The sequence below is a fragment of the Amblyraja radiata genome, chromosome 5, assembly GCF_010909765.2.
Source record: "Amblyraja radiata isolate CabotCenter1 chromosome 5, sAmbRad1.1.pri, whole genome shotgun sequence".
Lineage (NCBI taxonomy): Eukaryota > Metazoa > Chordata > Chondrichthyes > Rajiformes > Rajidae > Amblyraja > Amblyraja radiata.
In genome coordinates, this window is record NC_045960.1 from 97,379,736 (window position 1) to 97,451,824 (window position 72,089).

At 43.2% G+C, this 72,089-nt stretch overlaps 1 protein-coding gene across 4 annotated transcripts; it reads left to right on the forward strand.

Moving 5' to 3' along the window:
- The first annotated feature begins 29,364 nt into the window (after window positions 1–29,364).
- ptp4a1 (protein tyrosine phosphatase 4A1) lies at window positions 29,365–50,459 on the forward strand. Of its 4 annotated transcripts, XM_033021873.1 has the most exons (7): window positions 35,273–35,534; window positions 42,964–43,102; window positions 44,936–45,443; window positions 46,467–46,559; window positions 47,087–47,217; window positions 47,707–47,781; window positions 48,917–50,459. In XM_033021873.1, exons 3-7 carry the CDS (start codon window positions 45,333–45,335, stop codon window positions 49,032–49,034), a joined length of 528 nt encoding a protein of 175 aa, XP_032877764.1. In that variant the 5' UTR covers window positions 35,273–35,534; window positions 42,964–43,102; window positions 44,936–45,332; the 3' UTR covers window positions 49,035–50,459. The 4 variants fall into 4 exon arrangements, with proteins under 4 accessions (XP_032877763.1, XP_032877760.1, XP_032877764.1 ...); XM_033021872.1 differs by lacking the exons at window positions 35,273–35,534; window positions 42,964–43,102 and adding an exon at window positions 29,365–29,589; XM_033021869.1 differs by lacking the exon at window positions 42,964–43,102 and having other exon boundaries at window positions 35,223–35,534.
- The last annotated feature ends 21,630 nt before the right edge of the window (window positions 50,460–72,089 follow it).

Below are 72,089 nucleotides of genomic sequence, written 5' to 3' on the forward strand. Positions count from 1 at the left end.
AGCCCCAGCCCCAGCCCCAGCCCCAGCCCCTGGTGAACGATCCATTGTGTGATGTCACAATGCCCAATGCTCAAAGACATTGTTGCCATAGAGGGAGTACAGAGAAGGTATCTTATAGAAACTCCTGATTACATTTCGTCGTGTTTATGTACACATTTTTATTCAAATCCTTCTCTCCCCCCCCCCCCCCCCCCCCCCCCCCCCCCCCCCCCCCCCCCCCCCAATATTAAAAAAAAAACTGGCATCTCACCCATAGAAGCAGCCCCAGCCCCTGGTGAACATTCCATCGTGTGATGTCACAATGCCCAATGTTCACATATGTCCAATCGGAATGGATTCATTTACATATGCCTTTGCAGGAGCCCCAGCACCTGGTGAACGTTTCATCGTGTGATGTCACAATGACCAATGCTCAAATACATTGTTGCCATAGAGGGAATACAGAGAAGGTTCACCAGACTGATTCCTGGGATGTCAGTACTTTCATATGAAGAAAGACTGGATAGACTCGGCTTGTACTCGCCAGATTTTAGAAGATTGAAGGGGTATCTTATAGAAACTTACAAAATTCTTAAGGGGTTGGACAGGCTAGATGCAGGAAGATTGTTCCAGATGCTGGGGAAGTCCAGAACAAGGGGTCACAGTTTAAGGATAAGGGGTAAATCTTTTAGGACCGAGATGAGAAAAAAAAAATTCACACAGAGAGTGGTGAATCTCTGGAATTCACTGGCACAGAAGGTAGCTGAGGCCAGTTCATTGGCTATATTTAAGAGGGAGTTAGATGTGGCCCTTGTGGCTAAAGGGATCAGGGGGTATGGAGAGAAGGCAGGTACAGGATACTGAGTTGGATGATCAGCCATGATCATATTGAATGGTGGTGCAGGCTCGAAGGGCCGAATGGCCTACTCCTGCTCTTAATTTCTATGTTTCCCTCTCCTCACCCCTCTCCCACCCATCCCTCTCTCCCCCACCCCCCTTCCCTCTCTACCACCACCCCCTTCCCCCTAACCCCTCTGTCCCTCTTCCACCACGCCCCCTACCCCTCCTCCCCACTCTTCCACTTCTAGCCCCGTAACCCCAACCCCTCTCCCCTCACCCAACCCTCTCCCTTCCCCTCCTCCCCCAACCCTCCCAACCCCTATGTCCTCTTCCACCACCACTCAACCCCCGCCGTCCCTCTTCCCCCGCCCGCTACACTCCCTCCCTCCCCCTCCCACCTCTGCCACTTCTCTCCCCGTTTCCTTCATCGCATCCTCCCCCTCCCCCTCCTCCCTCTCCTCCCCCTCTCTCCGCTCTCCATCCCTCTCTCCCCCACCACCCTTCATCTCAACCCACCCCACTTCCTCCTCTGCCCCCGCCCCCTTCCCCTACCCCTCGTCCCTCTTCATTACTCCCTAACCTCTCCTCCTCCTCCCCACTCCTTCCACTCTCTCCCTCGCCCCTTCCCTCCCTCTCCCTCCCCACTCTTCCCCCTCTCCTACACCCCACCCCTCCTCCCCCTCCCTCCCTCCTCCCCTCCCTCCCCATCCCCCCCCCCCCACATCTCTCTCACCCCCTACCCCGCTCTCCTTTCCCTCCCAAATCTATCCCGTTTCCTCCTCCTCATCTCCCCTCCCTCCCCTCTTCTCACCCCCCCCCCCCCCCCCCCCCCGCAAACGCCGTTGGGGAAACAGACCCAACGGGTCTGCACTTGGTCTAGTTAATATATAAAACTGTGTGCCTGCCTTTCTGCCTTTTGATTCGTTCCATCGTGTGATGTCACAATGCCCAATACTCGCACATGTCCAATCGGAATGGATCCATTTACATGGACGGTTGCCGGCCGCCTTTCTTGCTTTGATTCCCTGCAACTCCGAAACCAGACGCAGAATCGCCGACATCTTTTCCATTTCGGTAGAGATTTCACTTTTCTTTCTAAGTATCCGCTCCTCATTACATTTCGTCGTGTTTAAGTACACGTTTTTAATCAAATCCTTCTCCCCCCCCCAGACTGATTCCTGGGATGTCAGGACTTTCATATGAAGAAAGACTGGATAGACTCGGCTTGTACACGCTAGAATTTAGAAGATTGAGGGCGGGTCTTATAGAAACGTACAAAATTCTTAAGGGGTTGAACAGGCTAGATGCAGGAAGATTGTTCCAGATGTTGGGGAAGTCCAGAACAAGGGGTCACAGCAAGAAGCACCGCAGACTGCAGGGCCAGCGGTCAGAGCTCTTCTCCAGGGATTCCCGGCGAGGGACCCCGCTCTGGATGGTAAGTCCCCGCCGCGCCCGCGGTTTAAGTAGGCTGCGGGCCGGTGGTCGGAGCTCTTCCCCTCCGGGGTCCCCAACGAGATCAGCTGGAGCTCCGCAGACCGTGGCTTCAGGCTGCCGCGGGCCAGCAAATGGAGCACTATCCACTGGCCTCCCCGGTGAGGGCTCGCCCGCTCCGCGACGAAAGCGTCCACGCTGCTCCCACGGCTGAAGCCCTGGGCGCGTCTCCGGGAAAGACCGCACCGATCCTCGATGTTAGGCCACGGGGGAGGCGACATGGAAAAAGTCGCCTCTCCGTGGAGGAGGAGACCAAAGCGGTTTCCCCCTTACCCCCCACACAAGACAAACAGAGAGACATTAAAAACAAACATTAAGACACACTGTCTTCCTAAGTGAAGACAGAACCAAAGTACCTGTTCAACTATTCTGCCATTTCCTTATTCCCCATAATCATATAACCATATAACAATTACAGCACGGAAACAGGCCAACTCGGCCCTTCTAGTCCGTGCCGAACACTTATTCTCCCCTAGTCTCAACCACCTGCACTCAGACCATAACCCTCCATTCCTTTCCCATCCATATACCTATCCAATTTATTTGTAAATGATAAAATCGAACCTGCCTCCACCACTTCCACTGGAAGCTCATTCCACACAGCTACCACTCTCTGAGTAAAGAAGTTCCCCCTCATGTTACCCCAAAACTTCTGTCCCTTAATTCTCAAGTCATGTCCTCTTGTTTGAATCTTCCCTACTCTCAATGGGAAAAGCTTATCCACGTCAACTCTGTCTATCCCTCTCATCATTTTAAAGACCTCTATCAAGTCCCCCCTTAACCTTCTGCACTCCAAAGAATAAAGACCTAACTTGTTCAACCTTTCTCTGTAACTTAGTTGCTGAAACCCAGGCAACATTCTAGTAAATCTCCTCTGTACGCTCTCTATTTTGTTGACATCCTTCCTATAATTAGGCGACCAAAATTGTACACCATACTCCAGAATTGGCCTCACCAATGCCTTGTACAATTTTAACATTACATCCAAACTTCTATACTCAATGCTCTGATTTATAAAGGCCAGCACACCAAAAGCTTTCTTTACCACCCTATCTACATGAGATTCCACCTTCAGGGAACTGTGCACAGTTATTCCTAGATTCCTTTGTTCAACTGCATTCCTCAATTCTCTACCATTTACCATGTACGTCCTATTTTGATTTGTCCAGCCAAGATGTAGCACCTCACATTCCTTTAAACTCCATCTGCCATCTTTCAGCCCACTCTTCCAAATGGCCTAAATCTCTCTGTAGACTTTGAAAATCTACTTCATTATCCACAACACCACCTATCTTAGTATCATCTGCATACTTACTAATCCAATTTACCACACCATCATCCAGATCATTGATGTACATGACAAACAACAGTGGACCCAACACAGATCCCTGCGGCACCCCACTAGTCACGGGCCTCCAACCTGACAAACAGCCATCCACCATTACTCTCTGGCATCTCCCATTCAGCCACGGTTGAATCCATCTTGCTACTCCACCATTAATACCCAACAATTGAACCTTCTTAACCAACCTTCCATGAGGAACCTTGTCAAAGGCCTTACTGAAGTCCATATAGACAACATCCACTGCTTTACCCTCATCCATTTCCCGAGTGACCTCTTCAAAGAATTCAAGAAGATTAGTCAAACATGACCTTCCAGGCACAAATCCATGTTGACTGTTCCTAATCAGACCCGGTTTATCCAGATGCTTATATATATTATCTCTAAGTATCCTTTCCATTAATTTGCCCACCACTGACGTCAAACTAACAGGTCTATAATTGCTAGGTTTACTCTTAGACCCCTTTTTAAACAATGGAACAACATGCGCAGTACGCCAATCCTCCGGCACTATTACCGTTTCTAATGACAATTAGAAACATAGAAACATAGAAATTAGGTGCAGGAGTAGGCCATTCGGCCCTTCGAGCCTGCACCGCCATTCAATATGATCATGGCTGATCATCCAACTCAGTATCCCGTACCTGCCTTCTCTCCATACCCTCTGATCCCCTTAGCCACAAGGGCCACATCTAACTCCCTCTTAAATATAGCCAATGAACTGGCCTCGACTACCCTCTGTGGCAGGGAGTTCCAGAGATTCACCACTCTCTGTGTGAAAAAAGTTATTCTCATCTCGGTTTTAAAGGATTTCCCCCTTATCCTTAAGCTGTGACCCCTTGTCCTGGACTTCCCCAACATCGGGAGCAATCTTCCTGCATCTAGCCTGTCCAACCCCTTAAGAATTTTGTAAGTTTCTATAAGATCCCCTCTCAATCTCCTAAATTCTAGAGAGTATAAACCAAGTCTATCCAGTCTTTCTTCATAAGACAGTCCTGACATCCCAGGAATCAGTCTGGTGAACCTTCTCTGCACTCCCTCTATGGCAATAATGTCCTTCCTCAGATTTGTAGACCAAAACTGTACGCAATACTCCAGGTGTGGTCTCACCAAGACCCTGTACAACTGCAGTAGAACCTCCCTGCTCCTATACTCAAATCCTTTTGCTATGAAAGCTAACATACCATTCGCTTTCTTCACTGCCTGCTGCACCTGCATGCCCACTTTCAATGACATCCATGCAGTCTTTAAATGTCTTCCATTGCATATCCACCGTCAACCCTTTTAGAATTAATTGCCAGTCAATCTTGGCCAATTCACGTCTCATACCCTCAAAGTTACCTTTCTTTAAGTTCAGAATCATTGTTTCTGAATTAACAATGTCACTCTCCATCCTAATGAAGAACTCAACCATATTATGGTCACTCTTGCCCAAGGGGGCACGTACAACAAGACTGCTAACTAACCCTTCCTCATTACTCAATACCCAGTCTAAAATAGCCTGCTCTCTTGTTGGTTCCTCTACATGTTGATTTAGATAACTATCCCGTCAGCACCCCTGCCAATTTGATTCACCCAATCTATATGTAGATTGAAGTCACCCATTATCACGGTTTTGCCTTTGTCGCACGCATTTCTAATTTCCTGTTTGATACCATCTCCAACTTCACTACTACTGTTAGGTGGCCTGTACACAACACCCACCAGCGTTTTCTGCCCCTTAGTGTTTCGCAGCTCTACCCATACCGATTCCACATCCTGCAAACTAATGTCCTTCCTTTCCATTGCGTTAATCTCCTCTCTAATCAGCAACGCTACCCCACCTCCTTTTCCTTTCTCTCTATCCCTCCTGAATATTGAATATCCCTGGATGTTCAGCTCCCAGCCTTGGTCACCCTGGAGCCATGTCTCCGTGATCCCAACTATATCATAGTCATTAATAGCTATCTGCACATTCAACTCATCCACCTTATTACGAATGCTCCTTGCATTGAGACACAAAGCCTTCAGGCTTGTTTTTACAACATTCTTACCCCTTATACAATTTTGTTGAAAAGTGGCCCTTTTTGATTTTTGCCCTGGATTTTACCGGCCTGCCACTTTTACTTTTCACCTTGCTACCTATTGCTTCTACCCTCTGTCTCTACGCTCACACATTTAAGAAACCCTTTCCCTTTAACTCCATCCTCCACTAGCCCATTCGACACCCCACCCCCCTTATTCAGTTTAAAACCACCGTGTAGCAGTGGCAGAAGATAGTGATTGAAATATTTCTGTCATAGCCCCTGCTATTTCTACACTAACTTCCCTCAATGTCCTAGGGAATATCCTGGAGACTTATCCTTTTATATATTTTTCAAAAGTGACAGTACTTCCTCTTCTTTGAATCTCATAGTTTCCATAGCTACTCTACTTGTTTCCCTTACCTCACATAATTCAATATCCTTCTCCTTGGTGAATAACGAAGAAAATAAATTGTTCAATATCTCCCCCATCTCTTTTGGCTCTGCAGATAACTGTCCACTCTGACTCTCTAATGGACCAATTTTATCCCTCGTTATCTTTTTGCTATTAATATAGCTGTAGAAACCCTTTGGGTTTACTTTCACCTTACTTGCCAAAGCAACCTCATATCTTTTAGCTTTTCTAATTTCTTTCTTAAGATTCTTTTTGCATTCTTTATACTCCTCAAGCACCTCATTTACTCCATGCTGCCTATAATTATTGTAGATCTCTCTCTTTTTCCGAACCAAGTGTCCAATTTCCCTTGAAAACCATGGCTCTTTCCAATTTTTACTATTTCCTTTCAACCGAACAGGGACATAAAGATTCTGTACTCTTAAAATGTCATCTTTAAATGTCCTCCATTTCTCCTCCACATCCTTCCCATCAAACAAAATGTCCCAATTCACTCCTTTTAAATCCTTTCGCATCTCCTCAAAGTTAGCCTTTCTCTAATCAAAAATCTCAACCCTAGGTCCAGTTCTGACCCTCTCCATAATTATATTGAAACTAATGGTATTGTGATCACTGGACCCGAAGTGTTCCCCAACACATACCTCCGCCACCTGACCTGTCTCATTTCCTAACAGGAGGTCCAGCACTGCCCCTTCTCTAGTAGGTACCTCTATGTATTGCTGCAAAAACTATCCTGCACACATTTTACAAACTCCAAACCATCCAGCCCATTTACAGAATGTGTTTCCCAGTCTATGTGTAGAAAATTGAAATCTCCCACAATCACTCCCTTGTGCTTACTACTAATATCTGCGATCTCCTTACATATTTGCTCTTCCAATTCTCGCTCCCCATTTGGCGGTCTATAATACACCCCTATAAGTGTTGCTACACCTTTCCTATTTCTCAGTTCCACCCAAATAGCCTCCCTAGACGAGCCCTCTAATCTATCCTGCCAAAGCACTGCTGTAATATCTTCCCTGACAAGCAATGCAACACCTCCACCTCTTACCCCTCCAATTCTATCACACCTGAAGCAACGAAATCCTGGAATATTTAGTTTCCAATCACAGCCCTCCTGCAACTGATCGCCACAACATCATACTTCCAGGTGTCAATCCAGGCTCTAAGTTCATCCACCTTTCTTACAATGCTCCTAGCATTAAAATATACACATTTAAGAAACCCACCCCCTCTTATTCTCTGTTTATTATCTTTTTCTTCTTTCTCCTCTACATTTTGTGTCCGAGTGCTACCCTTCTCTGCCTCCTGCCTCACACACGGACTACTAGCTTTCCCTATTTGAGTCCCTCCCCCCAACCGTTCTAGTTTAAAGTCTCCGCAGTAGCCTTTGCAAATCTCCCCGCCAGGATATTAGTCCCCCTCGGGTTCAAGTGCAGCCCATCCTTTTTGTACAGGTCGCACCTTCCACAAAAGAGGTCCCAAAGATCCAGAAACTTGAATCCCTGCCCTCTGCACCAGTCCTTCAGCCACGCATTTATCCTCCACCTCGCTCCATTCCTACTCTCACTGTCGCGTGGCACAGGCAGTAATCCTGAGATTGCTACCTTTGCAGTCCTTCTCTTTAACTCTCCTCCTAACTCCCTAAATTCTCCTTTCAGGACCCCTTCTCTTTTTCTACCTAATCATTTCACCTGTTTCTGCCTTTAAGGGACCCACATTTTTCTTTACTTATCTTTTTCTCTTAACATACCTAAATAAGCTTTTACTATCCTTCTTTATATTCTTGGCCAGTTTACCCTCGTACTTCATCGTTTCACCCCATATTGCCCTTTTTGTTACCTTCTGTTGTCCTTTGAAAGTTTTCCAAACCTCTGGCTTCCTGCTACTCTATGCTATGTTATATACCTTTTCTTTTAGTTTTATTCCATCCCCAATTTCCCTTGTCAGCCACGGTTACCTTTTACTCCCCTTGGAATCTTTCTTCTTCTTTGGAATGAAATGATGCTGCATCTTCTGGATTATGCCAAGAAATTCCTGCCATTGCTGTTCCACCGTCATTCCTGCTGGGATCCTTTTCCAGTCGGCCTTGGCCAGCTGCTCTCTCATGCCTTCATAGTCCCCTTTGTTCAACTGCAACACTGACACTTCTGATTTAACCTTCTCCCTCTCAATGGAATCCCTCTCTAGGATGGAACTCGGCCGCAGAGCTGTGAGATACAGAGAGACCTGGGTACCTAGTGTCTGATTCACAAAAATACAGATACAGCAAGGCTAACCAAATGTTATTGCCGATTGCAAGAGGAATCGAATACATAAACAGGAAAATGGAAACACAAAGAACTTTAAATGTTGGAAAAAAGGCTTCAGTAAAACACAAAGGTGCTGGAGGAACTCAGTGGGTCAGCCATATTGAAGATGCAATGTGAGTGAATGGATCTGCAGCAAGAGATGGAAGGTTGCGAAGATCAGAGTAATGACACTACATTTCTACCCATTCCCATCCAACTATCCATCAGTGAGGTTCATGTCCAGGATGTTCTAGATATCTTGAGGAAATCCTAAGACCTTAACTAAATGCATGTACTTTCCACAGTGTGAAGCCTATTTGGTTATATCATTGAATGATTCAAAAATGTCTAGGAGCTTGGTCACAAATGACCTCACATGGCATTGACTACACATTGCATCTCAATAACTATAATCTTATAATATTCCCGATGTTCTGGATGAAGATGAAATTGGTTAAACAGTTTCCCATTTTCACTGCAGATTTCACTCCAAATAGGAAGCACACTTGAGATGATGTGCAACAAGAAAGGTTGAGAAGTATGTTGGGATAGGTTTGTACTGGAAAGGAATCTGCTTTGAACTCATTGGCGGGGGTTGCATCTTATATACAGTCTGCAGCAGATGCCAAATGGAGATGAACTTGTGGGAGTGATCAGATTCTTCATAATGCCTCTGACATCATGATGACAGTCACCTGTGGCTTGTGGCAAACAATGAATCAATCGCACTGTTCTCAGTTTCTATTATTGCACTGAGACATAGATGGTCTCCACATTGAAAGCTATCCTTCTGCCCTGTGGCTGGATCTGCCAGGATCACTATACTACACTACAATCAATGCACTCTTGCACTTGTTTATTATTGTGCTTATGTGTACCGTATTTCCCCGCAGCCAGCCACGGTGTCCTTCGACACAGGCACAACCGGTGGAGGTGGTGGTTGGCGGGTAGCTACTGGGCGGAAGGCTGGCTGCTCCCTCGGGCTCTCTCTCTCTCTCTCTCTCCTATTTATGTGATCTCCCTGAGCCAGGAAGTCCCCGTCCCTCAGACCTGAACCGCACAGTGCATTGTGGGACAGGCGAAGATGGAGGCTCCCCAGTCCTCATTGCCTCCTTGAAGGAGTTTCACATCTTCCTTTCTATTGACCTAAACCAAACCCTTGATCCTGTCCCGCCAGCATTTTTTTCAAAATTTAACAACTCAAAATGGAGGTGCGTCTTCAACGCAGGTGCGTCTTCGTCGCCGGGAAATACGGTAGTATGATTTTACTGAATTGTGCAAAATAAAGAATTTCACTGTTTCCAGGTAAATGAGACAATGATGTACCATCGAAGCAGGAGCCAACCTCTTCCCACCTGAAGGTAGGCTCATGCCTCCCACTGTGAAAGATTGGAAGGTTTTTGCATGATCCATGTCTCTTGTCAACTGCCCATCATAATTTACAGAGGATCATACAACATGGAACAGTCCCTTCAGGACATTGAGTCTACCACAATCACAAAGCTTCTATTTAAACTATTCCTACACTAATCCACATATTCCCATCATTTGATGCCAGATTCTGCCACTTATCTACACACTAGGAGGCCAAATAATCAAAGGGCCTGCATGATTTTGAAATTCAGGAGAAGACTGGAGCATCTGGAGGAAACCCATTTGGTCATGTATTGTCAACTGCACACATACAGCATCCAAGATCAGAAATTATCCGTGTTGCTGGTGCTGTGACACGGCGACACAATCACCCACTTTTGAAGCTGCTAAACCATACTACCCGTTGGGTGTTGAAAAGGATGATATTTAAGAAACGGAGCAATCCCAGTAGAAGGAATTGAACACATTTTAATTAAAAGTTGCACCATTTCTCTCTGCGTTTTGTGTTGGTTTTTTTTTGCATAAAAGCACTTCGCTGCTTCCACAAATTACTGATATAACAAGAGATTCCATAGCCGGAATAAAATGCCTTTTGTCTAAGGGGTTGAACCATAATGAACAGCAACAGTGAAAAAAACAAACAACACCTTTGGAAATCTGCAACAGGTAATTACCAGTTCATGACAGGACTGGTTTACTTTCAATCCTTCAAATATTACCAGCTCCATACAAAGGTCTCGTGCACTTCCACATAACACGCAGTCTTCACATCTGCTAATAGCTATTTTGACTGAAAGTTGGAGAGTACTGGGCGAATTTTCTCGCCATTAAAATGCTGCTGAAAATAAGGGTCAACTGAAAATTTCAAAGCCAAGATTGATGGAACTTCATTAAGCAACTTATATTACATGTCACGGAACAAGGGTAGAGAGAAAGATATTAAATTACAGATCAGCCATGATCTGATTCAATGAGGGAGCAGGCTCAAGAAGCTATGCAGGTCTGTTGCTGTTTCTATTTTGTAGAAGTACTGAAATGTACTTCAGAAAATGTTTAGTTAAGAACTATTTTTCTTCTAAGTTGATATAATTGATAGGAGTATACTGCCTCTGCAAGAGGATGGAATGAGGAAAACAAATCAGCTGTATAGAAAGTCATTCCCAGTCAGTAACACCAAGTGTGCCTTATAGTTGCATCAGCCCATTCTTCTCTGGTTCCAAAATTCAGAGCTACCAGGAATTAATTTTGAGGCAATTTACAACATGGTTACATAACTACACTGCATTTATTACTACCAAAGGCAGTTGTATTTCCAAAGATTTTACCAATCTGACATTTCTTTGGCACAACGTTTTTCCTTCCATTATTTATTATGTAAAGGTATTTGTGTGTTATGATTGTGTTTATAGTTTGTTTGGTTGTTTGGTTGTTTGTCTTTTTGCACAAAAGTCCGCGAGCATTGCCACTTTCATTTCACTGCACATCTCGTATGTGTATGTGACAAATAAACATGACTTGACTTGTCTTGACAATGCGCAGAGGTAGAACTGTTGCCTCATGGAGTCAGAAATCTGGGTCGATCCTTACCACTGATGCTGTCTGTTCAGAGTTTGTATGTGCTCCCTGTGACCAGGTGGGTTTTCTACGGGTGCTCCGGTTTCCTCCAACATTCCATGGACGTACAGGTTTGTAGGTTAATTGGTTTCTGTAAACTGCCCCTAGAATGTAGAATGAGGAAGTGGGATAACATAGTGTATGGGTGATCGATGGTTGGCGTGAACTCGGTGGGCCAAAGGACCTGTTAACACACTGTATCTCGGGACTAACCTTAAAACTAAACTAAACAAAAGCCACTCCCAAAAACATTAGGAAATATACTTCCTTGTCACTAGCTTAACAATGTGACTCCAAGATAACTAAATGGTACAAATATTTATCATTCTTAGGTCAAAGGTCTGACTGATAAGCATTCCTCAGGGTCACCACCTCTGCATAAACCATTATTTTCACTGATTTCTGTTTCCTTTTCCAGTTGCCTTTTCCTGTCTCCCACCGAGTCAAATCTTGAAATTGTATCACCTATTTTCCAATGACTCAATAAGCAAGTTCGGTATTCTGACTGCGCATGCCCAGGTCATAGGTCAGTCGCGATAAACATTCTCGACAGCCGTGCTGCTGCATGAATACAGACCTGCGTTTCATCCATAGTCAGGATCGAAACAATGCAAGCGCTGTTGAATTGCTACAGGACCGTCCCCGTACCCTCCCGAGTGTCCCATCTCTGTCCGGGGGCAGCCGGAGATGTTCGGGGTGACCCTGGACTGATGGGAGTCAGACGGGAGGGGCGGCCCAGTGTTACAGCCAGTGTGGAGAAGAAGCGCTAACTCCAGCTCAACTCTGCCTGCCTCGCCGTGTTAACCGACAGCCCTGGACTGATGGGACCTAATTGTTGTTGAGACTTAAGGTTGATGGGAAGTAACTATTCCTGAACCTGGAGGTCTGGAGGCAAGACACCTCTGCCAGCAGCGGTGTTTTCTCTTGATATTGCACTGGACATAAGTTGCTTCAAGCTCCAGACTCAGGGACCAGAGAGCTGTCCATTGTGATACTACAAGATAATTAAATGTAGTGAATCATTGCTTCTTTTTAAATTATCTATTCAGATTCTGTGCTCTGGAATTTTTGACTTCCTTGGAAATGTTTTCAAAATGTAGTCATCTTAATGTATTGTGATGTTAGTTTATCATTTAGATGATCAATCCTCTCTGAGTTGGATGAGATTCTGGAGGACATCATCTATGAGTGTGATGAATTCTGAAAAATATAATGATCGAAGTTTTATTTTATCATACCTTTTTGAGCATCATAAGGAAGGTGCAAAAAGATGGAATTAAAAACGTGCAGTGCATTCAATAGAATTTTTGATTTGTTTTTGAAAGTTGGTTAATTAGTATGAAATATTCTGGTCAAAAAATTGTGGATAAATACTTGAAAGGGAAATATTTGTAAAGGGATGCACTGATTGGTAGCTTTTCCAAAGAGACCAGATCAAACAGTGGATCAAAGCCCTTCTTTCAGTTTCAGAGATGAATCCATCTATGAAATAATTATTATCCTTAAGTTAAGGGATCCAGTCATTAAGGTCTGTTCTTACAGTCTGTTATCTTTAAAAGTTTCAATATTCTTTAAAAGCTTCCTTTGAATTGAAATTTTTGGTATAGCCAAATTCAGAAGATCATTCATTCATGAGCCATTGAACACAAAGTCTAGCCTGCACCATCATAAATGCTACTGATTTGCTGAAATATGGCCCACTCTCACACATTGACAGTTACACCAGACTGATTCCTGAAATGCCAGGACCATTGTAAAAGAAAGGATTGTGTGTATATTCACGACAGTTACGAGAAAGAGAGTAGATCTCATTGACGTACAAAATGCTGACAGGGCTTGACAGGCTGGATGTCTTCCAGCATCAGTGGGAGCGGTGTAGACCCCAGGTAACACCTTCAGGACATGGGGTAAGACCGAGATGAGAGGTGTCCTCACTCACAGGATGGTGAGCCTATGAAATATGCTACATCCGAAGAAGTGTCTCGGCCTGAAACTTCAACCATTCCTTCTCTCCAGAAATGTTACCTGTCCCGCTGAGTTACTCTAGCATCTTGTGTCTATCTTCGGTGTAAACCAGCATTTGCAGTTCTTCCCTACACTTAAGACTGTTACATCATAGTCACTGAATAAAGCATAAACCTAAGGAGATAGATTTATCAACAGAAAGTCATAATGGGTTAAGGGGAGAGAAGGGGAATATGATATTGAGATAAAAGACCGGCAGTGAATCTTTGTCCCTGCGTCTATTTTTTCCACACTTTTATTATTTTGAGGATGAATAGTCAAACTTGTCCAATATCCAATATCCTGTAAAAAAAAAAACATGTATCCCTCAACCAGGTGCTGCGAGGGGAATTTGAACCGGATACCGATGTTCTTCTAGATGGGAGATGTTACACATTTGGAAGGTATTGTCAAATAAATGTCAATGTTCCTGGAGTGCATTGTTGACAGTTGAAAGTAGTTTGGACTAATCTCAATCAGCCTGCAAATAAACCATATTCCCTGCATTTTCATGTGTCTATCAAAAAGACTTTTAAACGGCACTGCTATATCTGCTTCCACCACCACCCTAGCAATGCCAAGCTGAAAAGTGAAAGTGGGTCAGGCCCTCAACTGGGTGAGTGACGGTGTGGTTCTAGTGAGTGGAACTAATCTGAGCTGAGCCAGAATGAGCATGTCGAGGAGAGTGGCAGGGGGAGTGGGCCGGGCTGCTGAGTTATCGTAACCTACCCTGCCGGCACCAAGTTCAATGGGTGTTAATGCCAGTGACTGTCCTGAAATTGGCTCCGCAGTGGACGCGGTGTGTAGGAAGGAACTACAGATACTGGTTTATACTGAAGATAGACACAAAATGCTGAAGTAACTCGGCAGGTCAGGCAATATCTCTGGATAAAAATAATAGGTGATGTTTCTGGTCTGAACCGTTCTTCAGGCTGAAAGATGGGGGGGGGGGGGGGTGGGGGGGGACTGGAGACGAGAAAAGACCAAATTAAAATAGGACCCGACAACAGATTACATCAGGAAGGGTGTAATTCGTGATAGTCCATTATTGGCTGGGAAAGCTGTGCTAACAAAGGTTCAGTCCTGTCCAACCTGGCATTATTATTCGTATGGCCATATGGTGACCACACATTTCACTGTACCAATTGGTACATGTGACAAATAAATGTATCTTGTATCTTGTATCACCAGTGCAAAATAATCACCACTTTGGAGCACAAGAGACTGAAAAAACTGGAATCCTGAACAAAAAACAAACTCCTGGATGGATCCAGCATCTATGGGATCAGCACCGTGCCCTGCTTGAGACAAATTAAGCCAATTTGTATAGATGGCCGTCTTGGTCGGCATGGACCACTTGGGCTGGAGGGTTTGGTTCACTGACTTTATGACCACCCCCGATAGCAGCTTGAGGTACCTACCAGTCTCTGTAAAATCTTGCCCTGCAAATCACATTTAAATTCTCCCCCTCTGGCCTTAAAGCTATGCCCTGTTGTCTTTGACATTTCCAACCTGGGGAAAAAAAGGTTCTGAATCTCTACCCCATCTATACCTCCCATGATTGTATAACCTTCTATCAATTCTCCCACAGCCTCCCGAGCTCCCATGAAAACAATCCAAGTGTGTCCAAACTCTCCTTACAGCTAATACCCGTTAGTATTGTCAGTCAGCATCTTACCACAATGTCTTCTGCACCCTCTCCATAACATTCACATCCTTCCAGTAACGGGGCAATCAGAACTCCACACAATACTCCAAATCATTTTAATGCTTTTCGACTTCCAATTAAATCTTGCCCCTCTATCCTTTAAACCTATGTCCTTTGGTTATGATTCCGCTACCCTGGATAAAAGTGCATTAACCCTGTCTAATCCCCTCATGATTTTATAACCTCTTTTTAATCACCCCTCAGCCTCCTCTGCTGTAAGGAATAAAGTCCTCGTCTGCCCAACCTTTCTCTAGTTCTTATATTTAGGTAGGGATGTTTTACCGCCTCAAAGAGGCCATGGATACCTGTTAATTTTGTTGTTGTTAAATCTGTTTCAATAAAATTGGCACGTATTGCAGATCAAAAAAGGGTAGGCATCAATATAAGGATACAACAACATATTATTTATGCAGTACCTTTAGCATAGTCCCAGGGTGCACTTCAACAAGCCTATTAGTCAAAATCTGTTCCTCAAGTTTAGGCTGAGTAACCAAGAGTTTTGTTTTAAAAAAGTTTCAAGGAGCATCTTAAAGTGGGGAAGAGAGTTAAAAAGATTTAGGGAAAAAAATTCTATAGATTAGGCACCTGGTAGCTGAAGGCTCTGTCACCAATAGAGAGAGGATTAAAACTGGGATCATGATATAGCTGAGATCCCACAGGAGCTTTCGTGCTGGAGATTACTGAGAAGCCTAGTTTTTAATCCTTTATTATGCAACCTTCTTCAGATCCGATCAGATACACACCCAATTTGCTGGAAACCAGACTTTCCATTTAACAGCTGCCGAACATACCTGTTTATTTAAAATGAGTGAACGTAACCATGAAATAAGCAGATTGAGTAAATTCCAGATAAAGGCAGTGCATGCGATATCCCGTGGCACAATTTCAAGGACAGAATGCAACAGTTTAAACATGTGCAATGCGTGTTAAGTGAGAAAAATAGATTAGAAGTGAATTATCCAAACAAAACCCAGAGGTGAAACAGAATGAACTGCTTTACGTAAATTACTAATCTTCCCAAATAATCAGGTTGTACATTTTATGTAAGTAATCCCATCTGAAATTACAAAATGAGAAGCTACAATTTTCATCTGTTAACCTGTTAAATGATCTAATTAAAAATACATTTTATTCCTTGAAGTTAGGTATTGAAGCTGTGATATCAATGTGATTTTAACTAAGACAGTGACATTGTAAGGTCTAAACAATGTTTCCACAAATACATATTTCTGGTTTCTAATCACCCAATTTGATTTTCCAAAACACCAATAAAATTGTTATAGTCAGTCTTAAATGGTTTAATTAGCACCCAGTTTAACTCTTAAGTGGGTACACAAAATTGCTGGGGAAACTCAGCGGGTGCAGCAGCATCTATGGAGCGAAGGAAATAGGCAACGTTTCGGGCCGAAACCCTTCTTCAGACTGACCGTTCAGAGGGGGAAAGATTAGAGTGAGACAGGGGAGTGGAGAAGTTGAGGCGGTTGACGTCGCGGCGGCAGTTCTAGATAAAGAGTTCCAGAGCCGGGACTTTATGAGGGGGGTTCCACGAGGAGGGGGTGCGTTGGAGACGGGAAAAGGGGTCATCATTGGGGGGCGAGGACTCCTTCCCATGGAAGTGCGCTGTGAGGCGGAGACGACGGTAGAAGCGCTCCAAGTCATGGTGGGCGCGGAACTCATTGAGATGGGGACGGAGGGGGACAAAGGTAAGACCTCTGCTGAGGAGTTCAGAGGGGGAAAGATTAGAGTGAGACAGGGGAGTGGAGAAGTTGAGGCGGTTGACGTCGCGGCGGCAGTTCTGGATAAAGAGTTCCAGAGCCGGGACTTTATGAGGGGGGTTCCACGAGGAGGGGGGAAAACTCTTAAGTGGCATTGATTACAGTGCAGTAGATGTCCATGCTGATGGAAGGAACAAACTGAAACAGTTGCTATTTAGAATGGCTACCTTACTATCTAAGAATGACTCTTGGTGATGCAGTTCTTTCATTTTTTAATCTTCAAATTTCTTAATGCCCCTGTTCCTCCTTATCACCATTCCTCCTCCAGCGCTGGAGCCTTTCACAATTTCTGCACTTGTCGAATTATCTTGAATATCCCTAATTTTCATTGTTCTTTCATTGGCAGCCATGCCTTCAGCTGATAACCTATATTAGGAAATGTCCTCTCCAAACCTGACCTCCATCTCATTCTTTCCTTTTCATAAGTTCCTTTAAACCAACCTCTTTTCACCAAGCATTTGATCGCCTGATCTATTTCGCCACGAGTCAAGTTTCATCTGACAATGCTTCAGTGATGCATTTTCAAATGTTTTACTCCACTAACCGCATTATATAAATACAATTAAATATAAGGGCAGACTCAAGAGACTGCAGATAGTGGAATCTTGAGTTTTAAAAAACTGCTGGAGGTTGTCCTGAGTTTCTGCATGTTGCTGTTGAGTATATAGATTGGAATGCCTCGAGAAAGTATCTTTAAATTGCTCATTTTATACCCATTGGACATTAAGTGCTTCAGAAACAATTAATTTAATTTTGAAGAGTAGTCATTATTGTAATATAGGAAATAAAGAATCTAATTAAAATGAGGCAATGCCCCATTAACAGTAATTAAATGACTGAGTCAGCAAAATGTCTTTTCCAATGGGTATGATGGAATGATATGTATTGCCCAGCATATTAGGGAGAACTATCCTGTCTTCGAAAGGTGGCAAGTTCACAAAATGTATTGAAAACAAATTATATTGTGGTATTGTGCTTTAAAATATCACCCCTATCATACCAAAATTTAGGCAAAGCTTTTTAGACAGAAATGAAAAGAAATACATTGTGAAATTTGTGTTTTTTCATGTTTTGTACATATTTTTATATAATGACTTTATATCTTACTTTGAAAAATTGATCTTCTCAATTTGCATTCATTGCCCTTTGGCTGCCAGTTTCCTGGTCTCATTACATTGATTTTGTTAAACAAGACACAGCTCTGTTAGAATTATAGAATAAATTGTCCAAATATTTCTACATATGGAACAAAAAATTTGTGACTGTTTACAAAATGACAGCTATATGGAGAACATAATTATATGTTGTGTAGAATTTGCTGGAATTGGATCTGTCACGTAATGCTATTAGCTTGTCATCAGTCTAACAAATACCGGATGACTACATATAGTAACAACTATAAGGCATCTTGGTTGGCATGGACAAGCTAAGCTGAAGAGCCTGTTTCCATGTTGTATGACTAATAGGTAGCTGTGCAGAATGATAATGGTTGACTAATTCTCTCTCAAAAAAGGTTACTCCCCACGCTGGATAAATTGTCTTTATGTATATAATTTATCCTATCTTCCATTCACTGGAATTTTCTGGTGGAAAATTATCTCAATGTTATTGGAAGAAGTTGGTGTTGTTTCTGTTTCCTTTGCTTTTTAAGTAGACGTTGTTTCTAACTAATTTGGCAATTTCCTATGGAAAAGACTATATGCCTTGTTTCCTTTGACCACTCCCCCTTACATTCAACCCATTGTCAATTGCAACTCCACCCGTACTTAGGGTGCAGGAGTTCAGCAAGTTCAGCAAGTACAGGAGAGTTGTGTGGAAATTCTACTTTTACATGTTTTCATGCGTGATTTTAGTTGTATGTATAACACATAATGAATATTCTCAAAATATTCATAAGAATAAAATCAAGGTACAGAATAATTTTAAAAAAGTCAAACATGGAGAAACAAGGAACTGCAGATGGTTTACACAAAAGGACACAAAGTGTTGTAGTAACTCAGTGGGCCAAGTAACATCTCTGGAGAATATGGATAGGTGATGTTTCAGGATGGGACCCTTCAGATGTGTCTGAAAAAGGGTCCCGACCGATCCATGTTCTTCAGAAATGCTACAATGCAGCTTTGAGCTACTGAGCTGCTTTGAGCTCCAAAAGCACAAAATTGAGCTTTAAAAACCACAATGACATCCAGGCTGACACAGTGGATATCTACAGACCGTCCATGATATGCATGTTCAAAATGGGAGTTTGCAGCATAGAACCCGGTGGGGGAGGCAGTAGGAAAGGTGAACCAAGGAAGAAAACACCCAGGTAAATAGGTATGTGGGCGTTGGGCAGATCTCCAATTCCAGGTAACCCACTTCCCCTGAGTTCCTTTCCTACTCCCACCAGTCCACCCAGGATATCTCTACCTTTCTTCACCATTCCCATCCCTTTGTCTCTCATTACCAACTCATCACACTCTCCCACCTGGTTCCATCTGTCCATCACCCACAGACCGATTTACCTGGATTTCTTGTCTCTTGGTTCGCCTTTCATTTATCCTCCCCGCCTTCTGCCATCTGCACATAATTTCTACCATATCTCATTCCTCCCATCACCCACCAACATCTGTCACACCCCTCCCTCATCCTCTTTTGCTAAATAGGTCCACCTGCTCATTCACCCCCAATCCCTCCCCACTGATGTCTCCACATCCATGGCTGGCTCAGTGTCTCACTGAGCAGACCAGCATCTGTCTCACCCCTCCCTTTCACTTCTACATACCAGCTATCTTCATTCCACAGTCTCAGTCCTGATACAGGGTCTCGACCAAAATTGTCAACCATCCCTTTGCCTCCACAGATACTGCATGTGCTGCTGAGTTTGGCCAGCGGTTTGCTTTTCGCTAACGAATCAATGTAGTGTACGAGACTTGCCTGGGTGAGTGTAACTCCAACAACTCTCGAAAAGCTCAACACTATCCAGAATAACCAGGTGCATGGGATCAGAAACCCTTTGGTCACTAGCCTTGTATGCCATTAAAATATAAATAATACTGTTTCTACCTCCTTGCTCTACCCCCATAGAGGTTGATAAAATTATGAGAGGCACAGATCGGGTAGATAGTTTAACTGATGCACTGTGATTTCAGCTATGCAGTCATAAGCTACATTAAATAACAACACTTCAAAACTTCTTCAGTGATTCGCCTAAAATCCCAATCAAATTACCTGAAAGAACAAGATGCATTAGGGCCTTGTCACTGCCTGCTCCCCCCCCCCCCCCCCCCCCATCCCCCCTCCTCTCAAAGTCCCCACCAAAGATCACAGAGTTTCCAGCATCTGCAGTTCCTTCTTAAACATAGAGTATTCTCTAGTATCTTTGGTCCCCGCCCCCATCTTTTGAGGTTTGGATGCTACCTCATTTTGGAAATATGTCAACATTTTTTGTTCCATTGGATGCTTGCAACTCTGTATGTACCAGCAATTGAATAGGCACTGAAACGATGTGGACCGCAGCAGTCAGAAAATAGATCACCAATCTTCACTAATCTTGTTAAGCAGAGCTGCCAACATTGGGTGAGAGTTGGGAGTGAGAAGTTACGAGAGACCAAGCCTGAGGGAGCATAGCAACCGAGTGGGGTGGGGGTGGGGGGGAGGGGAGGTGGGAGGGTGTGGGAGGAGAGAGAGGGTGTGGGAAACAGTTAGACTGATACATGGATAGGACAGGTTTGGAGGGATAAGGACCAAAAGCAGTTAGTGTAGCTGGGACATGTCGGTGGGTGTGGGCAAGTTGCGCCGAAGGGCCTGTTTTCACACTGTATCACTCTATGACTACATTATACCTCCACCATGCATGAATGCTTCAAAATCAAGTGGTCGAGTTTTATTGCCATATACTCAAGCATAGAAACATAGAAAATAGGTGCAGGAATAGGCCATTCAGCCCTTTGAGCGAGCACTGCCATTCAATATGATCATGGCTGTTCATCTAAAATCAGTACCTCTTTCCTGTTTTTTCTCGTTATCAGCCGTAGGTATTCGGGGCATCAGGTAATTCGGGACGTTTTTTCCAGCATGACAAAAAATCTCCACGAGTAAAAAGATAGTCGGGAGGAGAAAGATTGCAACATTTAATGCCCCGAGTACTTACGGCCGATATATCTACGGACTCCTACGGACCCGTTATGAACATTCTCCGAGTTTGAATTTCGGGAGAATTGGTGAGCAGCTCGGGAAAGTGGGACAGGCCCTTAACTCTCTCTTGAAAACATCCAGTGAATTGGCCTCCACTGCCCTCTGTGGCAGAGAATTCCACAGATTCACAACTTTCTGGGTGAAGAAAGTTTGTCCTCATCTCAGTCTTAAATGGCCTACCCCTTATTCTTAAACTGTGTGACCCCTGGTTCTGAACTTCCCCAATATCGCGAACATTTCTCCTGCAGTTACAGTAAGTGAAAATCCATCAGGCAAGCAGGATGCTTTCTCCAGCCACCCCCATTTGAAGGCCACTATCTTCCACCGTTTCTACCCAGTGCTTGGTACTTACTTCCAGCAGCCACTGGTTGTCCTCCAGGATGCACCGAGCCGCAACTTGGTCCATGCCGGTCACCAGGGCGAATTCGGCACAGACTCTCATGGCAGCGGCGCAAAGCTTCCGACGCCTCCGACGTCCCGGGACTCTTCCATTGAGACTGCTCCATGGCCGGAGCTGCAGCGAGCGACTCATCAGCCCGGCAAACAATCGCCAGCCCCGGCTCCCCGTCCGCATCAGTCCCACGCCGCTGCTTCTGCATCCATCACTCCCTCAGCCCCGGCTCTCCAACACCTGCGGCCATGCAGTTGATATGCGTTTTTTAATTTTCGTTGAACACAGAATTTCTCACGACAGCGTGAGAAATTTGTGATCAGCATGAGAGCGTGAGAATTTGGCCAAATGCATGATTCTCACGCTCAATGCGTGGGAGTTGGCAGCCTTGTGTTAAGAATGGACAATAAATGCTTCTCTTGCCAGTGATAGCTTTCTCGTGAGAAATTATGTTTTATTTTTACATTACTGAACCAAAGCATTTGGTGGATTGTTTACACATTCCAGTTTATCTTCCCATTATATTTAAACATATATTTAATTGGCTATTATATCAATTCTCCACTTTTAACAATATACATTTCATTTAATGTGTATAAATTGCAATGATCTCCTGCACCAAACTGTATTGCATCTTGAGGCCTACTGGTGTTGTGGCCCTACGCCAACTTCAATGTTCACAGTTCAATCACAGCCAACGATTTTATGTAGTGTTCCATCATTGCCAATGTGGAAATATGTCCCATTGTTTGTATCAATTTAGTGCTATTGGCAACACTCTTGTTTCTCAGTTAGAATGCAGCAAGCCAAAGTTATCATAAAATCAAGGAGAACAAGTGGCCATTAGACCTCTCATGCCAATGCCAGCACTTTGAAAGATATGCCAGATCATTCCTTCCACCTTTCTCTTCCTACATGTAATGCTCAAATTGTCCAATTGTCTTTTGAAAATGTCTATTAAATCTGCTTGCATCACCCTTTCAAGTAATATTTTAGTTTAGTTTAGAGATACGGCGTGGAAACAGGCCCTTCGGCCCACCAAGTCCGCGTGGCCAGCGATCCCCGCACACTAACACTATTCTACACACACTAGGGACAATTTTACACTTATATCAAGCCAATTAACCTATAAACCTGTACGTCTTTGGAGTGTGGGAGGAAACCAAAGATCTTGGAGAACATCCACGCGGTCACAGGGAGAACGTACAAACTCTGTACAGACAGTACCCGTAGTCGGGATCGATCGCAGGTGTCTGGTGCTGCAATGCGCTGAAAGGTAGCAACTCTACCGCTGCGCCAGTATGCAGATCTAGCAGATCTTAACTCATGTCCCTCATATCCCTTTATGAATTACATTAAATCGGGCTTCTTTGTTTACCAAACCTCCCTCCCTTAGACATAATTGCTCTTTATTTCTATATCAAAACATTTCAAAATGTTGAGCATTTTCTCAAAGAACAATTTCACCTCTTCCTGTACTTTGTCGTATAACTGAAGCCTTTCACCCCAAATAAATTCTGATAAATTAACTGCACCTCCTTCAAACACTACACATCACCAGTTATGCATTCCATTCAATGGAACTCGACATCAAAGGAGAATTTACTGAGAAGAATGAAGGAAAGGCTAGGTTGTTGAAAGCAAGCAAGCAAAGAACGTTTGCAAAATACCTGCAGAGCAATGAATATCTCCATGAGATGTCCTTGGAGACATCGCCCAAGAATTGTACTTAACCTGCAACTGTAATTATCTTGTTGTTCAAGAAGGAACTGCAGATGCTGTAATTATCTTGCTTGTTTAGCACTGGCAACAAAAATGCAATTTCCCCTCTCATAACTAATTTTCCTATTGTTCTGGGCTTTGCTAGATTTGTTTTATGCACAGGTGAGTGTGATAAACCTGAACGCTTAATTGTTCTGTCATTGCCATCTCGGCAGCTTGACTCCTGGTATTTGTTAACCAACCATTGGCATGATGCCAGACTTTACAGGTGAAGATCACAGTCTTCCCAGGCTTGCAGGCATATCGTGGAATACACCATGACTCACAATTTAATGGAGCAAGGCTCCTCACTATGTACTTGCTTAGCTATACTTGCTTCCGTCAGCTCAAAGCCTTTTCCCTCCAAGCTGTTGGAAATGTAAGTTCATAACGGGATATCTGGCACCTCGGTGAACAACTGGGTTCACAATCTGTCTCCTTAACCTGTAACATTTAGGCATTGAGTGGAAGGATTAAGAATGTGGAATAATTAAATTATATCGGTTACAGGAATGAGAAAGAAAAATTGGATTGCGAGAGAGGAAACAGACATGGGAAATGAAGAAGAAAAATTAAAAAATCTCCACCAAACAACCTATTGAAATGAGATGCAACATTTATAATTGTATACCAAGAATCCTTAAAAAGCTAAAGTAAAGCTACATCATCAGGGGTGTCATCCTTCGGCTAAGATTTAAACCAAATTATTGTTAATCAGAATTGAACATGCTTCCCGTAGCAAATAAATCAAAGAGCCCTTTGCAATTCTGGAAAATGCAGAGTTTTGGGGGGAAATTTGACCTGCAGTCATCATCATCATCATCATCAAAACTAATGTCATTACAGCTGGTCATAGGATCTTGACTCGCATAACATAACCTAAATAATAATAAAGAATTTTGAGATAATGACATTCAAATCACTTTGTAATGCTGTAAGTTGCTACAAAATTGAGTGGTGGGGGGTTGGAGACAGATTCAAAAGTAACTTTTGTAAAACATATTGAATTACTACACAAAAGAGGAAACAAATTATAAGAATTTAGGAAGAAGCAGTAGAGTGAGACTAACAGAATTGCATTTTAAAGTACTTTCCTGTTCTAAATTGTTTTCTGGCCCATCAATTAAGGCCTTTCGTTATCGCAATTGTTTGTTTTGCCTACAATGTCTAAAATACCAGGCTCGTAATCCATAAATCTGGAATAACAATCCAATAAGCAAGTTCGGTATTCCGAAAAACGCAAGGAATCATGGGATTTGTCAAAGGTCAAATGTTATAAATAAAAATCGAACGAAGCGCTGTAGATTCAGTGAGTATAGTGTATAGTGGGGGGGGGGAGGGAGACGGGGAGAGACTGGACCAGCTCTCGGCAGCTGCATGTACACAGCACCATGCCTCATCCGCAGCCAGGATCGAACCCCGTGTCCCCAGCGCCACAGCGCTGCCGACCCGCCACTGGACCGGTCCCCGGCCCCCCCCCTCCCACTCAGGTGTCCCATCCCCGCCTGGAGGTGGCCGGAGACGTCCGGACCGACGGGACACAGGCCCCTAGGCCCACAGCCAGCGCAGAGAAGTGCCAACCCCAGCTCACCTCCGCCTCTCCCGCCGGGCCAACCGACAGCCCAGACCAACGACACCAGAGGCACCAGGACCACAGCCATCGCGGAGAAGAAGTGACAACTCCAGCCCAACCCCGCTCCAACTCCAGGTGGGCCACTACGGCGAAAAAATGCCAGTTCGCCCACGGCCCGGCCGAGCTCCGCTTCCTCAGCCGCCACCCCAAGTACAAGACGGAGCCACACCTTGCACACCACTGGCTTCTGCCCCTACGGTACCCGCTGCCACTTCACCCACAACCCCGAGGAGGAGCGAGGGCCCCGGCCTCACCTGCGTCAGACTCCAGCCTGGGCTCGGCCCCCTCCGGCCTGGCGCTCGACTGGGCCAGGCTGCGGGCGGCCTTCGGCCCCGACCTGGAGTTGGAGCTGGCCCGGACTCTGGGCTTGGGGCTGGGCAAGTGAGGGGGAGGAGGTTGCTGCTGCCGCCAGCACCACCAACAGCATCAGCAGCTCCACAGACTCTCACTCCGACCAGGACGACTCCAGCAGCAGTGGCTCCAAGTCGCCCGTCTTCGAGCAGGGCCGGCGGCTGCCCATCTTCAGCAGGATCTCAGTGTTGGACTGAGGGGATGGAGGTGGAGGTGGAGGGCTGCTGGCCAACACGGCGGGGCAGGCAGAGCCGAGCTAGAGCGAGCGGCTGCAGCGCCGGCTGCAAGTCCAGGCCTCCCCGCCAGCCCGGGGCCACCCCGGATACCTCCGGACAGGGACGGGACACCGGGGAGGGGACGGGGATGGCCCAGCTTCAACTCAACAGCACCTGCAGCGACAGTGAGGCAGGCCCGACCCCGACCATGGACGAAACGCAGGCCTGCACACAATGCAGCACTACCATTCAAAGACTGTCTTTCACTTGTGACCTATCATGCGCAGCCTGAATACCGAACTCGCTTATTAGCCAACCAACATAAGGGATTCATCCATTTGATCTTGCCCTACTTGTGCCAGACCTACCAGTCCATTACCATATTTTAGGAGAGATCACTGCACTATCTTTGTGAAACTAAAGTTCTGCCTTCTTTCGACAAGGTCCCACATAAGAGATTAGTATACAAACTTAAAGCACACGGTATTGGGGGTTCAGTATTGATGTGGATAGAGAACTGGCTGGCAGACAGGAAGCAAAGAGTGGGAGTAAACGGGTCCTTTTCACAATGGCAGGCAGTGACTAGTGGGGTACCGCAAGGCTCAGTGCTGGGACCCCAGCTATTTACGATATATATTATGATTTGGACGAGGGAATTGAATGCAACATCTCCAAGTTTGCTGATGACACGAAGCTGGGGGGCAGTGTTAGCTGTGAGAAGGATGCTAAGAGGCTGCAAGGTGACTTGGATAGGCTGGGTGAGTGGGCAAATGCATGGCAGATGCAGTATAATGTGGATAAATGTGAGGTTATCCACTTTGGTGGCAAAAACAGGAAAGTAGACTATTATCTGAATGGTGGCCGATTAGGAAAAGGGGAGATGCAACGAGACCTGGGTGTCATGGTACACCAGTCATTAAAAGTAGGCATGCAGGTGCAGCAGGCAGTGAAGAAGGCGAATGGTATGTTAGCATTCATAGCAAAAGGATTTGAGTATAGGAGCAGGGAGGTTCTACTGCAGTTGTACAGGGTCTTGGTGAGACCACACCTGGAGTATTGCATACAGTTTTGGTCTCCTAATCTGAGGAAAGACATTCTTGCCATAGAGGGAGTACAGAGAAGATTCACCAGACTGATTCCTGGGATGTCAGGACTTTCATATGAAGAAAGACTGGATAGACTCGGTTTGTACTCGCTAGAATTTAGAAGCTTGAGGGGGGATCTTATAGAAACTTACAAAATTCTTAAGGGGGTGGACAGGCTAGATGCAGGAAGATTGTTCCCGATGTTGGGGAAGTCCAGAACAAGGGGTCACAGTTTAAGGATAAGGGGGAAATCTTTTAGGACTGAGATGAGGAAAACATTTTTCACACAGAGAGTGGTGAATCTCTGGAATTCTCTGCCACAGAAGGTAGTTGAGGCCAGTTCATTGGCTATATTTAAGAGGAAGTTAGATGTGGCCCTTGTGGCTAAAGGGATCAGGGGATATGGAGAGAAGGCAGGTACAGGATACTGAGTTGGATGATCAGCCATGATCATATTGAATGGCAGTGCAGGCTCAAAGGGCCGAATGGCCTACTCCTGCACCTATTTTCTATGTTTCTATGTTTTTCAGCAAGGCCACTATCCCGCACTTTGTGAGGTACCACAAATGTACGAAATTGGATAGAACAAATCTGGAAACTCAAAATGTAGCCACGCCATAACATGCGCAACTAAATAAATGTATAATCTCATTGTTCAACATACCCCTTGCTCTTCCATTGAAATCAAGCCAAGGAATGAACCCTGGCTTAATAAGATGTGTAAAAGGGTATGCCAGGAACATCAGCAGGCAGAGCCAAAAATTAGTTGAAAACCAGTGAAGCTGCAACACAAAGTCCATATGGGCATCTCCCAACAATAGCAGTCATAGTCGTCTTTAAAAAAATCCCACAACCAACAGATTAAATCAAAGGTCTGCAGGCCTGCTGATTCTGGTCCTGAATGGACCGTACAGTGACAATGGTAGAAGATAATACTGACAATGGTGCCAGGTGGTATTTACTCATGAGTTACTGCTCATTGATAGCCAGTTTGGATTTCATCAGCACCACCCAGTTCCAGGCCTCAGCATAGCCTGGCTAAGGTGAAAGTGACTGCCCTTGGTGTCAAACTAGTCATTGAACCAAGGTAGTCCTCATCCTTGGTATCAATGTACATCACAAGTGTGACTTCAAGGAAGCCAAGGTAACTCAAGTCAACGGGTGTTGAGGAAATGACACACCTCCTGTCATTCCAATTTTTTCACTATCTACAAGACACCAGCCAGGAATGTGATGTGATACTCTCTGCTTGCTGGATGAGTACTGCTCTAAAAACTCCTCAAGAAGACCAACAACATCCAACACAAAACAGTCCACTTGAATGACACTATTCCACCACCCCAAATATTCATTCCCTATCGTGAGTCAAGGGTGTTTTATTGTCATATGTCCCAGATAGAACAATGAAATTCTTACTTGCTGCAGCACGACAGAATATGTAAACATAGTACACAGTAAACAATATGATAAACGAGAGAAAAAAAAGTTCAGTGTGTATATATATACACACACACACACACATATATATATACTAGACCAAGTGTCCTCTCAACGCGCGGTTATTTACACACATATATAATACACACATATACATACACACATACCGAGCACCACTGCACGGTAGTTGCTGTGTTGACTATCTACAAAAAAAGCACTGCACTTACTTGCCTTGGCTACTTCAACAACATTACTCAGACCCTCAAGCTCCACCACCATTCATGGCCAAGTGTAGCTCATGCTTACAAATTTCACCATTTGTATTGCAGTTTATCTCCAACAAACACACCATCCTGACTTGGAGATACCAACAGTCCTTAGTCATCACTGGGTCTGTCCTTGAACTTCCTCCCCAGCAGCATCATGGAAAACCTTCACCAGAAGAATGATGTGGCTCAAGAAGACAGCTCACTACCATCTTTCCAAGATAAACTAAAAATGGGCATTAGATGCCACACTTGCCATTGATATCCAGATCTGGTCAAAATGAGCAAGAAATTTAACCCATCTGTTCCCCATTCTACTACAATTTACCAGGGTAACTTGCAAATTTATCGACCTCCTTGTCACCTGCCCATGCAGCTTGGGGTCAGTAGATGACTTGATGTTGCCACCTTTTCAAACAATGCCAACCAAAGCCCCAGCTACAGCTTCATCTACTTATTGTTTTTGCTTTCGCCTGTTTTCTAACGTCAATCTATTAAGTAAATTGGTCCTATGAAACTTGACATGGAACTTGACTAAAACCTGTTCTCACAATGGCACAAATACATAGAGAATTTAGGGGGGAAATTGTCTGACTAATCTCTCTGATTTCTGCTGGAGAATGGGTGCAGCGTGAACGGAATTCTGCCGTGCGCTATTCTCGCAGAGAACTTCAAACCCGGCAGGGATTCAAAGGTTCGAGCAGATGAGAAATTGTTGAATTGGGAGAAGGATGAAAAGAATCAAGGCAACAAAAAGCGATTCAAGGAGTGAAAGAGCTTGCGTGTATTTAATTCCTTTCACAATCTCATGGCGTCCCGAAGCATTATACGGTCAGTAAAATGCCTGACCTGCGTTACCATCAGGAACAAAGAAAGCAAGTTGCTCCGAATAAGATCTCACCAGTCACCAACAAGAAAGTGATAACGAGCGGGAAATGGGCTTTCGCTGGTGCTGAGTGAGGATTAACAATTGGTCAGGGTGGTTTCAGCACTGTGCAGGGTGGTGCTAACACCATCCATCGGTGGCCCGTCCCTAAAGTTGACCAGGACTTTCCGGGCAAGGATAATGGAGCACAGACCAGTGACTCGTATTACAAATTCCTTGCATTCCTTTCCCCCTTTGCCCATTGTTCCCTGTCCCCCCACCAAGGTTAACTCGAAGTTCAGAGAAACACCCTGTTCCTGTTCTCAAAGAGAGCTGCCGGCGATTAAATGATCGCAGCATCATCCGTTCAACAATATAGTCGACGGCATCAATCATCTTTCTGGTTTACGGCTGGAAGTTAAAGGAAATGTTATTTGCCACACTTCCGAAGTTGACCTCAAACCGCGCTCGGCCGTGTCAGTGTGTGATCCTGTTCCCTTGCCTCTGCAGCATTCATTCGGCAAGGGAAACACAGCCTTCCAGCCACGGGCGAACTCATTACATCCGATCAGGGTGAGTGGAACAACGTCTTTTGAACTCAAGCGATCGTGTTTCTGGCCAGTTAAGCGGTGACTCAGGATCACGCACCGAACACGTCAACACTAACAGAACATCGCATCCAAAATATTGCAGTGACTCATTCACATCACACTACCTGTTCATGATCACTTTGTGATTGATTCAAGTCCAACATATTCCCGCGCATGTTCCTACCCCTCTTCACAAACTAGTGTTCACATACCTTCCTTTATATAGCGCCTTTCATAACTTTGGCGTCCAACGAAACGCTCTTCGATCTGCAATCGAAAGAACCCACAACTGCCAGTTCCTCCTCAACGCCTCTATAGACAGAAATGCGGTGATCATGTCTTCGATCTGTTGATGGGATGTTGGTTTTGGATCCATGGTTCCCTTAAAGTGGCAACACAAGCAGAGAGAGTTGGGGACAAATATTTTACCCAGAGGGTGGTGGGTGCATGGAAAGCACTGCCAGGGGTGGTGGTGGTGGTTGTTAGGCTTTTAGGAGATACGAGACTAGACTAGACTCACACGGGAGGCCTGGTCCCCCAACGCAACCCGTTCCCCAACGCAACATTCCACCACTCACGCCTACCCCCCATCCATCAAATCCACCCCTCCCTGTCCCCTTCTCACTTCTACCCTCCTCCCAACCTCCCCTGCACTCCACCTCTACCCCACTCCCTCCCTCTCTCTCCCTCCCTCTCTCCCCTCCCTCAGCACCCCTCCCTGCCTCATCCCTCTCTCCACTATCCCTCCCTCATCACTCTTTCCCCTCTAACTCACCCCTCATCCCTCTCTCCCCCCCTCCCTCCGCCTTCTCTCCCCCGGCGTCCATCGTCAGCGGGTAGACAGCGGGGCTCGGCGCTGCCCCCCCATCTCCCTCTACCACCCCATCTCCCTCCTCCCCATTTCCCTCATCCTCCTCCCATCAATCCCATTCCCTGCCCCAGTATCTACCCAGGTCGTAGAGCAGCTTGGAACTCGGCCTGGTTCTCGTACTCCGCCCGGCCCGGCCCTGGCTGTTGGCTGCCGAAGCACTCGCGGATCTGGCCCTCGATGGAGCCGGGCTTCCTGAGCTGGGGGCGGGGTGAGGGTGGCAGGCAGGCGAGCCCGAGCTGCCCGCAGAGCAGGAAGTGGAGACTGTGTCGCTGCGGCCCCCAAGACGCTGGTACACCTTGACCAGGCCCCAGGCTGGGGCCCTCAGCTCGGCTGTCTCGGCGATAGGAGAGGAGACCAATCTGTGTGGTGGTGACTGACAGCAATCTGCGCATGCGCGTTTTTTACGATCTTTAAACCTTAATAACTTTTACAATTTACCATCGATCGGAACAAACTTGTTGCACTCGCAGCACAGGCGAACGGTGAGTAAGCAGGCGAAAAATCGGAGCGCCATCACGTACTGTTTTTCCGCAATAGAAAAACCGCGCAAACCGGAAGAGCAGAGGATCAGAGTTTTAGAGAGAGAGAGAGAGACAGAGAGAGAGAGACAGAGAGAGAGAGACAGAGAGAGAGAGATTTCTTGCAAATAAGAAACTGATTCCACAACCACTAAGCTCACACCATCAGAAATCACCAAATACGGCATCTAGATAGTCATGTGAGTTCTAATCATGTAAGGTGGTTCCGATCATTCCTGTGATTGCAAGGAGAACTAAGTAAATACATCTTTCTTTCTTTCTCTTAGTACTGCCCTCAGGTGTCAACCTGGGCTGAGCCTCTGAAATGAGATTTGAATCCACAACGCTATTGAAGCAGAGGTGAAAGTGTGACCAATGCATAATCCATACATATACAATACTGTGCTTTATTATAGTGCTGTTATACCCTGTTTAAACCATCCATAGCTTCCCTGCTCACTGTCACTGCACCCCACTCCATTTCTATGACTCTTCAAGATTTCATTGTCCTTCATTTTGGCCTTTTAATTGTATCTAATTTTCACTGCAGCACCACTGATGATTCTTCTCTCACTTCATTGTTGCTCAGGTATAATTTATTGGGGGAAATTATTTCTGATTTGTAAAAGAATCTGCTGTTCATGAACTGGGAACAATGTTGTCTGCCTTGCAGGAATTTTTTTTTATTATTCATGGTCCAAAATGAAACGGAACAATTTAGCAATGATATCGATCTGTGATATCGATCTGTGATCTTTGCATTATAAAACAGGGTAAATGATGAAAACTAGCATAGGCTTATAATTTAACTTTTTGTCAATGTGATAATCTTTCTTTGCATCCAATAAACGGATCCTTCCATTTCTTTCTTTATCATCATGTTTAGATTTCCCTGAACTGCATTGGTGGAGTAGCAGACAATGAGGAAGGCTGGGAAATAGAGTGCTACAGAAATGGGCGGAGAAATGGCAGATTGAGTTTAATCCACGCTTGTATGAGGTGTTGTACTTTGGGAGGTCAAATCTAAGAGGAAAGTATACATTTAATGGCAAGACCCTTAACAACATTGATGTACTGAAGGATCTTGTGGTCCAAGTCCAATGGTCCCTGAAAGTGGAAACACAAGTGGTATGGAAGAAATACGGTATGCTTGCATTCCTTGGTCGGGACATTGAGTATTAGAGTCAGGAAGTCATGTTGCAGCTTTATAGGACTTTGATTAGGCCGCATTTAAAGTATTGTATGCAGTTCTGGCTGTTCCTTTGAAGGAAGTGGAGGCTTTGGAAAGGCTGAATAAGAGCTTTATTAGGTTTAACAGAATGCTGCCTGGATTAGACAACATTAGCTATAAGGAGTGAGCTGTATTGTCCAATATGCTCCATAGTTTGTGGAGCATCCTCCCCTTCAAGACCGCCTCCCATCAATCCAACTCCGTCCCCAGGACGGAGCCAGCCTTCTTGATGAGTTTGTTAATCCTATTGGCATCAGCGGCCTTTGCCCTGCTGCTCCAGCACATGACAGCGAAGAAGATGGCATTGGCTACCACCGATTGTTAGAACATCTGCAGCATCTTACTGCAGACGTTGAAGGAGCGGAGCCTTCCCAAAAAGTACAGCCGGCTCTGTCCCTTCTTGTGAGAGAGGAAAAATATATAGGAAATGTGCAGAGATGCTTGCTGGTGGAGGTAAATACACAGAGAATGGTAAATGCCTGGAACTTGCTGCCAGGTGTGCTGATGGAGATAAACACAATAGTGGCATTTAAGAGGCTTTTAGATAGGCACCAGGGCATGTAAGGAATGGAGAGATATGGGTCACCTGCAGCCAGAGGGGATTAGTTTAACGGTATAGACGTTGTGGGAAGAAGGGCCTGTTCTTGTGCTGTAGTGTTCTATGTTCTATACAACAATGCTATTTATCCCAACTATATTTAATGTGTTGGTGCATTCCACTGGTGGGGTAAAGAAAATTCACCTGTATCCTTTATTGAATTTATTTGAGGCTAGTATGTATTCTTGCAAGCTTGTATTTATCTCCCTCTCAATTGAATGTATACTTGCTATCCTTTTTTTCTATCTTCCTCACAAGTGAATTGCACCTCAGTACAAACCAGTGTGCTTTCAGACAATGATTTTGCATTTGTTTCCATTGTATTTCCTCACCTTTTTCAGGAGACTGGAGGACAAATGTCCAATAGATACTTTATACTGTATAAGTTTTATAGTCTTAATTTGTACCTAATAAGTTTTATAGTCTTAATTTGAAGCTAATATGTTAGTTCTGGCCTCCCGCTGATCATTAGCTTTCTACTTATTTGGAAATACTATGGTTAGGGAATGGATAACTAGTTTGCAAAAGTGCAAAATATGCATATACAAGACATGAAATATAAACTTACACATAGGAATAACAAGAAGTCATACATGCATCGATTCAGTATAAATCTAGATAGTCGTAAAGCAGGCTCAACCGGTCTAGTAGAATACTCCTGTTCATATTTATTATGTTTTCTTATATATGTGAAGTCCCACACACTTTGCTGGTTTTCTTTGAGAACCTAATATAGATGAGCTATTTTTAACGCAAGAGGATATTCCGAGACATGTGATATTTGTATGTGGTAAATCTAGCGTGCTTGGGAGCAACAGGTGACTCTGAGGCGATGGTTCTGAAAACTCTACCTATGGAGTTTCCTCACCTATGGTCTGGATCTATTGTCTCCTAAATGAACAGAATTGATGGTTATGATTAGTTTATAATTTCTTTATCATTGCATAACTAATTGGGCTCACTGGGCAGAAAGAGATAAACAAGGTGGACCTTGTCTAAGAGCAGAAAGTGCTGGAAACACCCAACAAGGTCAAAGAAAAGTCAACATTTTAAGCTTCAGAAGGTCTTAGACCTTGATGTCTTAATTGCATTCTCCATTTACAGAACTTTCTTAACCTGTTGAGCAATTCTAACAGTTTCTGCCCAGTTAGTATTTACTTTGGATTTCCTGCTTTGGCCAATATATGCTTTTGTAGCTACATTATGATCCTTTTAGCATTATTAACTAGAAATGTTCATTCAAAAGTTATACGAGAATGTTTATTTATAGTTACAAATGTTTTAAATATATATAACGTTGTAACTAATACTAAATATTAACATACTATTTAAATAAAAGTATTCTCATAACTTGTGGTTGAAAATGTTACTTTTTTGAAGTTTTTCAATATTATTCAAATAGAAACAAAGTTTCCATTCTGAGATTGTGCTGGGTTAAGTTTGAAATATATTATTCAGTACTAGACTGAGACTAGTACATATCCACTGCTTTCTCTCATGCATTATACTTTAATTTAATCTCAATATTATTCAGAAATTATTGACCTTTTGAATATGCTAACAAACATTCATTTCTAGTTAAATCTTTTGCTCAGCTCCCCGGAAAAGTAGCATATTTGGTGTTGTTATTTTTGCAGCCTGCGCATTAACAAAATGCATTTCTCACCTGTTTCAATCTGTTCACAGATTTCCAATAGAACTTAACATTATTTAAACTCTCTGACTTTTATTTTTACAAAGCCTTAATTTGCACCTTTCTTCTGGACTTCTGATTATCCTCTGTCACTGCTCTGTATGTCATAAGGACAAATCCCCGCAGCTCGAGCAAATCGTGATCTGACAGCATTCCCTGTTAATTGTCTTGGAAACACATCATCTATCATTCCACTCTCTTACATGTTCACGTATGAAATGGGGAATGGGAGGGGGTGGCTCGGAGACACGACGCATAGGCGTATTTTCCATCTTGCAATTCCATCTTGCAATTCCAAAATATGAGGACACTTATTTATAACATTAGAAGCACTCGTGACCACTCCAGAAATATGTAAGTGACATTTGCCGATATAGGCTTTGCGCCGAAGAACACTGCAATTTCTGCATTTAATCGTTTTTACACTCTCCTTTTTTCAAATTCTTCCCGTGCATAATCTTTTTTTTTTTTTTGCGTTCTTTCTTTGTAATATATTCTTTCCGTGTGCACGCGTTAAAATGCAGAAATGAAAAAGGCATTGCATGCACAGAGTGAGTTCCCTCCCAGGAAACTCGAGAGACGACCCGGCCCGGCCCGGGCTCTAACCGGCTCGCGCCAGCTGCCTCCCGCGTCACTCGCTCGAGCTCCTCGCACCCACCCCCTCTGATTGGCGGAGAGCCCGGCCGGGTGACGTGTGAGTGCGTCAGCCGACCTGGGGAGGTTATAAGAAGGCGGGTCCGCGGGCGGGCGGGGGCGGAGACGGAGACACAGCGGGGCCCGGCCGACCGACACACACCGATGCCGGCGCTTATCACCACAGAAACACTAGAAGTTATTATTTTTCTATGTAAAAAGGGGGTGGGGGGGTAACAAAGCGAGAGAGGGGGTGAGGGAAGGAAGGAAAGATAGGAGGGGGAAGCTTGACAACGGATCACACAGAAGACAAACAGGGCAGCAGCGTGGAGCGGAGCGGAGCGCCTGAGTGAGACGCGTACTTCAATGAGTAAGCACAACCCTGTAAGTGAGCGGCGGCGGCAGAGAGGCGAGAGGACTGGGGCGCGTGTCCGTGTGTGTAGGGGGCGCGTGTCCGGGATCGGGCCGAGGGAGCAGATGCGCGTGTCCGTGTGTGTAGGGGGCGCGTGCCCGTGTGTGTGTAGGGGGGCGCGTGTCCGTGGCGAGAGGAGGGGGCGCGCGGGGACGGGACGGGCGCGCGCGCCGTTAAACGGTCGCCTCCTCTAAGATGCCAAACTCCGGCCCCTCGGCTGGAGATGTTCCAGGGGCCCCGCTCACTCCCTCACTCTCCCCTCCCTCACTCACTCTCCCCTCACTCACCCTCCCCTCACTCACCCTCCCCTCACTCACCCTCCCCTCACTCACCCTCCCCTCACTCACTCTCCCCTCACTCCCTCTCTCCCCTCTCCTCTCCCCTCACTCACTCTCCCCCTCACTCACTCTCCCCTCACTCACTCTCCCCTCACTCACTCTCCCCTCACTCACTCTCCCTCACTCACTCTCCCCTCACTCACTCTCCCCTCACTCACTCTCCCCTCACTCACTCACTCTCCCCTCACTCACTCACTCTCCCCTCACTCACTCACTCTCCCCTCACTCACTCACTCTCCCCTCACTCACCCTCCCCTCATTCACCCTCCCCTCACTCACTCCCTCACTCACTCACTCTCACTCTCACTCCCCTCACTCACTCCCCTCACTCACTCCCCTCACTCACTCCCCTCACTCACTCTCCCCTCACTCACTCTCCCTCACTCTCCCTCACTCACTCACCCACCCCTCACTCACTCACCCCTCATGTGGGGGGGAGGTTCAAGGGCTGGCTGACCCCACACTCTCCACCAAAGATACGATAATCTTTGCTCTCCACCCTCGCCTCCAAGCTCCCCCACACCCACCCCTTCCTTTCTCCTCCGGGGGACGGGGGCGAGCAGCAGCCCACCCTCCTCTCCTGCCATCGACATGCGATATTACAGGGGCTCCTGGCCCCAACGAGGAGGAGGAAGTGGGGGGGTGGAAAGCTTATGGGTCGGTTGACCCTACTTTCAACACCCCTTCCTCCTACCCTCGGGTTGAGGTGTTGCGGGGGCTCCGGGCCCTGTGTGTGGGGGGGGGGGGGGGGGTGACAGGCTCATGGGCTGGTTGACCCGTCTCTCTCCGTCCCCAACACCCAGCCGCTGCGAGTCCCGGAGATGGGGTGGTCTCCGCATTCCCGGCCGCCGCTGAAATCAAAGATTATCTTTGGCTGAAATGGCTCTGGCCCGTCTCTTCCCCCCCTCCCTCTCCCTCTTCCACCCCCCCCCCCCCCCCCCCCCCACCAACAAATGTTCTCTGCATTCAACATACACCTCCCCTTCAGCTTTGTCGGTGGCGGGGCGGAAGAAGATCCCACGACCAGGGTGCTGCCTCTCCTCCTCCTGAACCCACCCCTGCGGGTTGGCGTCGTTTCGTTGTCCGTCCTGCCCGCCTCTGGAGTCTCGCCGAGCGCCAGCCGTGCAGCGTTTCCCATCGACTGTGACTGTGCGGACGGACCGGCGCCCTTCCTGCCCCCTAGCCCGCCCGCCCGCCAGCTGTCTGCTCTCTTGCTCCGCTCTCCCGGCGCAGCGCTGGGATCCTGCCGTGCCCGCCTTGGCTGCCACGTTTCCTGCAACACGGCGGCGGCGCATCACGGTGCACTAGCTGGCTTGTGGAGCTTTTTCGGCGGGTCCCCGACGGCCAACAGACGCCTGATAGGTGCGTGCCGGTCCCTTTCCAGCTGCTTTTTGTCTGTCGTCGCCTGGAAAGTTTAGCCGGAGGTTTCACGGGTCGAGCAGGCGATCTGGCTTGTAGCCTTCCCAGGAACGCTGCCCGACGGGCTTTGGTCTCTGTACAACGTGTAAAATCGCATGGCGGCCAGGAGACTGCGTGCATTTAATACCAGTCTCCACACCTTAACCTGCTTTAGTGGAGATTTCAGCATGAACCAACCTCCCTCTCATTCACTAGTTCAGCTTAAAATGGATGCTCCGATTAGTATCGCAGTGCAGTTTCTTTTGATGAACTGCAACTGGTCGATGTTTGTGGCTCTGTGTGTCATTTGACATTTTAACATCTCTTGATTCTGTGAAATTTATTAAATGTGCCCTTCAGTCCATGCACGTGTTGCGCTCGAATCTTGGTGCTGTGTTGGCCGTCTTGCCATCCTGGTTTAAGCCGGTGGGCTTAATTTTCTGAGCCGGAACTGTCCTATGGGAAGACATTGTGAAAGGCCAATTATCCTTAAGGTTATCTTTTAAAACCGATTGAGTAACCAACCAGCATCAGTGCAAAGAAAATCCAAATATTTTTTGGGTTAATTAAGATATTTCTGGGGAGTAAATTTTATGAAGACAGCTACACTTATCTACTGCATGTGCTATAAAACAAATCTATGATTCAATTCTAAATTATGGAACAACATTTGCATACAGTGGATAGATACAAAATCCTGGAGGTCAGTCGGCATCTCTGGAGAAAAGGAATATGTAATATTTCGGGTCGGACAATATTCGTACAATGGGTTCTACAATTGTGCATTGTTTGAGTAGATTTATCTTTGGTGTTGTAATGGTTAATCAGTGCCATGGGTGACAATTTATAACTCCCCAATAATCGTTGTCTATTTAAATTTTAATTGTATGTTCCTTTAACCCTGCATCAGCAGAACATTATTTTCTGATCAAAAATTGAATGCTCCACCAATGTGGACATGAATGTTTTTAATCTTGTCCAAAAGCTTTTGCAATTTACTGCACTGGTGCGTTGTCATTTTTAAGAAATCTAGGATAAGTTGTTAGTTTTGTCAAATTGAGAATTTAGTAAATTCAATCTCCTCAATTGAAATTTGTGATTTTACATTGATATTAATGTGCAGTTATTCTGTTAGTGAGAGCAATTGTGTTAATGAGTCATTGGGACTAAGAATGTATAGATTATCATTTCTAGAGTGACTTGAGAATTTTGAATATTGTGCTAGCATTATTCACAGTACAAACATACAGAATTTGCAAGGATTGATAGAAGATGAGAGCAAGGAATGAATCCTGGAATTTTAGATGTGTTTCTAAATTAGGTACATTTCTTGATGATCATGAGCCCATTACTTGGTTTTTTCTAGTGCTCCAATTAGTTTCCAATTCCCAGATAAATGAGAAATAGATGTTTCTTCATTTTATTAATTCTGTTCTTGAATAGACATTGTACCTGTGAGGCCTGTTACATAGGCTGCTGATCCATAAAGTAGATGTGAATGCATATGGCTGCAGGGGTATATCAGTTGTGCCAGGGCCAGGTTTGAAGCTCGCAAACAGAGACGTGAATTTGAATCCAAGTGATTAAATAAATGTGGAATTAGAGCTGGTATTAGTAACTGTAACCATGAAGTGATTGGATTATTGTGAAAGCTAATCTGCTCACCTATACCCTATAAGGGAGCAAGTCCACATCCAGTCTAAAACTAGTGTTGTCCCAGACCAACCAATACCATTGACTCCTTGGTTCAGAGCCAGTTAAGAATGATAAAAAAACAAACATCAACAGTGATATCTACGTTTAGTCTCTAAATTGTTTTTTTAAGTGAATGTAATAGGTGGTAGCTATCAAATTGGCAATTTATGTTTACTCCGACTGCTTTTAAGTTGGTGAAATGGATTGCTGGATATCCTTTGTTCAATTTCACATCCTTTTGGGGAACAGATTGGTTTGGATGGAATGGAGGCAACCCCAAATTAAGATTGTTCCAAGTATCTTATGCACAATTCTCATCGGGGACCCCTGGTTGCTTTCTCATCATGGTTGCTTTCATTGAGGGCTGATGATTGTATCTGGTATTGCTCTGCCAAACTGGTGTAGATTGTACATTAGATCCATGACCTGCCTTTTGAATTCCCAGTGACGCACAATTTCCAAGTAATATTTATTCATTAAAGTTGTGTTTGAGCTTCAGTGGTTTCAAATGACAAGTGACGCAAAGTGAGTTGATGTTAATCGTGACTTTAAAAAGGTGGATTTGCATGCTTGATTTTATGAGTGCCTCTACAAAAGATCTTCCACATATGAGCAGGATTTAGGTGGAATTGCCCTCTGAAGAAAAAACTTGTACTGCAAGAGCAATTTGGATTTTTCATAATAAATTTATAGCACATTAACACAAATCTTCTGCTTGGCATTGATTCATTGGTTCTGATTCATGTTGACTTTAAATTAGAACTTAAATCTAGTTGCCCATGTTCAAGCTCAAGTGGCTAACTGTGCTGTCATCAGATTTGCTTAACATATTTGTTGAATTGCATACTTGACTTTCATTTCTGGCACACAGGTGAGAGAGAGAGACTATAAATAAAGGTTTTATTCTGCCCCCATAGACGGAATGATTGTTCCACCATGTGAGCATTTTGTTTTGTGTTGTTTGAGTCACATAAATCCATGGTTGGTATTTGTGTACTGATTGTAGTTAAAATTCCCACAATTGTGGAAGATTCAAGTAAGATTTGAGACTTAAGTCGAGGGTGATAATAACCGTAGCTAGGTCAGTTGTAGGTTTAAAGAGTTTGCTACAACTGGGTAGAGCTGGAGATCTGAAGGCATGTTGAGATTCAGAGACTTCAATTAAGGTGCATCTTTCAGCATGTTCTAGATCAGATCAGCATTGGGAGAATGAAAATCCTAGTTGAATTTTAACAGCAAAACATTGTGGGGCCAGAAGCTGTACAAGCATAAATGCGGAGACCTCAATGTCCAACATCCTTGCTTTTGGTAGTTGATGCCAAAGTTTGGTTAGTTACATAGGCTTATTGAGTCCTGCATAACTAAATGCAGTGTCTACATTTCCGACTGCAGCCATGATAATTGACCACTTCTGTCTGCAGAGAATGTGCTGCATTGCTGCCATTTGCTGTTTTATTTTCCTTTTGCAGCACTTTGTTTGAATACTTAGTTGTTCCTGCACTGCAGTTCTACACCAACATTTTCCATGCTCCCATCATCCACCACATCCCTCTAATTGTTCTTTTAAGCAATAAAGATAAGTCAGAGTTATTCATCAGTTGCTTTTTGCCAAACAGCTTGACTTGCTGAAATAGAAGCAGTACATGCTGGAAGCATTCAAGATTCTGATGCTTTGGATCTCAACATGAGATTCAATTTTTGCAGATGTTGCCAGACTTGAATGTCTCCAACATTTTCTGATTTTGTTTTGGATTTCTATCCTCTGTAGTATTTTGATTTTTGAATGAAGCTGACTATTTGCATCCCATTGATGTTACTTCAGTGCACTAAAAGCCTGTGACTTGTTTATGTAATTTGGGCATCTTGTCAAAAGCACACTTTTGCTTTAATTCTATTTAAGTATGCTTTTGTTGTGGAAGACTTCCACATGGTTATAGAACCTTTTGTATTGTGACATGCAACCATTCCTTAGTATATTAAATATACAGAGGTAGTCATGGACATTAATGAACTACTTTGTCATGGAGGTCAGAGTCATACGGCATAGATACAAATTATTTGGCCCAGTTAGTCTACAAGAGTCAGGAGTGTTTTATTGTTGTATGCCCCCGATTGAACAATTAAATTCTTACTTGCAGCAGCACAAAGAATATGTAAACATAGTACACTATAAACAATATAATAAATGAGTAAAAAAGTTGTGTGGATAAAAACACGTGCTTATATCTCTCTCTCACACACACACACACACACACACACACACACACACACACACACACACACACACACACACACACCCCTCCCTCAAGTGCCAACACGCTCCCATTTATGCTAATCCCATTTTTATTCTCCCTGCAAATTTTTGATATGAGAGAAATCCAGAGAAATTGGAGGAAACCTGGTTACTGGGAGATTGAAATCCTGATTATTGGACAGTCTGGAGTTTACAATCTGCGTCACTGTAGTTTTGATAGAGTGGCTCTACTAGAGTGCCACTGTGCAAAATAATTTTCTGGTAGCTTCTGGTTTATACATTGAGTTTTCATTGGATAGATTGCAACACTGATCAGAGTTTGTTGCTCGACTCAAAGATGCACTGTGGTAATTGGGATGTACACAATCTGTTGTTTAACATGCTGGAAAAGATTGCCACCACAGCCTAAACATTTAATTACTGATAAACTAACAGGTACCTTGACGTGTTAGTTAGGCTTTATTTAACTGCTATGTATGTTGATGATTTTTCTCCATATCCTGCCGGGGCGGGGGGGGGGGGGATGAGATTTAATTTCTCTTAACACTGTTGCAATAAATGGGCACAAGCTGTGTATCCACCTTGGGTTAAAGGAAGGTGAAACCGATGCACGTTTTTATTAAATAGTAGGATTCTACATTTCATATGGCATTCTCTGATTTGGAACATCTCTTCTGAAAACTAGATGCTTTGTAATTTTTTTTCCTGTTGAAGTCCAACATTCTGTTTAATCCAATAACAGATTTGTTCTAAAATCCCCACAGGTAAAGCTTAAAATTGAGATTTGAGATACTTCAGACTTTCTCCAAAATCCCCTCCGATAAAGTTTATAATGAGTATTATTGGAATGTTAATTTTAGTAAATGATGATTAATGTTGTATTTGGGCAAATTTATGACCTAAATATGTTTATAATCCTGATCCAGTTCTTGTTAGAATTGTCAGTATTTTTTAAGAAGACCTGTTTTCAATCTTTTGGTACTTTTTAGCTGACTTAATGACGTAAATCACAAATCTAATCTATGCTCAAAGTATTCAATATAGAAGCTTCAAGCCATTTAGGGCTGCTTAATGTTCAGTCCTGTGAATCGGTCATAAATCATTAAACTTTTATGAAAATTGTTACTTGTGCTTGGAGACAATGTCCTTTCCACCTTTCCTTGCATGTTTCAAGTTATGTTCAACCAGTGGTCCTTTCACACAGTCTTACTTAGGCTTTTACATTTAAATTAATGGTAGACAAAAATGCTGGAGCAGCGGGTGAGGCAGTATCTATGGTGCGAAGGAAATAGGCAACGTTTCAGGTCGAGACCCTTCTTCAGACTCGACCCGAAACTTTGCCTATTTCCTTCGCTCCATAGATGCTGCCACCCACTGAATTTCTCCAGCATTTTTGTCAACCTTCGATTTTCCAGCATCTGCAGTTCCTTCTTAAACATTTCAATTAATGTTTTGATTTATGCTTGTAAACGTTTAATCTCATTTGATTTGATTTGCTGCATTATATATGTATTGTGTATCGGTAGAATAATTAGTTTTATAGTCTTGAGAGTTTCAGAATGCATTGTAGGCAGAAAGGTGCATTGCACCTGCTAATGTAGTGCAGACAAAAACAGCAGAAAATGTGTACTTTGTTCCTACAAACAATAAAAGTAACTTGGTTATCTGTTTATTTTCATTTGGGGATATGCATTGGTCTGGATGCCAACTCTTCAGATCGCCATAGGACGGTGTGGAAGGCCTCCCTTTCCTGTCATATACAAATGATGGGACCTCCAATAGTGTGGAACTCAGACTGGTGCTGAGGGTGTCCACTATTTGGTGTCTAATGTGGGATGTGAACCAGCAATGTGAGGTGAGAGGTCTGCTCACCAGACTAAGGCAGTAGCATAACTTTATCTTCTGGCAAGAACAAAGTGTTCACCTTCAAGGGTCAATGATCAGGGTGGTTGTACTGACTCCCAAGCATAAATATTCATCGCTCAAGTCACCATTTTTTTGGTGATAAATATATTTAAATTTACATTCACATGGCATGATAGCAGGCCCATATGGTCCATTGAAACCATGCAGACTGTTAAGCATCCACTAGTGCTGATCATTAATTTTATTTTTCCCTAAATTCCAATTGACTCCCTACACAACGTGCAATTAACAGTGGACAGTTAACGCACCAACATGCATGGCACCAACATGCATGGTTTTCTCACCATCCAACAGAAACTTTCCTAAAGGGTCTGCCCCACTTTCACGGCCTTTTTTACTCGTGGACATTTTTCATCATGCTAGAAAAACGCCCCGACCTACTTGATGCCACGAGTACTCACGCCTAGCATCACGGCCTGCTACGACCTCGTGATGACCATGCTGCAAGTATGAGTCAAGGGCAAACCCGGCAGACGTCGTGAATTCGGTCGTGAAAGTGGGACAGGCCCTTTATCGTACAGTTTATGTGTTAAGCAAGACTATTTAGAATGTGCGTAAGGAGTGTTCATCTCTCGCCTAGATCTAAATACCTGTACAATATTCAGTGAAGGTTAAGTACATTTGGGAGTTCTGCATGATTTGTTCACTTCCGTTTGATAATATTCTATTATAAATTTGCACTACCCCATGTGCTCCATTTCATGTAAGCTATATTTCATTGTACATTGCAATAAGATTTTCAACGGCACTGCAGTCTTGAGGTGATGCAACCAGATGCAACTCAATGTGATGAAATCTAACACTACGTTGCTATCCACTTAGAGTAATATTTCTTGTTGTGTTCAGTGCTAATCTTTATTCTATTGCGTTAATGGAGCAGGGAATTACAGAAATTTTGAACTATTGCCGTGAAATGAATTTTCTGTACAGACGGTTTGGCGAATGAAAACATTTCTAGATATCTAGATGCAGTTGTTGCATCAGTGCAGTGTGTACTTTGAAAAATTCATATTGAAGATTTTACAAGGGGAATGAGACTGGAAGTGAACTTCATAATGCTAACGTCAAGATTATAAAGGACTTTGGGCACAGAGTTACATTCCATTGATTTCTGCCTGCCTACTGATTTTTAATCTGCATTCCAACATCTTGTTGCAGAAGGAACAAACATTGTTATTGTGTATATATGCGTGTGTATGTGCCTATGATTGTTCATTCTCACTGGCCATTTGCATGGAATTCAAATCAGCATATTAAATAGTAGAATATGCCTGAACAGTAAAAGCAAAGTTTTTTTTGTGTGTTTTAAGTAGACTAGTTCATGGGCTTGCATTTTTAATTATTTAATTGCAAAGCTCTGATGTGTCAAAGTGTGAACTATTACTGGCAGTAATGAATTTTGAAACTGGTAGGCAAACAAGTAAAAACCTGTAGCGTTAATGTTGATTTTTCCAATAGGCGATACACTGGGTGAATTGACTACGTTTATAATGGGATTATTAAATTATAATTTCTGCATTTTCTTGATGTACCACTTAGTTATGTTAGCATCGTATCAGTTTGGTGTCTCATCAACACCAGAGTTTGTGTCTTTACGAACTCGGAGGGCGGGGGTTTAGCAGCAAGTTGTGTGTATACATTTGAGGATTTGGCTTTTTATAAGGCTGCATATAATTTTGCTGAGTAAGTTACATTTAAGATAGGAAAGATGTGCAAGTTCTGAAAAATGTTCTATCTAATGCCTTTTTTGTTCCTCTTGCAGCAGTTCTGTGGTGTTCTAGGTCACTCATTTATGGAGTTTCTGAAGGGCAGTGGAGACTACTGCCAGGCACAGCACGACGTCTATGCAGACAAGTGAACTGTAGAAATCTACTGCTATTCCACTTAATAAACCCCCTCAAGAGCAGATTACTCGCAGCTGGGAGTTAGAGGAAGATTCTTCGGAGACTGCATCTGGATGGGGTAACCAAGTGGGCTGTTTTTATTTCGTTGGTCACAGTATTACTGGATTGAAGATTTGTGGCTTGTCAAGAGCTTCATCAAAAGCTTATGAAAGTGTAAGCACTCCATTGACGGTGGAATTTGACAAAACTGAACCTTTTATTTTCAGCTTTTTTGCCCAATAGTTTTTCACTTTTTAAGATTTGTGCAAATTTTATATGAAAATGGCTCGAATGAATCGCCCAGCACCTGTGGAAATTACCTACAAAAACATGAGATTCCTGATCACACACAACCCTACCAATGCAACCGTAAATAAGTTCATAGAGGTGAGAGTCCATTTTGAAGGATTTGTGCATTTAATATTTATTTAGTATGCAGATGGTTTTCAGAATTAGATGAAGTCATTATAATTCCTTGGAGTTGCCCCCTTCCTACTGCTTCAATACTGGAAACTATTTCAGAAATATTGCAATGTCTTGATTTCCTATGTGGAAATGTACTTTTAGTCATGTAATAAAATTTTGAAGTACAATCTGCTGAGACCATCTGATCATTAAATATGGTCTTGGGATTTTACCTAATGAGATTTCCTTGCACCATTCAGTCTTTAATTATGGGGGTAACAAAATCATGTAATGAGTCTGAAGAAGGATCCTAACCCAAAACACTGGCTGTCTGGCCTCCTTAGATGTTGCCTGACCCACTGAGTTCCTCTGCGGTAACAGGATCATGTAATGATTCTCTTGGTGGTTGATCCTTATTCACCTACAGGATACTGCTTTTGGTTGGTTGCATTATATTGCGAGGCTTGGTACTAAAACAGCTGCAAAGTTGGTGAAGAATACATTGTGGTTCACGTGGTTAATAGTGATATAAATCAGATCCATTTATTTCTATGCCGTAGTTGAGCTATAGTTATAGAAAATAGGTGCAGGAGGAGGCCATCTGGCCCTTCGAGCGTTTGCTGGCCATGTCTGATTCGGCTTGCTAATTTGTACTAAAAATTCAAAATTTGGTTGAGGTTTTCTTCCCACTCGGTCTCTTACAGAAGACCGCCTTTGTATATTTTTCAAAGCAAGAGCTTGATTAATTAAAAAGATGCAAGAAATAGTCTTCATATTGTGTGTCATTTAGTTTTGCATTAGTGTTGTGGAGCCTTTGCACACAGGAACAAATGCTCATTAAGTAACATATATTGAAATCTGAAATTAAATTTATTGTCTTTGAATCGACCAAAATCTAGTATATGCTTTTTAACCATAACATTTTGCATATAAGAAATATAATATTGTGTGCTGGCTGCCTTCAACTCTTGTCATGTTTTTTTACCATACTAAATGATTTTTCAGGAATTGAAGAAATACAGTGTTACCACAGTTGTTAGAGTATGTGAAGCAACTTATGATACATCTCCAGTTGAAAAAGAAGGCATTCAGTTTTTGGTGAGTAAAATTGATTTTGGCTTAAATTGTAATTTCTATCTGATAAATCAAGTACAAATAGGCAATGCTGATCTAGAATGTTGCACAAATTGTTGAGCAGATGTGGCACTACAAACAACATCCTGTTTTGTTTGGCTAGCAGTGGCTATCCCAAGTTGAGTGATCGATCAGTATGGTTTGTAAGTTTCCTAATTGTCTCATAGTTGCGCTTGATTCTATCATTCTACCTAATATAAGTTAAGGCAGCTTAAGATTGTATTGACATAACTTTATGTTTCTACATGAATGCTAAATTGTGTACCTAACCTAATTTGGTTGCAAACTTCTCACTGGACTCTTAATCCCTAGGGTTATTACAAAGATTGCTCTATTGTGCATATTCCTTGGTTTTCGCCCAATGGATGCATGAGTGCAAAAAATGCTCTACTAAAAAATATTTCACACGCTGTTCTATGTTGAAAATGGTTGTGATCTAAACTTACCAAATTTGCTAATTTAAAACATAATAGGAATTGTCTTTTTAACAGGACTGGCCATTTGATGATGGTGCTCCACCTTCCAATCAGATTGTGGATGATTGGCTTAGTCTTTTGAGAGTTAAGTTCCGAGAAGAGCCTGGCTGCTGTGTTGCTGTCCATTGTGTGGCAGGACTTGGACGGTGCGTATTATTCTGACATTCTCAACTTTAATGCATTGTCCTTGAATCATGGCTTTAAAATTGGCGCTCTAGTATAGAAAAACTAAATTTAGACTAGTTATCCCTCTATTCTCCATTTATGTAGAATGTACTAGTAGGAATTAACTGCTCTCGAGAAATCTTCTATGTGATTAAATTGAGGCGGTTATAGCTTGAATGTTTGTAACCAGCACTAGTGGGGTTGAAGATTAATGTTTACAATTCTGCATGTTAAGGGTTGCTGCGGATTAGCTAGGGGCTCAAATAATATGTGTGATTTCTAACATCCGGATTTTTATTTTTATATACTGTGTGAATAAAGCATCAAAAAGGGTCAGTGGTTGCAATTAGAACTCCTTTGGGCACTATGTCTCCAGGCCTCATACAGCCAAAAATTGATTGTGGAACATGATGGATACAATTACCTTTTGTGAAGTGACTGGGAGTGAATGAAACAATTTTTTTAAACAGAGCTCCAGTTCTGGTGGCCTTGGCGCTTATTGAATGTGGAATGAAGTACGAAGATGCAGTTCAGTTCATTCGACAGTAAGTGAAGTTTGTATTGTCCTTCAAAATAACCAGGTGTACTATGTGCTGATATGAAATTACTTCTGCTCAAGTAAGGTATTGAAGAAATGTTTTGGTTGGATTCAGTTTTAATGTCTTGGAGCTCAACGTTAGCTAAAAGACACAACTGACCGTTATTTTGGGTGAAATAATTGCAATCTCATATGTATTTACTTTATCTCTATTTCACAAGGAACTGCAGATGCTGGAATCTTGAGCAAAACTCAGTGCTGGAGTAACTCGGGCAGGGAATGGATAAGGCATCTTTTCGGGTTGGGGCATCGCCTATCCGTTCCCACCACAGATACTGCCTGACCAGCTGAGTTATTCCAACACCTAGTTTTACTCATACTGGAAAACACATTTTCATGCCTTAAAGAAAATTGGAAATCTGACTTCATAAACATTGCTTTACATGTGCAACAGCCTGTTTATTTTAAACTAATTTCAGATGTTTGTTAGAAAATTACTAGCTTGTGCTAAAATTTCCTTTGAGAGAAAGAAGATTGTCATGGCATCTACCATTTTCCTATTTGCTTGCAGTGTACAAATAAGTTAAACCATAAATATCATAAGTTCCCCATTCTCTTCTTGCCCATTTTACCTCTTATCTTACCAATGTAGCGTTACTTTGACTGTATTTAATTTGTGTGGTTATAAATGCAGGTGCCTTTTATCTCTTTGAAGCCTCAATTCCCTCGGCCTGAAACATTGCCTCAATGCTGACTTTAGATGTATTTTTCTCCTATACCCTTTCCAAATATTTAACTAGATTTAAGCATTAGCATCAAAATTATGACCAGTAGACAACTGTTCCATCTTGAAAGGAACCTTATTCCTTGAACATTTTGAATTGGTAGGCACCCCACATGCTCCCAATTAACCATTTCAGTACATTAATATTGGGCTGAATTGTCCAACAGTGTTTAATTTTTTTTTTTTAACCAATGGGATTATTTAAAAAAACTGAAGTAACCAAATGACATGGCTAATATTCGTGAGGAATGCAGATAAATGATTTTGAAGGATTCTGCTTTGGGAAAGTTACTGAATGGTGACTGGGAAGATACAGCTTGCATGGGAGTACATTCAAACCTTGTGTTTTATATTATAGAAAACGACATGGGGCCTTTAATAGTAAGCAGCTCCTGTACTTGGAGAAATACCGTTCCAAGATGCGTCTACGGTTCAAGGATTCCAATGGTCATCGAAATAATTGCTGCATCCAATAATATCGGAAGATTGATCACTTAATTCATTTGAAGGCATTGGAGATGGCCAGTTTGGCTAATTCAGCAGAGGAACGTAAAATGTTTAGATGTGCTTTGTAATGTCAACTGGTGCTTCCTTAAGAGTTGAGAGATGAGGTGGTGTTTTGTTTTCAACCCTGAGATTCTTGCCTTCAGATCTACTTTTGTTGAGCTAAAAAGTTGCTGCTGTATGTTTCTGAACTAGAATAAGAAAGTTCCGCCACAATTGGTTTGAGCGTCTAGACTACGGCATGTGCATCGCTGTTTACAGATGCAAAGATGTAGAATGGCTAAATTAAGCATCAAATTGCTGCCACTTTTTTACTTACTGTGTTCCACATGTCTATAAAAAAAAAACAAAAAAACTTGGAACCTTTTAAACAGTTTCCCTCTTTCCACCCTGCTTCCTCTCTTGAGTCATTTCATGCATCGCTAAATAACTGTTAGCTTTTTAATATCTCATTGAAAGTTTGCCTGAATGTGGCAATGCTCAAGAATCTTGTGCACAGCTCCTTTGGTTGAGTGTCTTGCACAATAGCGTCAAAAGATTTAACCATGTTGGCTGCTCACTATACATTTCGACAGTTTTTACAAGCCCTCCCACAGTCGCACTAGATCTGGTTAATGCACAACATATTCCATGGTTACTTTAAAAAAATATATCATTAACTGAAGTCAAGAACAGTACATTTGAATGCTCTCTTCTAATGTATATTGTATTTTCAAAAAGGCTTAAATTGTATTTTAGTTGAGAATCATGTGACATACCATTGATTCAATCCCCTCTTTTGTCACATTGGTCTCCAGTGTACCAAAGGGCATTTTGGTTCACTAGACTGCACATTGCATTGCTCATCGTATATAGTAGCACACGGGTTTAGTTTTAAAAATAAGGCCTTACTGTCACTCCACAATTGATCTAAAGGGAGAGCCTGAGACAAAGATTTTTTGGGGGGGGGGGGGGCAGGCTAATAGTATGTTGCATTTTGTGCAGAAAATTTACACTGGGGTTTGCCCATTACGTGGAGAGTAATTTTTTTTTAAGGTAGAAATGCTTTGTTGTAGCTAAATTCATATTGTACAGTAACTTTCTGAAACTTGTAATCTTTCTTGATGTAATATTGGAAATTTACCAACTTGTCAGAAGCATAATTTTTGAGTTTCTGCAGGCTATGATGTCTGTAATATTTTGTATGCCTTTTGATTGCATAAGTTAATACTTGGATACGATCAATTAATTATGTAATTTGATGCAATGTTGTATTAATGTTAGATGAACCATATTTATGCTGTCTTGGGAGCGTGTGGTATAGTTCTGTGGGAGAAATAATTTGCCAGCATTCACCAGCTTGTTTAAAATCTAGTGCGAGAGCTTGTCATCTGAAATAAAGTGGAGAAAAAAGCAAATGTTTGTGATTGCTGCTCTTTTTTTACTTTTAGTTTAAAAAATCCATTTATTTTATGTCCAAAAGAAAAATTATGCAGGTGAAATTTTAATAGTTTAAATGCTGAAGTTAAAAGACAAAGTCTGAAGTATGAGATTCTTTGCATGCAATGTTCTGGTAAATTGAACAATGTTGATACTTTCAGAAGAGATCAATTATGTTCTGAATTTGGAAACTGGCATGATATTTAGGTTTTCATTTGGCAACGGTTGCACAAGCCATTTGGTGTATAGGAGATTACCACAGTTGTCAGAGGGCCCTCCAGAGAACAGCATCAACATGTAAGCCATCTCGATACTCTCCCTGATCAATTCATTTCAGTGCATTTATTGAACTTTGCAGAGGCTATACTGCAGGTAAACTGCACTTAAGTCGCAATATAAAGAAAGATTGGGTTCCATGCATAAGGTTTTGACTGCAGGTAGAAAAATGTATACCAGTGTCCTTTTTTGCACTATATTGCATTCGACCATTGTGCTGACATTGCATTTGCAAAAAAAAGTGTTCAACCTGGGGAGCTGCACTTGGAGCATTGTATTCGGTTGTTGTGCCACTGGTGTATGAAAGATGCCATTAAGCTGAAAACTATGCCATGACTAGGGCTTGAGCTGTACAAAGTGATTAGGCACGCTATGACTTTATTGCTTGGAGCCCTGAAGGTCGAGGGGTGAACCTATGGTGGTGGAGTAAATCATGAGAATAGATAGGGTGCAGTCCTTTTCCCAGGGTAGGGGAAACTAAGAAATAGCTTTAATAGGAACCTGAGGGGCAAATTTTCCAGTGGTTTGTGGATATATGGAACAAGCTGTCATATGAAGTAGTTGAGGCGGGTACAATAACAACAACAAAAAATTATTTGGACAATTATCTGGATGGTAGGAAGGATTTAGGGGGCTATGGGCCAAAATGTAACTTGGTCGGCTTTGCCAAGGTAGTCTCTCGAAATATTCTGTTTATCTCCCCTCACCCTCGATGCTCCAGAGAAAACGATCACAATTTGTCCAAGCTTTCTTTAGCTAATGCAAGCAGATGTTAATCTTTTGCAACCTCTCCAAATAGTCCACATCCTTCCTGTCATGGGGTTACTAGAACTGCACCCAATACTCCTAATGTGGCCTAACCAGGAAGTTCTATAAAGCTGCATCATGACATTGAACTATCATCCATATGACAGCCACAAAATTAATGACTTCTCCGAGTAATCTAGTTTGCTAGCATTCTTCAGGAAAGAAATTCTACTGTCCTGATGTAGTTGCAATGTAATACCTACGACAGTGTGATTGACTCTTAAATGCCCTCTGAAATTGAGAAGTCCTTCAGTTATATTGTTATAGCAGTGGTTTAAAAAGACTGCTTGCCATCAGCTTCTCAATAGTGAAAATTAATAAGAAATAAATGCTGGCCTCGCCCTGAAAAAAACATTTTTTTTAAAATGGTGGTTCGATGCCTGTCAATTCTGTTTCTATCCTGTGCTTCTTGAATATCCTCTCTGCAAAGTCAAAATAAAGCATGCCATGTGTCCAATCACCTACAAATTGACCAGTGAGGTATCAATTGCCTTCTGCTGAAATCCAATGCCTGTTTCATTCTGTTTGGAGAGATGGTGAATTGGAGACATTCAGGAGTGCATACTTCTACCTGCCAATACAGGGGATAATTCTGGTAGCAACATGCCAACAATAAGTAATTAGTGTAACCAAAGACAGTTCATAGTTGAGATTAGTTCTGTCTAATATTCAAGAAGCCTAATGGTTGTTAGGGGAAATGCTATTGGATCTGGTGGTCTTGATTTTCAGACTCCTTCCTGATGGTTGGAATGGAATGAGGGCGTACCAGGGTTGTGTAGATCTTTGATGATTTTTAGGCATCTCCTATAGATCCCTTTGATGGGGATTCTGACCCCACCACCTACATGTAATCACAAAGAAGGTCTGCCCTAGCCATACAGCAGGGAAACAGGCCCTTTGGCTCAACTTGCCTACGCTGACCAACATGCCCCATCAACACTAGTCCCACCTGCCTCCGTTTTGCCTATATCCTATCCCATCCCCTGTAACCACCCAAATGTTTTTTAAATGTTAGAACAATATCTGCCTCAACTACCTCCTCCGGCAGCCCATTTCATGCACCTACCACCATATGTGTAAAAAAAAGTTGCCCCTCTGGTTCCTTTTAAATCTTTCGCCGCTCACCTTAAACCTATGTCGTTTGGTTTTGATTCAGCATTCAAAAGACAGCATTTACCCAATCTAATCCTCATGATCTTACGCATGCCAACACCTCTAGTTTCAGATGTGTAAAGAGATTTGACCTGCCACCAAATACTCTATATAGGAGAATGTTTAATATTAACGCCATTTTCATATAGGACAATGGCATTGCAGATAAGGGAAGCATTGATTACCCATCCCTCATTCGCCTGGACGTATGGTAATGAAGTTCTATCTTCATGATATTTCCAATTCAAAGGTAGACAAAATGCTGGGGTAACTCAGCGGGTTAGGAGACATTCCAGAGATACTGCCCGATCTGCTGAGTTACTTCAGCATTTTGTGTCTATCTGGTATAAACCAGCATCTGCAGTTCCCTTTTATTATATTTCCAATTCAAGATGGGTTGAAGGGTAACCAACAGTGTTCCTATATCAGGCAGGAGGTATAGAAGCCTGAAATCCCACATCTCCAGGATCAGGAACAGCTACTTTCCTACAATTATCAAGTTGAACTAACCTGCACAACCCTAATTCTGCCTCTGCAATAGAACACTACAGACCACTTCTCGCACTGCTGTGGACCGGTTTTTCAAATTGCATTTTTACACTAAATCTTTTTCTTTTCACTGTCTACATATAATTTATGGATGCAATTGCGCACATGACAATAAAGTCGATTACTTAATTCTGACTGCTCTATGGCTAGAATATATGCCTGGTCCAAATTATTGTCTAAATAAAGATGATCCACAAGGTAATTGCTGGTGTGGATTCAGGGATAGTAATGCAATTGGGTATGCAGGTTAGATGGTTAGATTTGTTATGGTTACCTAGCACTTGGGTAACCCACTGAGTTACTCTAGTATTTTGCATGTTCTTTTGTAAACTCTAGTAATTCCTTATTTCTACTTAGTATTATAAAGAATGTGCTATTATAAAGAAAGCACATCAGCGCCTCTACTTCCTGAGACGATTACGGAGGGTCGGTATGTCAGGGAGGACTCTCTAACTTCTACAGGTGCACAGTGGAGAGCATGCTGACCGGTTGCATCGTGGCTTGGTTCGGCAACTTGAGTGCCCAGGAGCGAAAAAGACTACAAAATATAGTAAACACTGCCCAGTCCATCATCGGCTCTGACCTCCCTACCATCGAGGGATCTATCGCAGTCGCTGCCTCAAAAAGGCTGGCAGTATCATCAAGGACCCACATCATCCTGGCCACACACTCATCTCCCCGCTACCTTCACGTAGAAGGTACAGGAGCCTGAAGACTGCAACGTCCAGGTTCAGAAACAGCTACTTCCCCACAGCCATCAGGCTATTGAACTCAACTCAAACAAAACTCTGAACATTAATAGCCAATTATCTGTTTATTTGCACTTTATCTGTTTTATTTATTGATGTGTGTATATTTATACAATGGTATATGGACAAACTGATCTGTTCTGTATTTATGCCTTCTATATTCTGTTGTGCTGAAGCAAAGCAAGAATTTCATTGTCCTATCTGGGGCACATGACAATAAACTCTTGAATCTTGAAGTATGCACAAATGTTATGCTTCATGCTTGAATATTATCTTGGTGCATGATTATTTATTCTACTGGGGAGTTGTGAAATGCTGTCAATGGGTGCTTTCTCATAATCTTTGCTGAGCATGCCTATCTAATTTTGAGTGTCTGCCTCGCTCGAGTCCCCCAGCATTAAAATTAGTTTTTCACCAAATGCACCATCAACTCCTAACCCCTTAATGATCTATTTCAAGGTGATACAAATTTAGTGTTGACAGTTTGTGTATTAATGTAATATTCGTTATCAGGACTGTTAAAATGCTATAGTTGGTGAGAGTTGAGAGTCCCCATGGCCAAAACAAACCCTTTGGCATCCTGCATCCTTGTGCAAGCGATTTGCAATTACAATGAGCAAACTGCATCTGATAACAAGTTTCCTGTATAAGGACATGTTAGGTGATGTCCTTTGTTTCAGCGGCTAAGCATTCCCTCATGTAATATTTTTGACTTATCAATGGGTAACAGTTTTTGACTCATCAATGGGTTGTATTCCTGAAATTAAAAAAACTTGCAATCAAATCCAGAATACTCAAGAGTGAGAGGTAAAATAATCAGCAGCATGCACAATAATTAATTTGAAAGCTTTGTGCGTGCATTTTGCCCTTTGGATGTCCCAAATTATTTAGCTGCCATGGAATAAATTGCATCAAAATAACATGATAATTTCCATGGTACACAAAAAAGCTGGAGAAACTCAGCGGGTGCAGCAGCATCTATGGAGCGAAGGAAAAAGGCAACGTTTCGGGCCGAAACCCTTCTGATAATTTCCATAGCAGCAGCAGGATTGTACCACAAAACTGGCTGAAAAACTGCTTGTGCATTTGAAACATCATGAATGAATAAATACCATGTCATCCAGTCTCGCCCTGATCTGCCGAATAAGTACTGACAGGATAGCATAATATTGTTTCTTTGGCTTTGAGCTTTTGCACGAATACCTTTAGGGATGGATGAGGTTTTTTTTATGTTGGTTACAGTGTTAGGACTATGGATAATTAGTGATGGATCAGTTCTATCTGAAAGATCTACATTTATTAAATTTATTAATACATTTATTAAAATATATTGTATTTTACATTGCATAAATAGATCTGTTTGTGATGAGGCAATATAACATCACTTGTTTAAATGTACGTTTTAAGTATTTATGTTGTAATTAAATGGGTTAAATTGCATGGTGTTAGGATTGTGTATTCCATTAGTATATTAATATATTATTTAATTTATGAGAAGTGGCAGAATGGTTAAGCTGTTGAATTTATATCTATTCGCCTAACTAGTGACCTGCTGTTACAAGTCCAAATCCCACTACAGCTGCTGGAGAATTTGCCATCAGTAAATTAAATCTTCCATTAAAATAAGTAACTGGGATGGTTATAGATTCATAGTTAGATGAGATGGTGGAGAAGGTGTATGGTATAGATAAACATAAAGTGCTGGAGTAACTCAGCGGGTCAGACAGCATCTCTGGAGAATGGGTGCCGTTCTCAGATGGAAAGTGGGAGTGTGAGGAAAGAATTAGAGGCGAGAAAAGAATAGGACAAAAACCTTGCAGACTGACCTACCTGTCTGAAGAAGGGGCCCGATCCAAAACATCGCCTATCCTTTTTCTCCAGAATGCTGCCTGACCCACTGAGTTACTACAACACGTTGTGTACACAAGGTGTAAGGCATGACTGGAGCACTGAGTACAAGAGTTTGGATTCATGTTACAGCCATCCGTACAAGCCATCGGTGAGACGGCACCTGGAATATTGTGTGTAGGTTTGGATACTACTACAGAAGGAATGTGATCAAGCTAGAGAAGGTGCATAAATGTTTCACAAGGATATTGGTGGGACCTGAGGGCTTAGGCTATAAGAAGAGACCAGATAGGTTGGGGATGTTTGCCTGGTGCAAGGGAGGCTCTGGGGTGGCCTTATGGAAGTTGTGGAACTTGGATGGGGGGGGCATGGATGATGTGGATGTTTTTCCCAGGGCACAGGAGTGTAAAACTAGGGGGGGCATAGATTTAAAGGACCTGGAGACAATTTTTTTTTTTACACGGAGGATGGTGGGTAAGTGGACCAAACTGCCACAGAAGGTACAATTACAATGTTTAAAGTCAATGTTTAAAGACATTAGGACGGATTCATTTATAAGAATACGATTAGGTACAGTGAGGTACAGGTACAATGAAAATCTTGCTTGCTGTAGTATCACAGGCACCGAGACTCAAACAACAATATAAATTATATGTAAATTACACATCATTTCTACATGACTATGAAAAGATAAACGCTGTACAAAAAACAAGATATGAGTGCAAAACACAATTAGAAAATAAGTCCATGGTTGTGCAAGTGGTGGTCCGTTATGTTCAGTTGCTGAGGTAGGATTAGGGTTGTGTGAATCAGTTTGAGAACTTGATGGTTGTAGGAAAATAGCTGTTCCTGAAACCATGGTGTGGGACTTCAGAGTTCTGTACCTTTTGCCTGATGATGCATAAAATAGCAAGTGAGTAAGTTGTACATGATGTTCTGCAGGGAATAAACTAGATAACTTGAATGGTCTTTCATATTCCATGCATTTTTTACCAGGGCATGTGCAACACAACAATCGCAATGTCCTGACCAGTGAACAGAAACATAAAAAGCAAATTAAAATATCAGTGCATAATGATGTGCTGTGGCCCTTACTTTCCCCAGTACCAATATTGCCGTCTTCAGCTGAATTTTTTAAGAAAAGTCACTCTGACTAAAAGGTCTTGATGGAATAACTCTCAGAGCAACGTAAGAGTCCTTTTTTTAATATTGCTTGGTTATGTTGCAATATGTGCATATATTTTTATTGTGCATAAAGTAGGCCTCTGTTCCAATTTTCTTGAGTCAGAAGAAGGGTCTCGACCCAAAACGTCACCCATTCCTTCTCTCCAGTGAAGCTGCCTGTCCCGCTGAGTTACTCCAGCTTTTTGTGTGAATCTTTATTAATCTGGACACTACAATCTTAATAACAAAACTATTTGCATTTTGTCTGTGCTCACCACTGAAAATGTGACCTCGGATCGCTAAAGCATCGTGCAAGTGTAAATCAACATTTTAATAAATCAGCTCAAGTCACATGAAGCTAACAGATTATAAAATGTTGCAGATGTCCTTTGGGTAAGTAGATTTCCTTTACTTGGCTTGGGCCAATATGTGACTCCTTTATCACTATGGCTGACTCTTCAACTGGAATTGACCTGGAAAGGCAGGGGCCAGTTAATTATGGGCCTCACCAGTAATGCCTACACCCTAGGATTGAAATTTAAGCACATAGCTTTGCCATCAATCAAATATTAAATTTGATTAAATGTGAATGAACTAAAAACAAACATAAAAAGGAGCAGAAGGCTGTGCTATTAAATTGTCCCATTTCCCTCAATTGCTCTAATTTCAGCTAATAAGGCAGTCAGTCTGTCTCCATTTGTCCAACTCCTCTCCGCTGTCTCTTCAGTTAGACAGTACTCCACATGTGGTCTCACCGATGCCCTATATAAATGAAGGATGATCGCCTACTTTTATATTCGAGTCCCCAGGCACAAGTAATAAATAATACAGTTCTGGTAGCTTTCTAACTATTTGCTGTACCTGCACACCAGCCTTTGCTGCACCCAGTCCACACCTGTGCTGCTGTACCTGCACGCCATCCTTTGCTGCACACAGTCCACACCTGTGCTGCTGTACCTGCACACCAGCCTTTGCTGCACACAGTCCACACCTGTGCTGCTGCACCTTTACACCAGCCTTTGCTGCACACAGTCTACACCTGTGCTGCTGTACCTGCACACCAGCCTTTGCTGCACACAGTCCACACCTGTGCTGCTGTACCTGTGCTGCTGTACCTGTGCTGCTGTGCCTGCACGCCATCCTTTGCTGCACACAGTCCACACCTGTGCTGCTGTGCCTGCACGCCATCCTTATGTGAACCGTACACTCTGACACTCAAGATTCTTTTGCATCTCACTGCTTTGCAATTTCTCAGCATCTAGATAATCTGCTTTGGCTTTATTTTTCCTAGAAAGTGGGCGATTTCCCGCTGAGATACTTACTCTTTGTGCCTCTAACACTATGGGAGCCTTAGTCAATATTAAGGAAATTGAAAACTCCCACTTTACTTCCATATTATTTTTGCAGCTATCTGCAATCTCACTACACATCAGCTACCTTAATTCTGACCAGTGGGAGTTCCATAATACAGTCCCAATAAAAGTGGATAATTCCCCTTTTATTTTTAAGTTCTACTCATTTTTCCTCACTGGACAATCTCCGAGGAACATGCCCTGTAAGCATGTATGTACTCCCTGATCAAAAATGCAACCCTTCTTCCTCTCTTACTTGCATATTTATCATCCTGTAGCATCTACACACTGGAACATTGAGCTGCCAGTCCTGCCTTTCTCTCAGCTTTGTTTCTGTTATGGTCATAATATCCCATTCCCCCAAATTAATCCACCATTGTCCGCCTTACCTGCTAATCATATAACCATATAACAATTACAGCACGGAAACAGGCCATCTCGGCCCTACAAGTCCGTGCCAAACAATTATTTTCCCTTAGTCCCACCTGCCTGCACTCATACCATAACCCTCCATTCCCTTCTCATCCATATGGCTATCCAATTTATTTTTAAATGATACCAACGAACCTGCCTCCACCACTTCCACTGGAAGCTCATTCCACACCGCTACCACTCTGAGTAAAGAAGTTCCCCCTCATGTTACCCCTGAACTTCTGTCCCTTAATTCTGAAGTCATGTCCTCTTGTTTGAATCTTCCCTATTCTCAAAGGGAAAAGCTTGTCCACACCTAAGTTTCTCATATTGAAATAAATGCAGTTTAACCCACCGGTCCTATCTTCTACATCATAGTTTTATCACCTTCCTGACTATGAGCTACTCCTCGATGTTTAGTTCGCAATCTATGCTATTCTGCAGGCCTGCCTCAAATAGCTACCAGATCATATTCATTTATTTGTATTTGTACTCTCAATTCAGCCACATTGCTTTGAAAGTTACATGTATTCAGGGGCAGGGCCTGTCGATTTACCATGGCCTTGAGATGTATCTATTTTTAAAGACATTGGTCCCTCGCTGTGAATCATCTCTATATTAATCATTTCTATGCTTTACATGCCTTCCTTTTTAATACTGACATCTATAGCATGTCAAGGAAAGAGCGTTCACGTCGCGGCCCTGTTTCCACCAATCTTTCCACCACCACGCACAAGAAGCGACAAGACATACACCATTGTATGCAGATGCCGAGAGGTGTGTTCAGCTCTGGCTGAACAACTTCTAATCCTGTGTGTGGACTCGATAAGAAGAAGAATCTATAGCATTGCCCATTCTGTGAGGACAGTGCAAACAATTTGATTGAGATCTTTACACACGTCATCTCCGTTCACCCTCAGCATTCCATTTAGACCTACTCTAAACACAGGCCTATTCTTCCCTTTCACAAGATCTGAACGTTTTCCTTCATTCTATCAACCATTTTTTTCATGCAGCCCCTGTATTCCAATTTCTTTATAATTCCCCCATGCACCTCTATCTCTCCAGGAATTCCATGGCGTTGAGAGCTTAGTTCCTATACTAATCTCCCCATATGATTCTGCCCTGTGTGTCCCGATATCCACAAGGATCATGATGTTGGTTAAACTCACCTTTTCCATTACATGGATAGATTTTTGTTCTGAATATTAACTTCATCACCCATATCCAGTGAATGGATGAATTTAAAAAAATCTTACTTCACCCCATTCTCTACTAGTTCTCTACTACTTCACCCCATTCTCACCAGACTGATTCCTGGGATGTCAGGACATTCATATGAAGAAAGACTGGATAGACATGGCTTGTACTCGCTAGAATTTAGAAGATTGAGGGGGGATCTTATATTCAGATTGTTCCCGATTTTTGGGGAGTCCAGAACAAGGGGTCACAGTTTAAGGATAAGGGGGAAATCTTTTAGGACCAAGATGAGAAAAACCTTTTTCACAGAGAGTGGTAAATCTGTGGAATTCTCTGCCACAGAAGGTAGTTGAGGCCAGTTCATTGGCTATATTCAAGAGGGAGTTAGATGTGGCCCTTGTGGCTAAAGGGATCAGGGGGTATGGAGAGAAGGCAGGTACAGGATACTGAGTTGGATAATCAGCCATGATCATATCGAATGGCGGTGCAGGCTCGAAGGGCTGAATGGCCTACTCCTGCACCTATTTTCTATGTTTCTAGTTCCAGGTGAGTGGCCTCCTGTCATTCCAATGCTGCCTGATCATTCTTCACTGTTGGCACATGGGACGGTAGAAGATACAGTAAAGGGGGAGACTCCCACTCCTTTTGTCAGTCCAACCTCTAGAACAGACACACAGCAGCCTCTCTCACTGCTTGTTCCACCACTCCAGCTCTGACTCCACATCTCTTAAGATTATGTAGGACAATCTTGTCAAGTCTTTAATGTCCTTCCTGAAACGTGATGTAACAAATGTTTTTTTCTTCAATATAAAGTAAACACATCGTCCTTACTTTTATGGTCCATTCTATGAAAAAAAACAAGGACCCCTCATACTTGTTTTAACTGCTTTAAACCAGGTGCAATTCAAGTTCAAGTTCAAGTTTGCATTTATTGTCACTTACCTAATTAAGGTACAGTGAAATTTGAGTTACCATTCAGTTTGAAGGCTAATATGGCACCCTAGCCAATGGCACATAAACATTCATAGACACTTTTAAATGGTCAGTGTACAATTCTCGCTATTCCATCAAAGAGTCGAGTTTCAATAACCCACCAATGACCAGCATTCTGTCTGCCTGATCCATAGACACAAGCATAAATTACACTGTGGCAACAGGAGAATGAAATTCAAGGAATTAAATAAAATCTGCAATCAGTAAGCCTGAAGTGACAGTTTTTTATAATTAAAAAAAACAAATTGTTCACTAATATCCTCCAGTAAATAACATCTGTTGACCTTCTCAGGTCTGTTTTATACATGACTCCAGACTCACATATGGGGTGGGTCTACTCTCAATCACCTCCTCACTTCAGGGGTAATTAGACATTAAAAACTTGACAAGGGTGCAGAAAAGATTTACAAGCATGTTACCAGGACAGGTTTTGTAGTGCTGTTTTCCCGGGAGCGGGGAAAGTCGATGGGAGATTTTGTAGTGGTGTTCAAAATCATGATTGATTCAATAAGGAGAAAATGCTTCCAGGACTAATATTCGGTGGAAACAGATTTAAGGTGATTAGCAATAGAATCAGAGGTGATGTTAGGAAGCAATTTGTTACACAGCATGTGGTTGTGATCTGGAATGGACAGCCCAAAACAGAATTCAAAGCAGTTCAGTAGTGACGTGTAGCAGCAACATTACGCGTCTATGGGGACAGAATTAGGAAAGTGGGATCACTTACATGTATGGATTCCAAAAAGCTAGCCCAGAGTGTATTGGGCTGAATGGACTCATACTGGGCCATCCTACAATTCTATGCTTCATTTGGATTCAATTAAATTCAAGTTATAGACCTTAACAGGAAGTTAGAGAAAAATTATTATAGATGCAATAAAATTCACATTGTTGAAAACTGTGCAATACTCCAGTTTTCAGTTATGGGATTATTGTTTAAATAGGAATTTTTGAATTTCTGGACCAAACTACCGATTTAATGATTTGAGATCACACACATGAGATGATTTCTGAGTAAAAGACACATCACTAAACTCGTTATTCTGGATCCGCCTTTTACAGAAAAGCCACAAATTCAGCTGATGAATTGCAGATGACAATAAACAAGTTTCACAGGCAGGTGCCACAAACAGCCATCAGGAAACACTTGCCATGTAATTGAGTACCAATTCTAGCCCCACCTCCACACGTTCCCTATCAACATGGCTCTGCAGCACTATGCACTCACCTCTGCTTTCTTGGTTCAGCTCCTCCCAGCCCCCTCAGCCTTGATGGATGCAATCTGATGCAAAACGGCAAAGCATATGTCACCGTCAAACATCTCACCTGGGTACCAAACAACAACCTGCTGAACACTTAGCATCCGCTATCTCTAATAACAAAGGCACTGTATGTGTCCATCAAATGTCCATGGCGGTTAAAGCTGGGACATTTACTCCAGGCTGGAGAGGAGATTGAACAGCTTCCACCTTCAACATATTGGAAACATCCTTGTAGTCACCATGGATCCAATGGGTCACTAACAATGAGACCCTTGGGGTACCTTGCTTCAGCTCACACAAATGTTACTGGGCACCAGCGGGTTTCTACTGACTGGCACCCCAGAACCTTATTTCCCAGGCTCATTTGCCAAAACCTACACTCTTATTGCCACTGAAGAACTGCCCTGTGCTCAGAGGAAGGTCCCATCTCCGACACGGTGATAGGGATCAACACAGCGTCAAAAGATCTCACTGATAACTGGGAGCATAGGTCTGGAGGATATGTCGGGTCAAGGCTGGTCTGCCACCATGGAGACCTCAGGATGGGGCAGACAGACTCTCCATGTGCCATCCAAACTGTTTATTCTGAGTAGACCCATGGACACTCTGAGAAGGACTGCCACACATGCAAAGGATCTTTCTCTGCCAAGCAACATGTACTATTTCTGCCACATCTCCCCAAATCTATCAGTTGTTGAGGTGCAAATGTTAAATACGACAGCTGTTTGTAAATGTGCTGTTTGTGCAGTTGCAATTGACTGTGGTCAAAACAGAGCAGCAAGGGTAAGAAACAGGAAGGAAAAGAAAAAGGAAATGAACAGTGAAGAGTTTTACTGCTACTTATGTGATAATGATATCAATACAAAGTGTAACATGTGATTGCCCTACAGAATTGCCTTTAATATTGTTGATCATTGCTTTTAAGCAGGTTTTCAATACCTGGGAATGGATAAAAGATTGAAATAATGTCTGTGCTCCCATGCCTCATGTTTTGAAAATTGGAGGTGAATGTGGAACAAAGATTTGTTTGTGACTTTAACTGAATCAGGGTCTTTGTGCAAGCTTCACAGTCACACACAGACTTTGGAAAAGTAATTTGGTTCCTTTTCATTTGGCAACAGATTTATAAAGTTTACTTGAAAGCTCTCAAAAGTAGCGAGAAACAAGCCGACAATGATCAATGATGTCTCGGTCTCACTTCTCATCAAGTTAACTTGTTCCCCAAGCAGTTCTGCTTTTCTAGGGGTTTTCATAATCAGATTAACTCCGTTTCAGTCTTTTCCTCAGTGCTTCGCTGAATGGAAATACATTAGCAAGGCATTATTAATTTGAAGAGATATTACCCACATGACAGAAGGACACCAGGAATTGAGAGCTGCTTGTGTTTGGTAATTAACCCCGCGACTCTAGGACCCCATGTATTAATTAACAAAGGATCTCTTGATTTATATCTATGTAATCAGTTTAAAATAAGTTCAATCTGCATGCTTCATGAGTCCAGCATCAACAAGGACCCACACCATCTTGGCCACACTTTCGTTTCACTCCTACCATCGTGAAGAAGTCTGAAAGCTGTGACTTTTCCAGTTTCAGGAACAGCTTCATCCCAATAATAATCAGACTCTTGAAAGCTCCAAAAATTAACTAAACTATGAATTGTGGGCTGTCTTGATTGCACTGAGGACTTTTTTTTGCACTAATATTGTTTTTTTTCTAATTTATTGAATTTTTTTTGTTTATAATGTCACCTATGAGTGCAGTAGAGAGCATGCTGACCGGTTGCATCGTGGCTTGATACGGCAACATGAGCGTCCAGGAGCAGAAAAGGCTGCAAGAAGTTGTGACCACTGCCCCAGTCCATCTTCGGTTCTGACCTCCCCACCATCGAGGGGATCTATCGCAGTCGCTGCCTCACAAAGGCTGCCAGCATCATCAAGGACCCACACCATCCTGGCCACACCCTCATCTCTCCACTGCCATCTAGAAGGTACAGGAGCCTGAAATCTGCAACATCCAGATTCAGGAACAGCTTCTTCCCTACAGCCATCAGACTATTAAACACAACTTCAAACAAACTATGAACTATAACAACCTATTGCATTTTATCTGTTTACTGATGTGTGTATATGTATATTTTTTGGTGTATGGACACACTGATCTGTTCTGTATTTATGACTACAATATCCTGTTGTACTGCAGCAAATGCAAGAATTTCATTGTCCTATCTGGGACACATGACAATAAACTCTCTTGACTTGACTGTGTTTACAGGCTTGTTATGCTGCTGCAAGTTAAACAAATATTGTTCCACTTTCAGTCCATGTGACAATTAAAAACTCTTGATCTGACTTTGCACAAAATGGGTTTACATGAGATGTCACTAAAACAAGTCCAGGTTTGCAATGGGTGATTAATCAATGCTCATTCGGAATAATGAAGCATCTAGCTAATGTTCTGTTGCATGCTCTGCTCATTATAACGATCCCTTGTGCCCTTAGTGTGACTTCTGTTTTTTAAAGCTGCACACAATAACAGGGCCCCATTGAATCCTGAACAAGTTTCAAGCTAGCCTGCATATCAGAAAGGAGTGTGCTCTGTGTCTGGAGCTGATAAGTTTAGATTAATTTAGTTTAGTTTAGAGAAAAAGCACGAAAACAGGCCGTTCGACCCACTGAGTCCACGCCGACCAGCGATCACATAGAAACATAGAAAATAGGTGCAGGAGTAGGCCATTCGGCCCTTCGAGCCTGCACCGCCATTCAATATGATCATGGCTGATCATCCAACTCAGTATCCTGTACCTGCCTTCTCTCCATACCCCCTGATCCCTTTAGCCACAAGGGCCACATCTAACTCCCTCTTATATATAGCCAATGAACTGGCCTCAACTACCTTCTGTGGCAGAGAGTTCCAGAGATTCACCACTCTCTGTGTGAAAAATGTTTTTCTCATCTCGGTCCTAAAAGATTTCCCCTTTATCCTTAAACTGTGACCCCTTGTCCTGGACTTCCCCAACATCGGGAACAATCTTCCTGCATCTAGCCTGTCCAACCCCTTAAGAATTTTGTAAGTTTCTATAAGATCCCCCCTCAATCACCCATCAATAGTTCTATCCCACACACTAGGGACAATTTACAACTCAAAGCCAATTGACATACAAACCTATTCAACTTTGGAATGTGGGAGGAAACCGGAGCACCCGAAGAAAACCCACGCAGTCACGGGGAGAACGTACAAACTCCGCACAGACAAGCACAGTCAGGATCAAACCCCAGTCTCTCGCACTGTAAGGCAGCAACTCTACCGCTGTGCCACTGTGCATCTCTCTCCCCTCTATCTCCAGTGAGGCAAAAAGCCCTTCTGGCACATACTTGTGAGCAGACAACCATCAAGGTCATAGGCCTGACCTATGTGTTGCTAAATGTTTCATGACCAAGAGCAATTAAACGGTCAAAAGTTTGTTTGTAAATGTATCTATTTTAGTAGAACCTAGTAGATAGAAAGGATGCTGCTCATCCCGAACTGCACTTGGGAAGGTGGTGCCTTGCTACCTTCTTGAATTGCCGCAGCCTTTCTGGTGAAGATGCTGCCACAGTGCTGTTGAGCAAGATTCAGTCCCAGCCACTGTGAAGGACCATTGATAATTTCCGGATCAGGATGGTGTGTGACTCACTCGGAAGGCAGCCTGTAGCTGGTGGTCTTCCTGCGCACCTGCTGGCCCCCCTCCTCGTCCTTCTTGGTGATAAAGGTCACACTTTTGGGAGGTGGTGGATGTGAATCCTGAAGAAATAATAACAATGCATTTTCTGGATGATGTGGACACAAAAAGCTTGAGTAACTCTGCAGGGACAGGCAGCATCTCTGGAGAGAAGGTATGGGTGGCATTTCAGGTTGGCTGTGGTTGAGGGGATGCCTGTCAAGTCAGCTTCTTTGTCTTGGATGCTCATAAAAAGGCAATCTTGTATTTTGTTTTTAAAAATGTGGATATTGTGCCTAAACAAGTGATTGATCACATGTGCTAGTGCATACAAGACGGATGGTGCCTGCTTGGTTAACCTGTTATTTTTGATTCCCCCATGCTTGAAGATACATTGCCTATTTATATTTAAGTGACATGAGATGAAAATCCCTCAACTACTCCGTAAATGTACTTGCTTTGAGTAAATACTCAGCTTTCAGTAAAAACTCAGCAAAAGTTTTCAATCTCACTGCAGCACAGAAGTTGATACAAGGACATTTTTCTTAGCTTTTGTGTTCACTTCAAAAATGAAATGTATTAAATGATGGGTCGCCCTGAAACTTTACTTTGAATCCAGCCAATACCCTGTTTTTAAGATAATATAAGAGCATGTACTCTGACTGTAAATGCAACACGACGCAAAAGGAGAGTTACAAAGACCTCCTAGGGCCTCGTGTCGACCATGCTGCGAGTATGAGTTGAGGGCAAACTCTTCTAAACTCACCAATTAGGTCGCCGCAGTGGGACAGGCCCTTTACTGTCAATTTTGCTGGTAAAATCCTTGCTAGCTTCCTGTTAAACAGATTGGTCGCTCACCTTAAGGGACTGTCCCACTGCGGTGACCTAATCCGCAAGTTCAGAAGAGTTTGCCCTCGACTCATACTCACAGCATGGACGACACAAGGTCCTAGGAGGTCTTTGTAACTCTCCTTCATGCTCGAGAGTAGTCCCCGCGTACTCGAGGCCTCAGCTAGGTCGCGCCGTATTTTTCAACATGCTGAAAAATGCCCATGAGTAAAAAAAGGTCACCATGGAAAAAATTGATATTTTTTTTACTCGTAGGTTTAGTCGAGGTAGGTCGTAGTAGGTCGGCATGTTATTCGTTGGTAATCGAGGGTAGTCGAAGGTAATCAAAGATAGTCGAAGGTAGTCGTAGATAGGCTTCAACAAAGTCGAAGGGAGGTCGAAGGAGATCGAAGGTGGTCGTCTTCACTCTCCACTATTCAGTGTCCAATTTTCCCGAAGCTAGTCGAAGCTAGTCTTCAACATAGTCGAAGGAGGTTGAAGGAGGTCTTCCACATAGTTGGAGGAGGTCTTCAACATGACACTTTTTCAAACTCTCCTAAACTCTTCTAAACTTGCCAATTAGGTCGCTGCAGTGGGACAGCCCTTTAGTGTAATTTAGTTTAAAGATGCAGCATGGAGACAAGCAAAAGGACACAAGGTGCTGTAGTATCTCAGCTGGTCAGGCAGCATATAACCATATAACCATATAACCATATAACAATTACAGCACGGAAACAGGCCATCTCGACCCTTCTAGTCCGTGCCGAACACGTATTCTCCCCTAGTCCCATATACCTGTGCTCAGACCATAACCCTCCATTCCTTTCCCGTCCATATAACTATCCAATTTATTTTTAAATGATAAAAACTAACCTGCCTCCACCACCTTCCCTGGAAGCTCATTCCACACAGCCACCACTCTCTGAGTAAAGAAGTTCCCCCTCATGTTACCCCTAAACTTCTGTCCCTTAATTCTCAAGTCATGTCCCCTTGTTTGAATCTTCCCTACTCTCAGTGGGAAAAGCTTATCCACGTCAACTCTGTCTATCCCTCTCATCATTTTAAAGACCTCTATCAAGTCCCCCCTTAACCTTCTGCGCTCCAAAGAATAAAGCCCTAACTTGTTCAACCTTTCTCTGTAACTTAGTTGCTGAAACCCAGGCAACATTCTAGTAAATCTCCTCTGTACTCTCTCTATTTTGTTGACATCCTTCCTATAATTAGGCGACCAAAATTGTACCCCATACTCCAGAATTGGCCTCACCAATGCCTTGTACAATTTTAACATTACATCCCAACTTCTATACTCAATGCTCTGATTTATAAAGGCCAGCACACCAAAAGCTTTCTTTACCACCCTATCTACATGAGATTCCACTTTCAGGGAACTGTGCACAGTTATTCCCAGATCCCTCTGTTCACCTGCATTCTTCAATTCCCTACATGGCCAGATGACGTTTCAAGTCGAGATCCTTCTTCAGACATGTTTCCAAAGATGCTGCCTGACCTGCTGAGTTACTGAAGCACTTTGTGTCTTTTTGTGGTAATAGAGTGAACTGGGGTCTTACCTTCCGCCTCCTCAAGGTTGGCTGCAAGAGGCGACCGTGGGGCACAAAGGCCGTAGGTGGCAGGGCAAGGAGAGGGACGACAGTTCGCTGGAAGCTCTGCAGCAGAATGGGTCTCACCCAGATTGGGCGCAGCTCCAGAAGGTTGAGTGCATGGACCAGACTGGACTTTGAAAATGACACCAAAACCTTGCATGCAGTCTCAGTAGACTATTTCTATTCCCTTTGTACTAATTGGGTATTTTGCTTAGGTATGCCGTTGTTTTTCTCAACTATATGCAAAAAAGGAATTTCACTGTACATGTGATAATAATAAACCATTGACCATTGACCAATAGTTAAAGCAAAGGGGAAGATACAGAGTGCAGAATGTAGTTCTCGGCATTGTAGCACATCAGTTCTATTAACTAAGTCCAATGTCCACCATGAGGTAGAGGTGGATCGGACAGAACCCTAGCTAGTGGAAAGACATTTTAGAAGCCTGATAACGGGAAGCAACTAGACTGGCTCCATCTAGAACTCTTTGCAATTTCTTGCTGAATTGGGCAGGGTTGTTCCCAAACCAAGCTGTGATGCCACCAAACAGTATGCTTTCAGCAGTGCATCTGTAGACGTTTGTCAGAGTCAGCCCATCAAGTCTACTCTGAAATTAAAACATGGCTGATCTAATACTCCCCCTCAACCCCATTCTTCTGCCTTCTCCCCGTAATCCCTGATACCCGTACCAACCAAGAATCTATCGATCTCTGTCTTTAAAATATCCATTGATGGCCTCCACAGCCTTCCGTGGCAATGAAGTCCACAGATTCGCCACCCTCTGACCAATGAAATTCCTCCTGATCTTCGTAAAGGAACGTCCTTTTATTCTGAGGTTATGACCTCTGGTCCTAGACTCTCCCACTAGTGGAAACATCCTCTCCACATCCACATCGACTATATACAAACCTTCCACTATTCGGTAAGTTTTAATGGGGTCCCACTTCATCCTTCTAAAATCCAGCGAGTACAGTGCCGACAAACGCTCATCGTATGTTAACTCACTCATTCCTGGGATTATTCTCGTAAACCTCCTCTGGACTCTCTCCAACGTCAGCATATCCTTCCTCAGATATGGGGCCCAAGATTGCTCACAATACTCCAAATGCGGTCTAACCAGCACCTCATAAAGCCTCAGCATTACATCCCTGTTTTTGATATTCTAGTCCTTGTATGCACCCTAATATTCTTCCTGAAGTCGATAACTAGTTCTTTTGTCTTGCTGACATTGAGGGAAAGGTTATTGTCCTGAAACCATGCTACTATGTTCTCTAGCTCCCTCCTGTATTTCATCAGAGGGTCTCCAGCTGTTAAAGACCATCTTCTTCATCTTCACCACCATCTTCTCAAGGGTAATGAATCATGGGATTTATAACCTATGACATTCAGAAACGGATAAGCTGTGACACCCTGAAATAAAAACTCAAACAAATTTTCATTAACAAAATCAGGAAAATTCTGAGCAAGAAAAATAATGCATAAATTCTCTCTAATGGTTTTACCCTTTCTGCACAAATTATCAGGAAGCAATCCCACAATTGCCCATTGCCACTGCCCAGGCCGAATGGCCTACTCCTGCACCTATTTTCTATGTTTTCTATGTTTCTACCCAGTCACAGAAATGTAAGTCTCTTACTGCTTCTGACTTAAACTTCAGCTGTTTCAACTTCTTGCCTAAAGTCAGCTCTCACTTTCAGCTGGGGGCCACTCAACAAACATAGACCCATTACATATCTCTCTTTCAATGTAGGGATCACCTTTCTCAGCCAGGGGTATCTAACGTCAGTGACTGGTGACCTTCTGAAGTTATAAGTCATGCATATTCAGTGGATAAACTTGCTGAAGAAACCGGTTAATAAAATAACTGCTTCAAAACTGATAAAACACAATCTTGTGTCAGTTATCTGTGGCAGTGAGTTAGATTAGATTAGATTAGATTAGATTTTACTTTATTAATCCCCTTATTCAGGGGAAATTCAGATGTCCTTGCAGCACACTAATAAAAATACAACATAGCATTCAAGAGTTCAACACCGAAACACAAAAACATCCCCCCACAGTGGTTCCCACTGTGGGGGAAGGCACAAAGTCCAGTCCCCATCCTCTTGTCCACCCAGAGTCGGGCCTATTGAGGCCTCCACAGTCGCCGCCACGGCGCCCGATGTTCTCGCCGGGTGATGGTGCTCCGGCGTCGGGGAGAACCCCCAGCGGCTTGGGGTGCCAGGAACGGCCGCCTTCCCACCGGAGACCGCAGCTTCCAAGCCAACAGACCGCGCCGGACGGAGCTCCACACACTGGCGATCTCGGCGAGAGATCCCAGGCTCCGGGATGTAAAGTTCAGCGCCGCAGCTGGCCGCTCCACAGAACCGCAGCTCCACAATGTTTTCATCGGCGGTCCCAGCATACTGGAGTTCCAGCGCGGCGACCCAAGAAAGGCATCGCCTGCTCCGCGACAGCGCTCCAGCGCTGCGCCGCCACCAAAGCCGAGGTTCTGGCCAGGTCCCCTCAGGGAAACGTCGCTCCAGGACCCGCTGGTAGGCCGCGAGGACAGCTCGAAGACGCTGCTCGGAGGAAGGCAACCCCTCCGACCAGGTAGGGACTTGAAAAGCAGTTATATTTGTTTCTTACTTTAGATGTAATTTTAATCAGATGATGGAGCAAGATCATTAGATATATTATCTAAATGTACAGTGTCTTTGAAATCTGATCACAAAGCACATAGATAAACTGTAGCATAAGCTGTATACGAGTGCTCCACATCAAGTTGAGACAAATGTCACAAACTCCTTGGGTCGATATTACAAGATACCTTCATTCTGTGGATTTTACTCATTGCTCCATCATGCAATAGGCTAATGGGTGGTGTTTGACAATGAGCACTGCACTACATGAAGGATGTCGAGGCCTTGGAGAAGGTGTGGAATGGTCTCAGCCATGAGGGACTTCAGTGATGTGAAGGGTGAAAACAATCAGGACTGCTTGCCCTAGAGGAGGCTGATTCAAGGAGATGTATTACAATGTTCACAATGTGCGTTAGGTCAAATGGCTGCTTGTATGCTGTAGGAGTGTACAGTTCTTTGGCTGGCAAACCAGTAAACGGGCCATATCTCAGCTAGTCCTTCCCTGTACAATGTTTTCATTCCCAATCCTTCCGATGTCTGTAGTATCATAATCACAACAACGAGAATGCCAATTTTTGTCATGTTTCCATGCACTTCTATGTTCATCAGTCTTCCAGGCCATTCATAACTGTCCTTTTCTTTTGTGGAAATAAAGCAGTGCCCAGCACCAAGGAAGTACCTTCAGGATGGAGATGAGGAGGAATTTATTTAGTCAGAGGGTGGTGAAACTGGGGAATTCATTGCTGCAGTCGGCTGTGGTCATTTTAAAGCAGAGATTGGCAGTTTCTTTATTAGTAAGGGTGTCCAAGGTATATGGGGAGAAGGCAAGAGAATGGGGTTGAGAGAGAATGATAGATCAGCCTTAATTGAATGACAGAGATGGGCCAAATGGCCTAATTCTGCTCCTAAGACTTATGAACTTGCGAACTAAGTGGCAAGAATCAGCCATCACAGAATCATTGACTGGTTACTTTAAAGAAGAAGGCCATTTGGCCCATCATGTTTGTGGAAGCTCAGCATGAAGAACTATTTTGTTTTAAATACGGAAATTAAACACTGTCATTGTATTTTTTAAAACGGAAATACAATGCAAGTCTC

Coding starts and splice junctions, on each gene's coding strand:
- ptp4a1 (XM_033021872.1), top strand. CDS start 45,333: ATGAAAATGGCTCGAATGAATCGCCCAGCACCTGTGGAAATTACCTAC. Junction 45,444..46,466: donor CCGTAAATAAGTTCATAGAG/GTGAGAGTCCAT, acceptor ATGATTTTTCAG/GAATTGAAGAAATACAGTGT. Junction 46,560..47,086: donor AAGAAGGCATTCAGTTTTTG/GTGAGTAAAATT, acceptor TCTTTTTAACAG/GACTGGCCATTTGATGATGG.